Source organism: Patiria miniata, unplaced genomic scaffold, assembly GCF_015706575.1.
Source record: "Patiria miniata isolate m_02_andy unplaced genomic scaffold, ASM1570657v1 HiC_scaffold_28, whole genome shotgun sequence".
Classification (NCBI taxonomy): Eukaryota; Metazoa; Echinodermata; class Asteroidea; order Valvatida; family Asterinidae; genus Patiria; species Patiria miniata.
The window spans coordinates 2,478,191-2,550,279 of NW_024037067.1; the positions used below are offsets into that span (position 1 = coordinate 2,478,191).

Below are 72,089 nucleotides of genomic sequence, written 5' to 3' on the forward strand. Positions count from 1 at the left end.
GATGTACTGAATGTATAGTGAACATAATCTTTTAATTAATGATGTTTTAATTGATATTCATAAATACCTAAGACGGTGACTGCTCTTTGTTCCGACACCCCTATGTTCCGACAACCTAGATTGTGTTACTCCCTTTTAGGGTTAGGGTTAGGGTTAGGGTTAGGAATAGGAATATGTGCAGTCGGAACATAGGGGTGTCGGAACATAGAGGTGTAACCCCTAAGACGGTTTAGGCATTCCTATTGGTCGAGAGCCTGTCACGTGGCTGGTCTTAAACGGATGATAAAGGCATGGCTAGCTGGTCTTAAACACTTTTCCAGTGTCACATGAAATTTGGACTCCCATGAAATCCGGTGCCTTTTAACGTTTCATTGGTTGCACGTTCAAATTCCCCACGTATGCATGCGCAATACTACCAGTGAATCATTATTTCATAGTCCGATATTCACACTACACAAGCCCAGCTGCGTTTTGCGCGACATCGCGCAGTACGCGCGACCATGGAGGTGGAATGCGCGATGCGCACGCAATTGTGGAGGGGCATTCCATATTATAGTCAGAGGGGTGTTTCGTAAAACATGAAGTAAAATTGTTGAACAAAATGGTTAACAACGTCTAGTTTTTGACTTGTTTTGATTTTTGGACCGAAAAGATTTGTTTTTTTACCAAAACGGTATTTATGAATGGGAATAAATATGTGTTCCGTCGGTATTAAACACTCTGTTTAAAACCGGTGAGAGTCTGGAGGGTGCTAATTACCCATCCAGACTCACACTGGTTTTAAACAGAGTGTTATAATACCGGTACCTCCGAAACACACGTTTATTCCCTTAATAATTAACATTTGGGTGCCGCCTTGCATTATTAATGTAACTCATGAAATTTTGAACATCATCATGTTTTGTTTTGTCGTAGTAGGAATATAATGTTTCCAGACATTTTTCTAATGGTCTAAGACGGATGAGATCGTGGTCAAAGCGCGACTGTTTCCCGCCCATATTCATTGTTGTATATTCAATGCATACATGTACCTCATTGCCCACACCAACGTAACTAGAAATATGATTCTTATTCTCAAAGAAAAATATTACCATGGCGCATGCGCATCAGCAGAAATTCCATGTCCAGACCATGTGATAGCTCATTTGAATCGCTCTGCTCAGTCGAGTCAGCAATCTAGCAGCAGCAGCTCACTATAACGGTCGCTGACTCGCCATCCAGTTGATATGAATTAGCCATGGTCGCCAAGCAAGTTATTTTCACTGCAGCATTTCATAGAAGGTAGGAATGAAATTTTCTGTATCTTGTCCTCATTCTTATGTCAAACACATTTTCTAAAAATCTGATGAGAGGATCAAAGGAAAACAACTTTTCGAACAAAGTCGCTGCACAAAATAAAGATTTTCCTAAGCCTATCATCTTTGTTTTTTTTTGAATAAATGTTGAAAATGTTCTTCATACTCGATCAGAATTAATGTAGATTAAGAGTGAAAATCTGTGCCTCAATTGAGATTGGAGGCTCGTCAATACGAACAATTTTGGAGGATCATAAACTGAAACAAACGTTCAATTCATCTGGTTTTTGTTTTAATAATAAAATCTTGGTATTGTGACGGTTTAGTCTCTTGAGTCTGCTACCACACCACACCCACACCCCAGCAATAGTTCAACCCCAACACACCTCGACGAACGGGGATAATGACGACAATAAATGGGGACGGACACAAATCATACAGAACCAGTATCCTTCCTTTAATTTATTCTGCTTACACCCGCACGCCTTTCCAAAGGCGCTTCGCCTACGTGACAAAGTCAAATTCTCACAGTACACGTTTAATTACAGTGAATGAGGATTACTGATTCGTTCAATATTCATGAATTGACAAGCGCTATATTAACTAATTTCCAGGGTGGTTCTGTAATTAATGATCTATACTGTGATTGGGGTCTCGATTATCCGAGTAAATCAAACTCACACTATGTATGAGGCTTCTTCCCTGGACTTCAACTGATTCGCTAATTGGGACGTCTGCTCAGGACGATTGCCAAACGGGAAAAGAGGACGAGCAACGCCCGCGCTTGTTTTTATACAAAAATGCCATGCTAAACTGGTACCCTCCAACTGTGTGAAGTACACATAAGACGGCTGGAAACCAACTAAGGCATAGCCTAGCAACCTAAAAACTTGGTTGTCCCATTAATCGATTCTGCATTACGCTACATTGGCGCCTTCTAGGTTTGGTCAGTCCCTGACCTATGAACTGATACAAACATAAAAGCAATGCACCTACTTTTACGAAACTGTAAAACTGTAAACTTTGTCAAATATAAACTCTTACTTTAAGAAGTAAACTCTGACAATAAACTTTATAGAAAACTTTGAGAAAACATTAACTTTATAGAAAACACTTTGAGGTAACAATAAACTTTAAGGAAACACTTTTGGGTAACACTTAGACTCTAGGCGCGACAGCTCATATACTCTATGGCAAGTGTCTGACAGTCTAGAGTTCAACAAAATGGATCACTGTTTGCCTTCTAGCGGGTTCCAGCCACGAAGTTAGTATCAAAGATTCGCTGGGTGTGGTCCTTAGTGATGAGCATTCCCTTGTGGAATACACTACGCGTCACCACCTCTGTGCTCTTCTTCACGTTGGCGATTTTCTCCAACTCTTCGTTTGTTATCCCTGGTCCTACGCTCACGACGCCATCCTCTTTTCACACCAACCTGCAGATCTGAGTGGCTTGCTCGGGTGCAGTATCCTCTGTGGTAGGCGGGGCTTTCGGGAAAACTACATCATAATGACGTGAACGATGCTCATGTACGGTCTGTCTTGCATCATTGACTACAGTTGTGGAACCTTCCTCTGTGATTCTCACGGCCGTACCAGAAAGCAAGTAATCGATCCGGAGCTCCGGAGGCGCAGGCGCCTTCCTCTCTTCATCCCGCGGGAGGGACTCGGCTGCTGAACTCTCCTGCTGCCCATCAGCTCCTTGTTGTTGACTCGGATGCGTCATCGCAATCGGGGTCTCCATCAGCTACATCGGTGCTAGAGTGTTCCTGTAACTCTGGCGATGCTAGAGGTGATGAAACTGGCCCCAGCTTGAGCATGCCATCAGCTACATCGGTGCTAGAGTGATCCTGTAACTCTTGTGACAGAGAAAATATCGCATCAGCGGTAGAGCGAGACGAACGAAAGCCACATTGGCTCTCAGGAAGGATCTTGTTGGCAATGACCTGCAGCCTAGGCAGTAGCACACGGCAGAAGACCTTGCCAGCTTAGCTCAGTAGAGAGATGCCCCTGTAATTACTGCAGTCTTGTCGATTGCCTTTGTTTTTGTACAGAGTGATTATATTGGCGTCTTTTATATAATCATGAAACTACATGAAAGCCAACACAGTCCAACACAACGGCTCCAAATCCAGGAAGTTCGACATTCACCGGGGCGTCAAACAGGGTTGCGTGCTTGCTCCTAGGGACCCTGTTTGGAATCTACTTCTCTGCATTACTTCACCGTGCATTTCCTGACCCCTCAGGAGTACTGCTCCACAGCTCTGGGAAGTTTTTTAACCTCTCACGCCTCCGTGCAAGAACAAAGATCAGAAAGGTTCTCATCAGAGAGCTCCTGTATGCAGACGATGCTGCCTTTGTTGCACACTCCGAACCTGAACTTCAAGACCTCTGCAATTCTTTTGCCAAAGTGTGCTCGGAGTTTGGCATGAAGATTAGCCTCAACAAAACAGTAGTTCTCTCTCAGGGGACACCAGCTCCACCCAACATCTACATCAATGGTTCAGCACTAAGTGTGATAAACAAGTTCTGCTACCTTGGTTCCACGATCACTAACAACAACTCTCTGGATGCGGAGATCGACACTCGCATTGGGAAGGCTTCAACCACCTTTGGTCAGCTTCGTTCCCGCGTGTGAGACAACCGGGACCTCTCCATCAATCTCAAAATCCGTGTGTACACAGCTTGCGTACTGAGTGTCCTACTTTACTGCAGCGAGACTTGGGCCACGTACAGCCGCTAGGAGCAATGCTTAAATTCATTTCACTTCCGTTGCCTTTGTTCCATACTTGGCATCACCTGGAAAGACCGCGTTCCCAACTCCTCCATCCTTGATCTCACTGGAGCAACTGATATGTTCACCATGCTGAGAGTACGTCACCTTCGATGGACCGGTCATGTTCGCAGAATGAATGATGGTCGCCTCCCTAAGGACATCTTCTATGGTGAACTGGCTGATGCCCCACGTCCTCATGGTCGCCCTAGGTTGCGCTTCAAGGACGTCCTTAAGCGAGACTTGTCTGCCTTTGACATTCCGCAAGATACCTGGGAAACTGTTGCACTGGGTCGCTCCTCCTGGCGCTCTGCTATCCACTCAGGGCAATCAGTCTCTTCACAGACCAACATTGACGATTGTGAAAGACATCGAACTCATCGTCGTTTACGACGAGACAGGCCAAGATGATGAAATGAGAGGACTCCCCTTTCAATTTGGGTATGTCGCTTCCCACCTCGTTCTGCTGCATGTTAGGTGGTATGGGGGAGGCTAGAGGTGATGAAACTGGCTCCAGTTTGGGCATGCCATTAGCTACATCGGTGCTAGAGTGATCCTGTAACTCTGGTAACAGTGGAGGTGGTTGGATCGGTTCCAGAGGGGGTAGCTGTTGCTCTTCGTCCCTGGTCTCTGTATAATCTGGTACAAAATCTGCCTCCTCCATTATTCCTCTTTTGATAAAAGTCTGCTGATGAAAAACATTTTTAAGTATTCATGTTCTATATGTTCGTTCCCCAGCTAATGCTGGGTAACAGAGTCTATATGAGTGTGTGTGCTAAAAGAGTCAGAATTGTTTAATACAAGTGGTAGTCACCTAGGGAGGGTGGAATTTTGATGAGTCTCCCGCTCCGTGTGGAGACGGTCTTACCGACCTGGCAATCTGGGTCAGGTTGGAACAACAAATCAATCTCTATATCAAGTGATTCATCTTCCTTTTCAACTGGTGCTTCGCTACTTACATGTAGAAACTTACTGCGTTGTGTCCGCAGCCAAAATGGTATTTCCATGTCCTCGCACCTTTTGATAAGGTCGTGATGTACCACTGTGCTTGCCCTTTTACCTTTTATTCGACACAACAGGGGGGGGGGGGGGGAAGCACCTCAGTAATGAGGAAAGGACCCTGCCAAATTGACTGAAGTTTACTTGATTGACCAGTTTTGTGAGTCTTGTTTAACTTGTACACCACATCTCCTTCCCCATAAGTGCTTTGGTTCTTGGAATATTCATAGTACTTCTTTTGATATTGTTGGGAACCTCCAATTGTTTTCCTTGCCAGGCAGTGGACTGTGCTCAACCTTTCTTCGAGTTCTGCTACGTATTCGTGAGGTTGGTTAGTTTTATTGTTATTGTCTTTAATATTAAAGACCAGGTCAAGGGGTTGTCTCACCTCCCTCCCCAACATCATCAGATTTGGAGTGAGACCTGTGGTGATGTGGTTTGGGAGAGCGCGTATAGCGCCAGTGAGGATGGGGAGGTCTTTATCCCATTTTGTATGGTCTCCCTTCAGATAGCATCTTATCATTTGTAGTATGGGGCGATTATATCTTTCCACTTGACCATTAGAGCTGGGGTGGTACCTAGTTGTACGTGTTCTAGCTATGCCTAACAAGTCACAAACGGCTTGGAAAAGAGAACTGGTAAAATTGGTGCCTTGGTCGGTATGAACTGTCAAAACAGGTCAAAAATTAAAACTAATTCCAATGATCACCCCTCTAGCTATATAATTGAATGTCCAGCTCGCGAGTAAGATGTAAACAACTCCTTTTATGGAGATTGGCGCACGCGTACTGCGCGATGTCATGCAGATGCAGCTATGGCGAGTGCATTGTGAATTTAAGACTATAAAATACTGACTCACTGGTATTATTGTGCATGCCTTCGCTACAAAGGATTGTGGAAAGCCATCCCCTGTAACGTTGAACATATTTTTGCGCACACTGGTGTGTCTGCAAACAAAATCCATCCTATGAGAGCACAAAGACAATAGTGGTGCAATGTACACAGCGATGCATGGAATTTGGTATGTTTGAGGATTTCGTTAGCATTTGTACCATGTACTTGGTGATTTCAGTAACCGTTGTGTATGTGACATTATAAGTGTATTTACGTTGATCAAGATTGTTATGCTGAATCTAAAAACAAAGTTGATTATGTCCACTGAACATATTTGTATCGTCCTATAGACCTCATTAAATCATTTGATTTGACGCCACATTTGTCATAATCCGTTTATGGAAACGAGAGTTACAACCGCCAGAAGGCAGTGCCTGAGTGACCACGTACGTTACCGAGGAATACAGCTACAGCTGTACCGTATGAGCCTGTGAGAGACGATGCAATCATGCTTCTCCAAAAGTCTCTGCAAAGTACACGTAAAAACATTATTTGTGTAGGGACAGCATTGCATTCTACGCATTGAGCAAAAATTGATGTTCGAGATAGGTCTTTCTACAGTATTGGGTAATTTTTACGGACAAAGGTTACATGAATATTTTTTTAAGAACCATCCATTGAAGAATTACAAGTTATGTGATATTGTCGAGTATGTATTAAAGATATGGCACTTTCCACAGTAAAGTGTACAGAGTGACCCAAAATAGGAATTCTTTAAAGAAAAAAAATTAAAAGGTCAACTATGATTTGGGTATACATCCATCTTCTCAGAAGTGTTAGTGAAAAGATAAGATTCTCTTGTACAATAAAAATATACAGAGTTGAATAGTAGTACTAGCAAGGTATTGCTTACGTAATGGGACGGACATGAGGGTACCACATGGAGACTACCAAGAAGTATTACAAATGTTGTTGTGCGTTTTTATAAAGTAGAGATAAGTATCCAATTGTTGTTTACTCTAGATTAAAAAAAAAAATCATATGGTGGAAAAATATTGAAATGTATACCGGACCACAATACTTTTTTTCACAAGGGCAGTGAAGATATTTCTATTTTTTAGTGACAGAATCTGGTTTAATACATTTAGAGTATTGTATGAAGAGCTTAATCAATCAGTGTTCTTGTTGTGCTCCCTTTATTATAATCCTTTTCAAAAAAATCTGCAAAAAAGGGCCCTGTTCTGCAGTGAAGGTGAATATTGGCGTCTATAGGCTTACCTTCGTAACATTGACGGACAACAAAAACATGTCCATTAAGTGTGAGATTTTCAACACTTCATTGCACTAATTTTTCAGTTTATTACCCCTCAGCCGAGAGGCTCGAGGGGTATTGTCATCGCCTAGGGCGTCCGTCCGTCCGGATGTGTGTGTGTCTGTCTGTCCGTCCGTCCGTCCGTCCGGGCAGCTTAGTTTCCGGATGATAACTTGAGTTAGAAATGTTGTTTGGGGTTGTAACTTCGGTAGGGGGTTGCCCTTGGGAGTAGGCAAGTTGGGATTGGTTTTGAGGTCAAAAGGTCAAAGGTCAAGGTCACCGTGGTGAGTTAAATGTAAATGGTTTCCGGATGATAACTTGAGTTAGAAATGAGATTTTGGTGTCTAACTTTGGTAGAGGGTTGCCCTTGGGAGTAGGCAAGTTGGGATTGGTTTTGGGGTCAAAAGGTCAAAGGTCAAGGTCAGCATGGTGAGATAAAGGTAAATGGTTTCCGGATGATAACTTGAGTTAGAAATGAGATTTTGGTGTCTAACTTTGGTAGAGGGTTGCCCTTGGGAGTAGGCAAGTTGGGATTGGTTTTGGGGTCAAAAGGTCAAAGGTCAAGGTCAGCATGGTGAGATAAAGGTAAATGGTTTCCAGATGATAACTTGAGTTAGAAATGAGATTTTGGTGTCTAACTTTGGTAGAGGGTTGCCCTTGGGAGTAGGCAAGTTGGGATTGGTTTTTGGGTCAAAAGGTCAAAAGTCAAGGTCACCATTGTGAGTTAAAGGTAAATGGTTTCCGGATGATAACTTGAGTTAGAAATGAGATTTTGGTGTCTAACTTTGATAGGGGGTTGCCCTTGGGAGTAGGCAAGTTGGGATTGGTTTTGGGGTCAAAAGGTCAAAGGTCAAGGTCACAGTGGTGAGTTAAATGTAAATGGTTTCAGGATGATAACTTGAGTTAGAAATGAGATTTTGGTGTCTAACTTTGGTAGAGGGTTGCCCTTGGGAGTAGGCAAGTTGGGATTGGTTTTGGGGTCAAAAGGTCAAAGGTCAAGGTCACCATTGTGAGTTAAAGGTAAATGGTTTCCGGATGATAACTTGAGTTAGAAATGCGATTTTGGTGTCTAACTTTGGAAGAGGGTTCCCCTTGGGAGAAGGCAAGTTGGGATTGGTTTTGGGGTCAAAAGATCAAAGGTCAAGGTCAGCATGGTGAGATAAAGGTAAATGGTTTCCGGATGATAACTTGAGTTAGAAATGAGATTTTGGTGTCTAACTTTGATAGGGGGTTGCCCTTGGGAGTAGGCAAGTTGGGATTGGTTTTGGGGTCAAAAGGTCAAAGGTCAAGGTCACCGTGGTGAGATAAAGGTAAATGGTTTCCGGATGATAACTTGAGTTAGAAATGCGATTTTGGTGTTTAACTTTGGTAGAGGGTTGCCCTTGGGAGTAGGCAAGTTGGGATTGGTTTTGGGGTCAAAAGGTCAAAGGTCAAGGTCACCATTGTGAGTTAAAGGTAAATGGTTTCCGGATGATAACTTGAGTTAGAAATGCGATTTTGGTGTCTAACTTTGGAAGAGGGTTCCCCTTGGGAGAAGGCAAGTTGGGATTGGTTTTGGGGTCAAAAGGTCAAAGGTCAAGGTCAGCATGGTGAGTTAAAGGTAAATGGTTTCCGGATGATAACTTGAGTTAGAAATGAGATTTTGGTGTCTGACTGAGGTAGGGGTTTGCCCTTGGGTACAGGCAAGTTGGGATTGGTTTTGGGGTCAAAAGGTCAAAGGTCAAGGTCACCGTGGTGAGTTCAATGTAAATGGTTCCGAATGATAACTTGAGTTAGAAATGAAATGTTGGTGTCTAACTTCGGTAGGGGGTTTCCCATTGGTACAGGCATGTTGGGACTGGTTCTGGGGTCAAAGGCCAAAGGTCAAGGTCACCACGTTGAGTTAAAGGTTAATGGTTTCCGGATGATAACTTGACTCTGGCTGAGGGGTTTCAACAGCAACGCTGTTATTTTAAATATTTGTAGTATCACAAAGTTTGAACAAGTTCCTCCTCTAGATCACTTCTCTGACTCCCTTTTTACCCCAAACCCCAGCCAGTCCCCAGCCACACCCCGTATCTTGTTATGAGGGTGATTTTAAGGAGTTCCAATTATCTGATATATTTCCTTCTTGTTCATCAAAATCATGGCTAGAGCCGTGAATGAACTTTATTAATTTTTAATATTGGTATTAGTGGACATTACTTCAGGTTGAATTTGTTTAGGCTGCCCTCAATATGTGTTAGTGCCAAATCCACCGTTTGAGACAGTTATAGCGCCCTCTGAAAAGTTTGTTGTTATTATTATGGGATGGCGAGTGATAGGAGTGTGGAGGACTAAAGTTTTTTTTCTACCTTTTAACAAGCTTTCTTTTGGACTTTCTCTCGACTTATGGATATTTGTGTGTGTTTTGGAGCTATTGGTTATAAGAGGAGCTTCTCATAAACTGTAAGAACACAGTAGGCAAGGCAATATTGAAGAAAATAGAACTGATTGAGGGCGTTGAATGAACAGTGTGTGAACTTGTGTTTATTCTTCTGAGAACAATTGAAGCGTTGGCAACTTAGGCCCAGTCCTGTCCACCAAATAAACGTGAAAAGTGTGCTTCAAACTGAACTTCAGAAGGGCCCATAAATAGGCACGTACCAGTTGAAAAAAAATGTCCAGTTTACGGGAGGAATACTGTTCCATAGACTGAGTTACAAGTATACACAGAACTTAGAATAGAACTGAGTACAGAGTAGGCCTACCCTGCATAAATTGCCAGAATGGATGAACTAGATCATTAAGTCATGTTGTCCACGGTTGACCCATGGTTACCGACACCCGAAGCCAGTCCGGGTGGTGCTGCGGGTGGTGGAGAAGAACCAAATGAAGAGAGTGCCGGTGCCTTAACATCCTTTCTTCAGCAACAGGGGGAATCAATGAAACAGCAAAACCAACTGATGGAGTTGTTGGTTGAGTGTCACATAAGATCATCCCTCCCCCAAAGACAGATACAGCCATTCAGTGGAAACCCGCTTGATTACCATGCATTTGTGAGGGCCTTCGAGCACACCATTGAACCCAAGAGCAACAAAGTTTCCAGCCAAGACCAGTTTCAGCACAACTGTGAGTGGTGAATCAGAACAAACTGGAAGCAGTGGAGCCTGCATTTATTGCAGTGATGCTAGCCATTGCATAGAGAACTGTGCAGTACTGGCCAGCAAGCCATATGAAGAGAGAATTGAGTTCTGCCATGCCAAGGGGCTATGCTTTGGGTGAATGCGTGCATCATCACATCTTGCAAGAGACTGTAAGAAAAGACAGAAGTGCAGCATTTGTCGACGGTGGCATCCTACAGTACTACACAAGAATGGAAAAGCCCTCAGCAGCCTGATGCTACACCAGTCAGTGCCGTCGATGGAAAGCAAACTCGGCTTTATAATGGACAGACCGAGGTACATGTAAAGGACAATGTTAAATGCAGTTTAACAAACTCCGACAATGTGTGTCCTACTGAATCACAAAGAAGGGGTGGTTCCAGTCATCCTGAGGTCAAGAAAGACAGGAATGCAGACAAAAACCTATGCATTCTTGGACTCCGGCAGTAATGCAGTCTTCTGTGCTGATGCAGTGGTGACCCGGCTTGGTGAGAAAGGAAAGACAGTCAACATACAAGTATAAACTTTGACTGACGAGAAGGTGGTGAAGGGTCGTGTGTTGTCAGATCTTGAGATAACGGACCTACAGAGTCAAACAGTCATCAGTCTCCCAGAAGTCTACACCCAGACACAAATCCCGGTAGTCAGAGAAGACATCCTCACCCAAGATGACTTGAAGGAATGGCAGTACTTAGACAGAGTTGAGCTGCAAAATGTTGACGCAGAGGTGGGGCTGTTGATTGGAAACAATGTCCCCAAGGCGATGGAACCACTTGAAGTCATAAACAGCAAGGACAGTGGCCCCTTTACCTGCCGATCAGTCCTTGGTTGGCAGGTTTATGGGTCAAAGAGAAATTAAGGTCAACAGAGAACCAGCTCCCATAAAGTAACAGTGAAAGCCAAAGCAGACATTGATAATCAGCTGGAGAAGCTTTTCAATCATGACTTCAATGAGAGGATCATAGAAGACAAGCCAGAGAAGTCCAGACAGGATTTACTCTTCACCCAGAAGGTGGAGAACTCCATCAGAATGGTTGGCGACCATTACAAGATTGCACTCCCACGGCCCATCTGCAAAGGAAGTTCCAGAGACAACCAGAATTCCAGAAGGAATATACAGGCTACATGGAGTCCATGCTTAGCACGGGTTACATGGGGAAAGTTCCCGACGGAGAGGCAAGAAGGGATGACGGCAGATTATGGTATTGTGGCGAAACCGACCCCTGACACTATTTGTGGCGGAACCGGTGATTGGCGGAACCCAGGGAAAACTGGTCTTATTTATCCCAGGACTCTAGCCAACTCCTATTATCCCACAAAAAATATTTATTAGCCTAACGAACGGGTGAGCGGCTACCCATACGCAAGGGGGGACAATTAACGAACGGCGGACTAAGCCTAGGGGCTGTTCGTTTGGTGGAAATATACCACCGTTTTGTGATTGAGTAATCAATTGAATGTAATTAGAGCAATATACAAGTAGCCACAATAGGCCTCAAGGTGAATTCAGGTAACCCTCACGGCAGACCTAGGTAACCCTCACAGTGAACCTGAGTAAACCTCACAGAGACTAGTGATTCCAAAGACGGTTATCGATAGGATTTATTCAAGAATCTCAATCATCAATAGATTATTGTAAATAATTGCAGCTTAACAATATTCTACAATAATGCACAATAACAGCAATTACGAGGCGATGAATATCTCTCATACAGACAGTAACCCTCACTGCTTGTAACAAGGGTCAACTGCACCCTTTGTAGTAAACGTAGCCTTAGGTAACCCTCAAGTGGTCAACTGCACCACATGATAATGAACTTATACAAACATAATCCCTGTCACAGTTCCAATAATTACCCTCGCACAGATTGAGCTATCCCAATAAACCTCACAGAGGAAAGGTAACCCTCAACCCAATTCAGCGTCAAAGCAGGCTGTACTATGTAATCCAAATAACCCTCACATGAACTGAGCGGTCACAATAACCCTCACGGGAAACCAATTACCCTCAGAGTGAGTTATACATGTACAATATAAACCTTACGTGCAATAAACCTCACACAAAACAGGTAACCCTCACAAGTGCTCAGAGCACGGCAGGGAGTAAACTCGTCAGGCTAGCTAGTTCACTGATTACGGCAATGATCGCCTCAGTCGTAAAACCCCACCGAATGGTGTCCAACCCACGACAAGCAATCTACCACCGAATCACAGTCCCACCAGCCTCTCAACCCAAGTTCTATAACTCCTAGCCCTTTTGTTCTAGCACTAATCAAGACACAATAATCAGCCTTAATTTCACGACTAGTATTCCATCTAAATCTTTGTCCCAAATTATCTTAGACATTCGACACTGAATAACAGACCTTGAGCTACAACTTCACTCAATATATATTAGACAACACTTAGCTCACTGCTAGCTAAACCCAGAGCATCAACTCCCGAACCCAGCCGCACCAGAGCGTCCACCGTCAGAGATGAGCTCCTACTCCCGACCGGGGAGTACGCAACAGCAAAGAAGACCCCAGCAACGGCACCACGACTTGACTCGTCCCTGAACCCCGAAGCTTGGCTTCTTGCGACTTGGCAACAGCACCAGAACGCGTTCCTACTGCATTGACGCCATCTTGCGAACTAACGAGATGATCCCAGGACCCACGCTAAAGCATGCTAATTCGCGCACAGTCTTCCCAATACGCGATACTGATTGGTCAAATGCACGCCATGAATCATTAATCTCCTGATCACGCAGCACAATTTATTGCTGATTGGTCAACGCGCACTTCGGCATTATAAGCACGCACCGGATGTCCTAGATCACGCGCATAAATTATTCCTATGACCTAGACTCCTACACAAGTCTACATATACCTGTACCCCTGTTTCGCCACAGTATCTTCCTCATCATGGTGTCATGCATCCACAGAAAAACAAGATAAGGGTGGAGTATGACTGCACAGCCGACTACAGAGGTGTCTCCCTCAATAAACAGTTGATACACGGCCGTGTTGACTAGGTTCAGGCAGGATCAGGTTGCCCTCATGTCTGACATTGAAGGCATGTTTTCCCAAGTCTTGGTGCCCAGAGACGACAGAGATCTGCTGAGGTTGTTATGGTGGGACAATGGTGACATCAAGAGACCCTTGACAGAGTACCGCATGACAGTACATGTCTTTGGTGCAGTCTCTTCTCCTTCATGTGCAAACTACGCTTTGAAGAAGACAGCAGATGATCATGCAGGATGTGAAGAAATTGCGCACATCATCCATCGCAATTGTTATGTCGTTGATTGTTTGTGCTCAACCCCGACAGTGTCAAAGGCAGGCCAGCTTGTCAAAGGTTTGACTGAAACATGCAGCAAGGGAGGATTCCACCTCACAAAGTGGGTGAGCAACAAGAAGGAAGTCTTAGAGAACATCCCAAAAGATGAAAGAGGCAGAAACTGGAAAGACTTGAACATCGATGGTGAGAAGTTGCCCGTTGAGAGAACGCTTGGCATGATGTGGTCCATTGAAGATGATGAGTTTGGATACAAAATTGAGATGAGAGATAGACCACCGACAAGAAGAGGTATTTTATCTACCGTCAGCTCTGTCTTCGACCCCTTGAAATGTGTCTCACCAGTTGTGCCTCCAGCCAAGCAATTACTGCAAGCAGCATGTCGGATGAAGTTGGGATGGGATGAAGAAATTCCACCAGATCTGAGTAAGAAATGGCAGAATTGGCAGTTGGAACTCCCAAGACTGGCGGAGTTCAAGATGGTAAGATGCCTGAAGCCAGATGGATTTGAAGAACCAAAGTCAGTCACCTTGCACCACTTTGCTGATGCCAGTGAGCTGGGCTATGGCACCATATCTTTCCTGAGATTGGTGAATTATGAAGGTGAAGTCAAGTGTTCATTCCTGATGAGTAAATCACGGGTCGCCCCACTCAAGCAGGTGACAATTCCAAGAATGGAGCTAACAGCAGCGACAGTAGCAGTGAGAGTTGACCATATGATCAGGAAGGAGCTGGAGATCGAAGTAGATGACACCTACTGGACCGATAGCATGTCTGTGCTACGGTAAATCAACAGTAGAACAACCAGATTTAAGACATTCCTCGCCAACAGGTTGGCATTTATCCTTGACGGCTCAAGTCCAACGCAGTGGCGTCACATTGAATCTCAACACTCAATCCTGTTGATGTCTGTTCAAGGGGAAGGAGAGTTGAGCAATTCCTACAGATGGATGACTGGAAGAATGGCCCAGGGTTCTTACTTCAGCCATGATGAGTGGCCCACAACACCAGAGCTTGGTGCAGTTGAAGTGGGAGAAGACTCGGAGGTTAAGAAGAATGTTCATGCCTGCACCATCAAGCCAAGTGAGATGGAGAAACAGAGCCTGGATCGAGTAATCGAGCACTACTCAGACTGGGTGCGACTGAAGAAGGCAGTTTGCTGGTTGCTAAGATTCAGAAGATGGTTGATAGGCCAGCCCGAGTCCCAGAAAGCTGAACAAACTCCGCAGGGTGGACTAACTCTGAAAGAACTACAAGCAGCAGAGAAGAAAATCTTGCAACATGTTCAAAGCCAAGCATATGCAGATGAGATCAGAGCCCTTGCCCAGAGTACAGAAGATGATGGAGGGAGCAGACAAAAGATCAAAGGAGTGAAGAAAACCAGTTCCATCTACAGAGTTGACCCAGAGAGCTGTTAAGAGTTTGAGGAAGATTGAGCAGGGCCTCACTGCCAGTTGATGCTAAGCACCCCATCATCCTTCCCAAAGCCAGCCACGTGTCAACCTTGATCATAAGACGCATTCATGAGACATCCGGACATAGTGGAAGGACCATGTTCTTGCAAGTCTTCAACAGAAATATTGGATTTCGGGTGCCAACTCCGCAATCAGAAAAATAGTCGGCAAATGTGTGATGTGCAGACGGTACAGAGCCAAAGTCATGGAGCAGAAGATGGCTGACCTCCCAGCAGACAGGATCAAACCTGATGAGTCCCCCTTCACCAGAGTAGGAATGGACTACTTTGGGCCACTAGAGGTGAAAAGAGGTTGCAGTGTGCTAAAGCGGTATGGTGTGATTTTCACCTGTCCTAGCTTCACGAGCTGTGCACATTGAGAAGGCTGACTCCCTAGACACGGACTCATGCATTGATGCTATCCGGCGATTCATTGATTGCCGGGAAAATGTGACAGAGATGAGATCGGACAATGGCACCAATCTTGTGGGTGCTGAAAGAGAACTTAGAACAGAAATCAATAAGTGGAACCAGGCTCAACTGAACAACAGATTGCTGCAGAGGAACATTCAGTGGACCTTCAATCCACCTGGAGGGTCCCATCACGGTGATGTATGGGAAAGGCAGATAAGAACTGTAAAAAAAATGCTTTTCTTCCTGATGAAGCAGTTTATTTGATGATGTTACGTCTTACAAGTAGCAGTTGAGGCAGGATATATTTGCAGAGTTCAAGCCAAAGTTGCAGTGTATGAATGGAGATTTGATTTGCACATGTTGTGATTTCAAATGAGGTGCGAGCCAAGCGCTGCCTCTACCCTTATGCCTTTGTTTCAAACATGCAAAAAAATTGTGAATGGAACCCTCAAGCCAGCTAGTTGCATTCATGTTCGCGATTCAGGAACAAGGACAAGACATTGACTGTCGCGAAAATCTGTTTCAAGGATCAAGTTTGCAGTGACATTGAACTTTGCAATTGACAGTTGAAATACTTGGAGTGGAACTTCAAAAAACTCTTTGAGTCAGTGACACTTGCAGCTTATTTGTAATATAAAGATGAATCATTGTGCTAAGTATATTTTTTGTGCTCAGCTTTTACACATGTAAAAATGTTTGTATGATCACAAGTCATTAATTGAGAACAGAGCTCTTGTATTGATTGATTTGGAATATGTAAGTTAGAAACTGAATGTTAATGAGTGTTCATATTTTGATTCAGTACATTGGTTATACAATTTGACCCCCAAAAAACAGTTGGCAGTAGGTGTGAGGTTAACGCTAAAGATTGTTCAGGTGACCAGTCTAATAATTCAGAAGCTCAGTTTTGCCAGATGTCAAGTGTATTTATTTTTGCAACATTGCCATAAAATGTACAAGTTGAGTATGAGATGTGGACTGTTAAAGTATTTTGAATCTACATGTACTTCTAACAGGATTAATTGTACAGTGGAATTGTTTGCTAGTATACAATGTACATAAACAAGCTGATTCTTCATGTGATTTCAGTTTGAACAAGTGTAAACTAAAGATTCGGTATTAATTGTTCTTGCTACATAGAATACGCATGGATTTGTCCAGTGTATGTAATTCTCAATCTCGAGCAAATTTTGATGATCATTGAAGGCATTGTGCATTTTATGAAAACAATAATGTAAATAGGATGAATTTGATTCGTTATCACTGTTGTTTAAAAATGCAAGAGGCAGATTTCAGTATGTCTTTTTGTTTTGGACTCATTGTAGTACTCTAGACGGTTGAATAATTGAATAGAATATTTGCTAGTGTGATATTCTTACAGTGTTAAGTTATACAGTGTCTAGTAGAAATGGAGGTTATGCAAATGCATATAAGTTAAGGTTAGTTGAGTGGTCGGTTACAACCCGACCACTCTTTTGAGTTGTTATGATTAATTGAGTGGTCAGGCACAACCCGACCACTGTCTAGAATTGTTCTCAAAAATCTTCTTTGTTTGGTTCTTTTTTTTTCCGGATAATAATTCTCCGCGGGTTTTCTGCTAAACGGTTTATGGTATGAAGTTGTAACTTTCAACATATATCGACCCTGATCCCGAGTGGTACATATTACTCTGACGGCATGATGACGACATCGGGTGTCAAATTACAAGCGATTTTAGCTGAAAAAGTGACCAATTACTTTCACCTATAACTCTTGAACCGAATTATCGATAGTGTTTGTGTTCAGTAATCAGATAGACCATGAATTTATAAACATTTTCTGTCATGTGCGTGGACTCGCTTGACCTTTACTTCCGGGTCTACCGGAAGGTCAAAGTTAGGTGAATTCAAAATGAAGACTTTAGCCTCATATCAAAACAAAGCAGAATTGTTTCCAAACAGTTTACGGTATGATCTAGAAACCTAGTGTAAACTTGCACCATGTTACGAAGATGTTATAGATTTTGTTACGTTATCATGATGTCATTAGGTATCAAATTACTAGCGATTTTAGGGCAACTTCTGACAAATTAGTTTGCGCTACATGTATATCTTTTGAACCAAATAGAGTATCGTGTTCGGTTTTTCGTGAGGTTGTAGACTGTGCCTTGAGAAACATTTTTTTGTCCCCGTACACAAAAACCACTTGACCATCACTTCCGGTGTTGCCGGAAGTGCAATGAAAACCTAATATAATTCAAAAGCGGAAGCATTTTACTACCGACATATATATTATGCAAGTGTTTAGTGAGAAATGTAAGTCACAAAAAAATAGTGTGATGACGCCAGTTATGAGTTGTTACGATTAATTGAGTGGTCGGGCACAACCCGACCACTCTCTGTTTTTGTTCTGATAAATCTTCTTTTTTTTCCCGGACAATACTTCTCCACGGCTTTTCTCCTAAACCGTTCCTCATATGAACTTGTAACTTTCAATATATATCGACCCTCATCCCTAGTGGTGCATATTACTCTGACGTCATGATGACGTCATCGGGTGTCAAATTACAAGCGATTTCAGCTGAAAAAGTGATCAATTACTTTCACCTATAACTCTTAAACAAAATAATCAATGATGTTTGTATTTCGTAATCGGATAGACCATGAATCGATAAACATTTTTTGTCGTGTACGTGAACTCGCTTGACCTTCACTTCCGGGTCTACCGGAAGGTCAAAGTTGGGTGAATTTAAAATGAAGACTTAAGCCTGAAATCAAAACAAAGCAGAATTTCTTCCAAACGGCTTACGGTATGATCCAGAAACCTAATGTGAACTTGTACCATGTAACGAAGATGTTGTAAATTTTGTTGCGTCATCATGACGCCATCAGGTATCAAATTACAAGCGATTTAAGGGCAACTTTTGACAAAATAGTTTGCGTTATATCTTTTAAACTAAATAGAGTATCGTGTTTGTTTTTTCGTGAGGTTGTAGACTATGCCGTGAGAAACATTTCGTGTTCCCGGACACAAAACCACATGACCTTCACTTCTGGTGTTACCGGAAGTGCAATAAAAACCGAACATAACTCAAAAGCAGAAGCATTTTACTACACACATCAAATTAGGAAAGTGTTTAGTGAGGAATGTCAGACAAATGAAACAGTGTGATGACGTCATCTTTCGAAAGGGCGCCCCCTAGCGGCACATAAAATAGTGTGAGCTTTCTTTAATTTGACAACCATTCATTCAAATTTTACCACATCGCCCCTTGATATTCTTTGATTAACCACATATAACTTGGCAAGGTTTCAAATTCATGACGTCATCAGACCAGAAGTTACTTCTATGAGAATTTGAAAACAATCATATTTTAAATGTAATTCTTTCAATTGATCCATGTCGATCTTAGCCCAAAAAAGATATCCATAATACAATGTTCACCTTTGCTTCCAAATACTGTTTCGTCATCAAACCGGAAGGTGGGTGTTATGAATACATACGTTATTTTACTTTACAATGAACATCTCTTTCCGTTTTTGAATAGTGACGTCATCAACCAAGAAATAACTTGCATACATGTGTACATAGAATGCTTACTCAAATTGATCACACCATTAAAGATGTATTTTTTTACTTGAAGATAAAAATAATTGATTTTACTGGAAATGATTTATTTCGAAATCCTTTGTTCTTACATAAAAATATTCATAACTTAAAGGAAACATGCAGTGGAAATTCAGCTCATCTTGTTTTCATGCACATTACTATGTGTTGCAACAATACATACAAGATCTTAATACTTGTTTTCATTGGAAGTGACAAGAAAGTGGTAGTTTTTCAATTATTAGTAAATCCTTTCATCAATATATAAGAGGGCGCTATTTTGCTTTTGTCACACAAGGTACTCCTTGCCACAGGTGTGTTATGAACAGTACAAATTAGTCCTTCAAAATTACCCACACAAATTTTTTTTGAAGAAATATTTGCCACTACGATTGTCCAAATAAGCTGTTTTACATGATAAACAATAAAAAGTGGAATTAACTCCAAGAAAATAAAGAAAACTTTGCCATAAATTTGTATACACAAAGCTATGGAGACACTACGGTTCTGCCTTGAATGACATCACGCTTTGGCTCATGAATATGGAAATTTTCATTAGCATAAAAGCTTAAATGTTGAAATTTCTCTCTTTTACTGTTACAAAGGAGGTGGAAACTTCAAAGTTACATGGCAAGAAAGCTGTTTAAATGTGGGCAATTCTCCATGGGAGAGCAAAAAATGTCAAAAATAAATATTTACATATTAAACCTTTTTTGTACTTTTTCCAGACCTCAATTAAATGGGGAATTCAGTTCAAAAAACAAAATTGAAAAAAAATACATATTCCTGGTAAAAACAGTGATTTTTGCAATTTATGATTAAAAACGTTCAGATTTGGTAAAAAATAAAATTTAGTGTATGTATTACTTTCTGGATTATTGGGAAAAGATTTGATTTATTTTATGATGTTACAATATACTAACATTACTCAGGGTCATTAAAAAAAATTCTAAAAATATAAATATATATATATATATAGTGTAGGCCTTCATTTAAAAATGTCAAAATTAGCACGTAATTCCGTTACCAAAAAAATGGCAAAAGTTACTTATTTCACAAATTTTCTTGTTTTTTTTCTTCAAATCATGTATGTTGAGAAAAGACCCTACTATAAACATAAATGAAAAATAAAAACTTTAAAATAGTAATTTCTTGGCATTTTTCCAAGTGGTAACGGAATTACGAAACGGTAACGGAATTACGGTAACGGAATTACGCATGCACAAAGTATGCACATTTCCTCCAGATTATGTACATGCACATGACATATTATTAAATAGGAGATTTGCTTGTAACCTTGGACAATAACTTTAAATACTAAATTACTTGTTAAATCATTTCCCTCTTTAATTTGCTATTATATAATTAAAAATAATCAGGTGTTCCATTGATATTTTTTACTTTTACGTTTTCTTTTTTACTATTTGAAAAATGCTAATAATTGTTTGGATGCTTAAAGGGAATATACAACATTTTCAAACATCAGAAAATAAACCTACCAAGTTTTTACAAAATACCTTACTAGGATGTTGGTAAATGACAGTCTAAAGCATCCTGTAAAATTATGGCACCTGGTGTGAAGTAATTTTCAAGAAAATGATATTTTTGTATACATTTCCAACGGTGGTCGGCCGACCACCGTTGGAAAAACCTAAATATTTTTCAACTACTGCTCCAACTTTACACTCTTTCCAGTCCAAATTTTGTTTGCTATTTGTTACATGTTCATGAACGGGTGCAGGCCAGCTAGTCTGGTTCCCTTATCCTCCAATTTTCCGGCATCTATAAATTGATCCATTTTACCTTTAGTGGAGTCAGGGAACCAGACTACTTGAACAGTTTTGTTTTTCTTGGTTTTTCCAGCATTTTTGAACGCAAAACTTCAAACATGTCAGTGTAACAATATTTGATCTATTATACTAACCCCTCAATTAGTTCATTTCTTAAAATTACAGCAAAAGCCAACGATGTACATTCCCTTTAAATATGTGTTGCCAAAGCCGTTGTCTGGTACCCACAGAAACTAAATTCCACAACAAAATGAAAGTTGAGTACCAGACTGTACTTGTACTTCTACTTGGCATAACTTAACATCTTCCCTTGCTCAGAGATGCCAACCAGTGCAGTTTTATTATATTTTCCACGATAAACTAGTGAAATACAATAATACAATTGTTCATAGTAAAATTAGATTTTCGGTAAAAAAAAATATACATATACATATTGCTTTCATTTGACCTTGACCTTTGACCTAAAAACTGAAGCCCAGACATGTTTAGGCCTACATTTACATTTTGATCTGCTAATTTTCACTTAGCTTTCTACGAAAGCCCATTAGCGCCACTGCAAGTATATATAATGCGGATTATTTAATTCGTTATTACGGATTATTAATTCGTTATTACGGATTACTAATTCGTTATTACGGATTATTAATTCGTTATTACGGATTATTTAATTCGTTATTACGGATTACTAATGCGTTATAACGGATTACTTAATTCGTTATTACGGATTATTAATTCGTTATTACGGATTATTAATTCGTTATAACGGATTATTTAATTCGTTATTACGGATTATTAATTCGTTATTACGGATTATTTAATTCGTTATTACGGATTACTAATTCGTTATAACGGATTACTTAATTCGTTATTACGGATTATTAATTCGTTATTACGGATTACTAATTCGTTATTACGGATTATTAATTCGTTATTACGGATTATTTAATTCGTTATTACGGATTACTAATTCGTTATAACGGATTACTTAATTCGTTATTACGGATTATTAATTCGTTATTACGGATTATTAATTCGTTATAACGGATTATTTAATTCGTTATTACGGATTATTAATTCGTTATTACGGATTATTTAATTCGTTATTACGGATTACTAATTCGTTATAACGGATTACTTAATTCGTTATTACGGATTATTAATTCGTTATTACGGATTATTAATTCGTTATTACGGATTATTAATTCGTTATTACGGATTATTAATTCGTTATTACGGATTATTTAATTCGTTATTACGGATTATTTAATTCGTTATTACGGATTACTCATACGTTCTGAGTCATTACTCGGCAAGTATGGCGCAGGAGTGCGAGCGTTTCATTCGATGCTACTTCCATCTTGGTTTAACTTACGAGGAAATTCTGAACATCCTCCTATTTAATCACAATATATTAATAAGTAAGCGAACACTGAGTCGAAAATTGAGAAACCTGGGTCTGTTTCGTCGAAAATATCACACAGACGTGATAGATATTGCCTGCTTTCTGCAACAAGAGCTGCAACAGTCTGGAAACCTACACGGCTACCGATGGATGCATCTAAAGTGCATCCAAAATGGCATCAACACAGATAAAGAAACGGTCCGCCTGTTGCTTGGAATTTTGGATCCAGATGGAGTCGAAATAAGGGCAAGAAAAAAGTTGCAAAGACGGCTGTATCAAGTTCGAGGACCAAATTATATGTGGCATGTTGACTCGTATGATAAACTGAAACCTTACGGGATCTGCATTAATGGATGTATTGATGGTTTCTCTAGGCGTGTTTTGTGGCTTGACGCATATACAACAAGTAGTGACCCTGCTGTCATTGCGGGATATTACATGAACACGGTTCGTTCTCAGATGGGATGCCCAAGAATCATTAGAGCTGATCATGGAACAGAAAACACACACATCCGACAGATGCAGCAGTTTCTTCGAAGGAGTCAGGATGACGCATTTGCTAAAGACAAGAGTTTCATGCAAGGAACCAGTCAAAATAATCAAAGAATTGAGTGTTGGTGGGGCATGCTTAGAAAACACTTCACTCAGTTTTGGATGGACCTCTTCGCCCAAATAAAAGAAGAAGGCCACTTCAGTGGGGATCATCTGGATAAGTCACTGCTGCAGTTTTGCTTTTTGAATATGATCCAGGTAAGCTGTTAATTAGCTGGTCTAATAAAGTATGATTCGTGCACATTAAAGGATATCCCGCTGTATGAAGTTGTTTCAATCAATCTTTAAGTCTAATTGTTTGTTATTTCAATTTCGCACATCACAGGGCGAACTAGACACTGTTGTAAAGGAATGGAACGCCCATCGCATCGCTCCCTCCAGAAACCGCCATGGCCCATTTGGTCGCCCTCTTGTAATGCATACCATGCCACAGCTTTATGGAGCAGAGAACTTCCTGGTAGAAGTGCAACAAGATGAAATTGATGTATGCAGCAGTGAGTGCATCTTTAAAGGCCGATACCCATGCGACAAAGATGTGTTCGACCTTTGTTCAATCATGATGGAAGAACGACTGATGTCTGTGCCAAGTACAGTGGAAGAAGGAATAAACTTGTACAATAGTCTCAGAAGGATGATTCTAGATGAGATAGACCTGTAGGCCACCTATGTGTCCCAAAACTGTGTCTTCCAGTAATTATATAACAATTAATCCCTGGTTGCCTTGAAATCTGTAACTTATGTTTTCCTGCAGCAAACATGATTTAATTAAGAGACATGTGATTTCAATTCTTCACTTTCGGTTTGTCCTCTTCTACAGCACAAACTTCGTGGGAAAGTAGGGTATAGGGTCCAACTTCAAGGGTGAACAGATAAATAAACTAAAAAAACCCAGAGAGATACCGAGATGTACTCAAGATAACGCTCTTTATTGTTAACATGCAACACTTTGAAACATTAGGAGGTATAACTGGAAAATTTAACACAATTCTCAGGATTTTGATCAACATACATGTAATTTGACATGCAGATAAAAAATAATTTTTAATCATAATACATGGGCCATTAAACTAAAAATGTGAGCAATCTTACTTTCAAAGTCCGTTTCATTTCGTACTAAATCAACAAGGGTCATTTTTAAAGTGTACCAGCTATGAGGTTGTCCAACAAATTGGCAGCTGTTATTAATAAGAACTATGATTTTAATCTTGTTGTATTTAAGTGTTTCATTTTTTATGCATAATATTTGTCAACAGTTATAATAATCCAATTCAAGCTCAATTTTATGAAAGTTTTTTTTTGGCAATTTTCCTTTTAATCCTTAAAAATTGAGTAAACATCTTGGAGATTATCTAATTATATTTCTGCATTTTGTTTATGATGGAGAAATAAACGAGATTTGAACACATCATTGTACATCATTTGCACATTACTGCACCAATTATGAATCATGATTTGTATACAAAAGTCTTGGAGAATTTAATTACACTGCCCTTTTGTGAATCTCCTATAAAAGATGGTTTAAACTTATGCAACCTGATTGTAATGAATGGTACTTCAAAAAGTTTGGCATTAAATTATACCACACCATTTACGTTACAAAGTCATAAATTGGGCTGAAAGGTCTCTTGTAAAACCAACATTGTCTATGTAAGATATGGAGCTTATTGTAATTTTAGATTGAAATGCAAACCTTTAATATTGCCTATTTTTTTACAAACAAGTTTGTTCGATGACAAAAACATAAATAGGCACACCCTTGGTTGAGCTAATGTGATGATTAAAAGTGTGATTTACAAAAAAACACAGATTTGGTCATCCAAACTTTGCTAATCATGCCGTAAAATTTTAAAATCAAATTAAGTGGAAATAAGTATGTTTGCTTTTATATATATATAAAAAACATGTAGTAACACTTTTTTTAATTAACACCACACAAATTTGGAAAAACAAAGATTATCAATAGCACATATAGGCTTACATACTTTCCTCTTTTCACATGGACCTAAATAGTTTGAATGCCAATAGTTATCTGGTTATCTGTTGATTAGCATACAATTAGAGTCATTAAGACATTTTCCAAAAACGAAAATCACTATTTGGGGCTAGAAAGAGGGTGGTCTCCCTTTCCTAATTGTATGTGATGCATGTAGTTAACAAAGCACCAGTAGGTAGATACAGGTTAATGGCAAAAAGAAAGTCTTTAAAAGAAGACATTTCCATTTGTGGGAATTTTGAGATCGTCCAATTGAAAGACATTTTTTAAATCACAGATTTGTAATGGTAAGAATTTCAGATTGTCAAGATGAAATTCAATCCATTTATCACTTATTTGTAATCATGCTCACACGTGTTCGGTTTTTCCCACCCATGCATTCAAAATAAGACTGCTCCTTAACTGAGCTGTTCATCTGAGATCATTGCTTTTGTGTGTGCAACAGAAACAAAGAAGGAAATATGAAACTTCCTATGGGTGCAAATTAAATCAGCCCTTTATACATTTTAGGTTATACATGTAACATGAACAATAAGCAACTATTACAAGCATGCACAAACTTGAACACTGTGTGAAAAATAGTAGTCTCTTTATCAACATACAGTCTACATGACAAATATATATTATTTAAATGCTGTATAAAAATAAACAAGTAAAAAATGCCATCTTTCTTGTAACGTCCTTGATAGGTAAGCTTGGCAATCTAGATAACATCCATCACCCACACTCCACTTTGTAAGATTTCATTAAATTCATGTCGCAAATCAACAAAACTTTCGTATGTTGAGGGCACCTCCAACACATTTCCGCATGTATGACCAATTGGCCTTCTTTCAAAACCGGTCAGCTGAGTAAATATCACGTTGATGACATTCACTGAAAGGACATCGGACCCTGTACAAAACCGCAAAAATCTCTTCAGCATGTGCTCGTTAAGGGATCTCACATATCTCTTGAGATATGTTCCAACAGTTTGTTCATTTGCTGTACATTCTGGAGGAAACTGCAACATAGCAATAACCTTCTTGGGTGAAGGCTGCATTTCCTCATAGAGATTGAGAAATTCAGATTTGGTCAGGCTACCATGAAGTGATTTCAGCACTGGCTGCATGCAATCAGCTATGAATCTTGGCTTCTGAATGATCTCTTTGTGCCCCATTTCAGAAATGATGTGGGAAAGGTTGGTTTCTGATGGCAATTTCTTGCAGTCATATTCCCCCAATATTTCAACAAGTTCCTCATTGTCAGAGGGGAATTCCTGCAGTGCAGCTTCCAAGATGTTTCTCTCACTCTCAGGAATGTACTGCAGGAATGCTGATTTTGTGTCAGCATGACTAGATCCAAACAGTGCTGTTTCCATGAATACTGGGGACAGTGAAATGGGAAAATACCTAAGATCAACCCATCCCTTAACAAGTATTCTTGCAACAGCTTCCCACTCTCTCTCCCCAAAGTCATGCCTAATCACAGGTACTTTGTAAGTGTCCCCGGTGGTCATCTCTTCGTAAAATTCCTGCCAGAATTGAGTGACTGCATCCTTGTAAACCCCACTACCCAGGCCCGCCTCCATCTGCCCACTAGGAAGTATCATATGCACAGAAATGTTTGCATCCATAATACCAGGATTCGAAAATGAGTTGATCATGTCTCGCACAACTGCTCCCCTTCTGATCAGAAGAACCTCTGTTTGTGGCAAGGGGATAGTATCATCTAGCTGATTCTGAGTATCTGGGGTATGTGTTGGTCCAAATGTGATTGTAGGAGTGTCTGGGGGAGGACTGGGTGAGCGAGGAGCTTCATTGTCAAATTGAGAAGTTGGGCTTGAACATTCCTGTCCAATTTCAACTTCATTACCTACATTCTCAAAAGGCAAGGGCATGGCTTGCTCTTCGCCTGAGTCAGACGACTCAATGATAATTGCCTTTTTTTTGTTATGGTTGGAGTTTTCATTCGCACTTTCAAGGGGTTCGATCTTTTCTTTTGTCCTTAGGTAAAACCTCAAAATTGGCATTTTGGATTCTTCATACAGCTGGCCGACTGTGAATTCATCACACATTGATTTCTGCCGAAAGTCGCAAATATCAAATTCATAATTGGACTGGTCACCTTTAGATGACACTCCATCTTTAAAAAACAAACCTTGAGCAAGATCCAATAACTCAGCCCGCCCGGTCGTTTTCAGCACAGATAGCTGTCTTGTACCCCCACCTTTCTGTTTCCGAACTTGTTTGTAGGTTTGTGATGTACAGTCAAAGTCCAGCCAGCCAATGTCTATCTTTCTCTTGTCACTTGTGGCATTTCTGTTGCCTTTCAGCAGAGATGACTTGCAGCTGTGGCTAGAGCTAGCTCCTGATGAACTCTCTTCATTTTCATCACTGCCAGATTCTCCTTCATTTCTTCTAAGTCTCAACTTTTTCCGCAGTTTCTGCAACAGTGCTTGTTTCCTTGGGTGCTTATCAGTGGGCGCTTGTGGGGGTTTAGTACAGAAACTCCGCACTGCGATTCGGTCTCCTAGTAACGGGATGAAGTCTGCCAATGCAGTGTCTTCCATCATAACAACAACAGCTGCATCAATCTAAAACATAATGGTCACAAAAGTAAAATTAGTTGATATGTGTTCAAGAATTTCAATAGTGTCACTAAAACTTTGGAAAGATATGTCTGACAAACTGACCAGGGGCAGATCCAGGAATTTTCGCAGGGTGGTTTTTTTATCGGCAAAAAATTCTGAAATGTAGACACGTGTTTTTTTCTCCGGGCACTTGGCACTCCGTAAATAAAAAAAAAAGGGGGGGGGGGGGCTCGTAGCATACTTTCAATGGGGGCGCTGTTCATCACAGAATAATGTACATATACCCCCTAACCAAGCTGGCTCAGGACGTATTTCGTGCAAGGCAGACATTATTACTAGCAAAAGAATTTTAGGTGTCGGAGAGGGGGGGGGGGGGTTTCGATTTTTTCCCCAGGAATTTCTATGGGGGAGAGCTGTTTTTTTTTTAACACCCCCCCCCCCCCCTGGATCTGGGCCTGCTGATAACACACTTGGCCAACAGATTATCAGGGATCACGGGGTCACATGATGTATTAATCAATAGTGAGAAATATTTCTACACCGTTGCACTAAACAATGAACTCACACATGACCTGATGAACTTATTCAACCAAAGTCAACAACTTTTCACTTTGTAGGTTCTGCAGGCAATGAAACAACCAAAACTGACTCAATTTTAGCAGTTACCCTTTGCAGACATCATGTAAATAAAACAGATAAAAAAAGCAAAACCAACTTTGAAAAATACAAACATTGTTTTTGAAATCATAATGAGAATTCTCACCTTTTCTGTCTTCATTCTTTCTATGATATCAGGTCCCACTCCTCGTGACTCCAAGAATTCATAAAGGTTGGGAGTTGCCATTTTGTTTCTTCTGTCAGATTAGAAAATTATAAAGCATAAACAATCATTACAAATTCAGTGACCATCTTTGATATGATAATTGTTAGATGTGGATATTTTGCCTGAGGTAATGACGGCAAACTAACGATTACTAAAGGTTTGCCCGCGGCAATCCATATCAACAGAGGGCGCTGTACTCTTTAAAATAGGGCTGAATTATAAGATGTATTAAAATTCCCACCAGTAGTCGTGTAGCACGTTTGGTGTAGTGGTTAAGCAAAGGCTCTAGTAAGCGGGAGGATAAATAAGAATATTTTTCTTTCATTATTTTAACATGTCTCAAACATTTTTTGCAGAGTATTACATTTTCTTTGTCAGATTTGTGGCTCTGGAGGATTTTTTTTAAAAGGGAAATAAAGTCCGAAATTATAAAATGGTCTGAATCCCATCATGTGAATACGAGGTAACAACGATAATTTTGGCATGGAACCAGACTAAAACTTATAACCGGAAAAAGTTAGAGTACAAAAAAACATCAACTGCGCATGTTCAGTGCATATCCGGCAAACTAACGTTTACTAAAGGTTTGCCGTCTCCGGCAAAATATACACTGCCTAATTGTTATGCCCAGGGAATTAGTGGGCCGGGGTGTGCAGCAGTTCCTCTTTATGGCTTCATATATCGTCAGTCCACCTAAACCGACGAGGATATGTTTTGACGCACTTGCATCAGGGGCCTATTATAGCGCCAATTATGATGACTCGAGGATATAGGCCCTAACATTCTAATAAATGACGAAAAATTCCAGTTGTGTCTTCACATGTAATCGCCATCAAAAGAGCAAAAATGTGCAAACAGGGTGACGAAGGGTGGAAAGACAATCAGAAATTTACCTTAACAATACCTTCTTCAACGGTCACGTAGCGGTTTGTCTTGAAAAACGGGAGGGGGTTCAGCACGGTGCCGGTTAAAACTTAAAAGCAAACGTTGAATGCAAAGATAGCGCCACCTAGTGGCGCTATAATAGGCCCCTGATCACGTGCTCGATCACGTGTGAGAATAATCCGTAATAACGAATTAAATAATCCGTTATAACGAATTAGTAATCCGTAATAACGAATTAAATAATCCGTAATAACGAATTAATAATCCGTTATAACGAATTAATAATCCGTAATAACGAATTAATAATCCGTAATAACGAATTAAATAATCCGTTATAACGAATTAGTAATCCGTAATAACGAATTAATAATCCGTAATAACGAATTAAATAATCCGTTATAACGAATTAATAATCCGTAATAACGAATTAATAATCCGTAATAACGAATTAAATAATCCGTTATAACGAATTAGTAATCCGTTATAACGAATTAATAATCCGTAATAACGAATTAAATAATCCGTAATAACGAATTAATAATCCGTTATAACGAATTAATAATCCGTTATAACGAATTAATAATCCGTAATAACGAATTAATAATCCGTAATAACGAATTAAATAATCCGTTATAACGAATTAGTAATCCGTAATAACGAATTAATAATCCGTAATAACGAATTAAATAATCCGTTATAACGAATTAATAATCCGTAATAACGAATTAATAATCCGTAATAACGAATTAAATAATCCGTTATAACGAATTAGTAATCCGTTATAACGAATTAATAATCCGTAATAACGAATTAAATAATCCGTAATAACGAATTAATAATCCGTAATAACGAATTAAATAATCCGTTATAACGAATTAGTAATCCGTAATAACGAATTAGTAATCCGTAATAACGAATTAAATAATCCGCAACATATATACTTGCAGTGGCGCTAATGGGCTTTCGTAGCTTTCCCCTTGTGGCATTTTATAAACTTCTAAAATTTGTATTGTGATGAGTTTATGTTGAATTCAATGTAAAAGTATTGCATTTACCTATTACATGTAAACCTATGGCGTAATTCCGTTACCGCCCAGGCGTAATTCCGTTACCGTGATTAAAATGCAAATTATGAAAAGAGTGATTATTTTTTCAACTTTGTTCTGCATTGTAGTTAACAACACCCCTGAACTCTACAAATAACAGGTAGTGTCCAATTTTAAAATTTCAAAACTTCAGAGAGTTTTATTAATTTATGCAAGAACTCAAATATGCTTGTCCTCCGTCCGTAATTCCGTTACCGATATTAAGCTCCGCCCCTTAAAGGGTAATCTTGTGGGATTTTTTTTTATTTAGCGGTCAATCAATTCTATTGGGTCTTGGCTCCCTTTCCATGTTTAGATTAGTTGCCTAGCATAGAACATATTTTCTTGGGAAAGAATAATCCTTGACAAAGTGACAAAATTCCGTAATTCCGTTACCAAAGAATTGCCCATGTATTTAAGTCATATAAATCCTACTACATGTTCCCGTTAACTGGACAGTGTTTCATAAAATAGTTGTCTACCCGACCACTCTGCGTTTGTAACAACAAACGGAAACTCTAGTTGAGTGGTCGGGCACAACCCGACCACTCTTTGAATCTGTTAGAATTAATCTTTCTTTCTTTCTTTTCAGTACAGCACGTTTCCGCGGGTTTTCTCCTAAACGGTTTATGATATGAACTTGTAACTTTCAATATAAATCGACCCTCATCCCAAGTGGTGCATATTACTCTTACGTTATTATGACGTCATCGGGTGTCAAATTACAAGCGATTTTGGCTGAAAAAGTGACAAATTACGTTCATTGATAACTCTTGAAAAAAGTAATCAATGATGTTTGTATTCTGTAATCAGATAGACCATTAAAGCTATAGTCCATCATTTGCAGCCATCCGTAAATTAACTGGCGTAATTACTGTTGAAAAACAAACTTGGTTGAAAGATAGTAAGGGAACTAAACTCCCTAAGAAATTATTCTTTCTGGGAAGCTGTCATTTTGAAGTAATCAACGAAAGAAGGCATTTCCAACGGTGATTCTTAAGAAGCACCGTAGGAAAATTTAAATTAGTAGTTCGTTTTGTTATTCAGCGCAGTGCGCACAAGTATTGGAACGACGCACACGCTCGCGCAGTTGTTATAATTCGTCGGATCAGTGCGCGACGCCGCGTATAGCTGCAATTCAAAACAATTCAAAACATGATTCAGTAACTTTTGATTTGAAATTGAGATCTTAGAATGCTGCTTTTCTCGGAATGTACAGCTGAAGCTTAGCTGAAACTTCATCAGGTTAGTTGCTCAGTATCCTTCATTAGATTTTGAACACTTTTGTTGCTTCAAACGAACAAAATGCACTAATTACAAATGATGGACTATAGCTTTAATTGATAAACATTTTTTGTCGGGTACGTAAACTCGCTTGACCTTTACTTCCGGGTCTACCGGGAGGTCAAAGTTAGGTGAATTCAAAATGAATACGTCAGCCTGAAATCAAAACAAAGCAAAATTTCTTCCGAACGGTTTACGGTACAATCACAAAAACTTATACGAACTTGTACCATGTTAGGAAGATGTAATACATTTTGTTACGTCATCATGATATCATCAGGTATTAAATTACATGTACAAGCGATTTAAGGGCAAATTTTGACAAAACAGTTTGTGCTATATCTTTTGAATTAAATAGAGTATCGTGTTCGTTTTTTTGTGAGGTTGTAGACTATGCCGTGAGAAACATTTCTTGTTTCCGGACACAAAACCGCTTGACCTTTACTTCCGGTGTTACCGGAAGTGCAATGAAAACTGAATATAACGCCAAAGCGGAAGCATTTTACTACAGACATATATAGTGTTGCGTTCCCGCAAATTGCGCAGTTCACTTCCTTCCCAACCAATCCATCCATTCCACTCAGTGCACAGCGTAATGCTTGCAGCGATCCTGTGTGCCCTCACACAGGGCAAAGCTTTACCACAAAGTCTTAGACACAGGCACAAGTGTGCAGCACGTTGTACAGTACGCTATTGTATAGCGCGCAATGCACATGTAGTTACTTTCGTGACATTACTTCGCATTTTGGCTTCATGACCTTTGAAAATACGGTAATGCGGAAAATGAATTTTGCAGCCTCAAAATTACTTACTCCCCAAGTCCTTTTATCCCACAAAGTATAAAATATTTCAATGTTTTACAGCATGAACACTTATATGAAGTATTTACATGAAATGACTCTTAAAAATGCAGTACCTGTCTGGGCGTGGTATCCATACACAAAATTTATAAGAGTTGAAATGTGATTAACTCTTGCAAATTTCCATTTGTTGGACTTGATGGAGTTGCCCTTTAAGAAAAAAAGTTCATTAAAAAAAAGAAGATTTTATCACCAAGAATAATTACCGATCAAATTTTTCTCCCTGTCTTTTGTCTGTAGATAATGTTTGAGACATTTAACACACCAGCTATGTATGTTGGAATTCAAGCAGTGCTGTCTCTCTATGCATCTGGACGTACTACTGGTATTGTCTTAGATTCTGGTGATGGCGTTTCTCACACAGTACCAATCTACGAGGGCTATGCTTTACCTCATGCTATCTTGAGGCTTGATCTTGCTGGCCGAGACCTTACAGATTACCTGATGAAGATCTTGACTGAGCGAGGCTACTCTTTCACAACAACAGGTCAGTTCACATGTTATTGAAACTCCAGGGATATAGTCAATACCATACAAACATTGAATGCTTCAAATGGTGTAGTAAAAATAACTTCCTGAGGTGATCCATTAACGTTGTTTTCCCATAGACTCTACCCAATTGTTAAGTTTGAAAAAAACAAAAACACACTTAGGCCCCCAACAATTGGAATGTCATTGGCAGCTATTGAGCTGAGTGAGGACTAAAGATCACACACACATTCAAATACAAATGGGACTAAATCATTTGAGTCAAGACCGAAACAATTTTGGTTTTTTTTAATATGAGGAACAAGTTCACTCTCTTTTTCTGAAATATTGAGGGCGATTTTTGTCTGTTTTCCTTTGCAAAATTACATGCATTCTTGGAGGTGAGAAATGTTGTGTTTCATTGTATTTAATGGGTATTCATCAGTTCGACGCGGGTTTTTGTTTTTCCTACTCTTTTTTTTCTTCAAATGTCGGCTGATGTTGCAGGTGACGCTCTGATCCCCTTAAAACTCTCACAAATATCCTTCAGAGTGGATCTTTAGGTGACCTCGGTAAGGTCATAAGGCTTGAGAATTCTGCACCTACTTATGATCTCCACCGACATGAACATTCTTCGAGAAATTTTAATAGTCAAGACAAAAATCAGAGAAAACAGTAGTAACGTTAGACCATACAGCAACATCGACATGATTAAAAATGTGCAGCAGCAGGATTCCAGTCAAATCAGTGGGCTTGAAAAAAGAAACTTTTTAATTTTGCCGATGTGCACATCTATGGCAACGTGCGCAGACCAGAAACCGGAGACTTTTTTTTTTGGCCTGACATGTACTTTTTCCCTATGTTATTTATATGAAATAGAGCGAGCCACATATTTTTGAAAATATTGTTTTCCTAATTAGTAGCTTTCTTTTTGGCTCGCCCTTTAGATAGCTCATTGAAATAACTTTTCATTGTGGACATTTTGTCCACATCGCTTTGGATTTAACGTTGCTTTTATAAGAGTTTACTTAAGAGTTGTTCCGATTCCTTTTGTCATATTGCAGCCGAGAGAGAAATAGTTCGAGATGTCAAGGAGAAGCTGTGTTTTGTTGCTTTAGACTTTGAACAGGAGATGGCCACAGCAGCATCTAGCTCAGCTCTTGAGAAGAGCTATGAGCTTCCTGATGGTCAGGTTATTACCATTGGAAATGAGAGATTCAGATGTCCAGAGGTCATGTTCCAACCAGCTTTCATTGGTAATACCATTTCTAAGTGGTTCTTTTTTGTGTGTTTTATTGGCTGTTTTGGCAAATATGCCGAAACAGCCTTTGTTTTCGTTAAGATTTTTTATTTATTTATTTTTTTTCCTTCCCTTTTCTTTTTGTTCTAACCCAAATCCCATAGACTTTCTACACGGTATATTAACCACTCCACTTTTGACCTAAAACAAACTCGTATTCTGATAAAACTTACAATATATAACAACCCCATAAGTGAGCTTGTGTCCCGAAGAGTGACGTCATGATTACGTCATCATGGGTCACGTGACGTCATCCTAAACATGCAAACTTTAAGACCCTATATCTAAAGAACTGTAAGTCCGATTGGGTTGAAACTCGGTATGTAGGTTGACCAGGATGTGTTACAGGTAAAAATTGAGTTGACCTGGTCATCATGACGTCACCGTGTCATTTTATATTGTTTTTTTTGAAGTTTTGGACCTTTAATTCAAAATTCTTTTTGTATTATGTTTGCTAGGTAACAGGTATATTCACAAAATTGTAACAATTGTGTGATGTCATTATGACGTCATCAAAAACGCTATTTTTTGAAACATGTAAAAAAGTAAAACTGCTGCAAACTGCTTACTGACTGGATGGACCTGAAATATATAAATCTTAAAATTAATGTGGCCTGACGTTGCGAACTTAGCAAGTTCTTCTTCAGAGGCTAAAACAGAAATGACAGAGGTACATACATTAACATGGGGGTGCACACAAACATGCAGGGCTGAAAGAAGAAACACAAAAGGAGGATTAAGTGGGAGAGGTGTAGAAAGATGCAGGGGAGGGTGGATGAGAGAACAAAGAAACAGAGGGAGATGGCAAACCACAAGGGGTCTGGTGTGAACAGGGGAGGGACCAGAAAGGGGAAGGATCAAAGGTCACAGGGAGTGGGAACGGACAAAAGAGTGTGAGAGTGAAGGGATGATGCGGGGGGGGGGGGGGGGGGGGGGACAGTATTGAGGTGGAAAGGGATGAAAGATGGGGGAAGATGGGTAAACACAAACAAGGAAGACCAGATGGATTATCTGTAACAGAAGACAATGGAGGAAAAAAAGGATTAATCATTTCCAAGTTGGATGTTGAGACCAAGTGGTTGAATAGTTCGAAGACGATTCATCCACACTTTCTCTCTGCTGAGGCGAACTGAGTCCTTGCGATGGCCAAGAGATTCAATGCCCTGCAAAATCATATCAGAAATGGAGTGGTTAGGCAGGTTGAAGTGATGACCAACAGGGGTGTCTAGTTTCTTGGTGTTGACCGTTGACCGGTGGGCATAGAAACGCTTCTTGAGCGTATTCTTAGTCTCACCTACATACTGCACTCCACAGACCCTGCAAGAAATGAGATATATGACATTAGAGGTGTTACAAGTGATGTTACCAATGGTTCTGTGGGTAGTGACAGAAGAGTAGCCAGAAAAGGAGTCAGACTCCTTGATATGAATCTGGCAGACAACACATCTGAAACTGCACTTGAAAGTACCATGCTGGGTGGGAGGGGATGCATCTAAGGATGGGACTTCAGCTCGAACAATCATAAAAATGTTGAAGTTTTTGGTTCTAGTTAACTTGGGGAAAAAAATTAAATGCAGTTGTCATGTATCATCTTTATAACTTCAGTTAGGTTCATATCATTGCAGTATATTTTATGATTTTATTGAGGAATTTTAATTCAAGGAAATGTTTAAGTTTGTAATTGTTACATGTACATGTATACTGGTATAACATGTACGTGTGTGTATACCGGTATAACATGTACATGTACACTATGGATTTTGGGGATGTGCATGAGCTTCTGGTTTGATCTTTTAGTTTATGGGGTTGGAGTAAGGATGGGGTAGGGGAGGGTGGGGTGGGGTGGGTTGGGGGGGGGGGGATTGGGGGATAGGGTTGGAGTTAGGGTTTGTGTGAGTAGGATGAGTAGGGGAGCTAGGATGGGTGGGGCGGGGTGGGTTGGGGTGGGGAGAGGGTTTGGAATACTGGGTTTGGGTGGGGTGGGGATTTGTAGGGGTGGGGTGGGAACAGGTAGGGAGAGACAGGTAGGGAGAGGATGGGCATGGATGTAGGGGTTGGGTTAGGAGGGGGTTGGGCAGGGGGCGGGATATAGGATCGGAGTAGGGGTTGGGTTGGGGATGTGTAGGGATGGGTAGGGATGGGTTGTTGTAGGTGTTGGATAAGGGGAGGGGGCAGTATAGGGATCAGAGTAGGGGTTACATAGGGTCAGGTGGGGATGTATGGGTGGGGGAATCGGGTGGGCGGGATATTGGAATTCGAGTAAGGGTTAGGGTGGGGATGTGTAGGGGTGGGTAAGGACAGATAGGGGAAGATAGGGTAGGTGGGTGTAGGGGGTTGGGGTAGGGGAGGGTACGGGTCAGGGGAGGGGGAAGGAGATAGGGATTGGAGTTTGGGTGGGGTTGGGATGTGTAGGTGATAGGGTGGGGATGGTTAGGGGAGGATGGAATGGGTGTGGGTAGGGGGTTGGGAGGGGGAGGGGGCGGGTTGGGGATGGGGTAAGGTTTTGGGATGGGGTAAGGTTTGGGGGAGGTGGTGATGGTGCTGTGTCTACATGTACATGCATACCCATTCTTGTTATGCATTTGTGGCGACTACACAAGAGTTTTCCCATGGTAATACAAGTACGGGGACCAGAAGACACTGTTGGGGCTGCAAAAATCCACAACTGGGTCCTAATTACCCTAACAATGAAAAACTCCCCCATAATTCAGTGACGGCTAACCTATATACATATGTATTTATTAGGTAATCTGTTAACTTTTTATGTTGACATTTAAAAACTGACCCCTACACCTAGGCACATCAACAAGAATCCTGATCCCCTTCCATCATGCCCATCCCCAACCCTACCTTCAGCCTCCCTTCCTGCCTTGGACAGCGAGCCATGGCGGCTTCGCCGTTCTAGTTAAAATGCGGAAAAGCCTGTGTCCTGTTCATCGAACAGGCATAGGTCTAGTTTTTCTTACTTTTTCTTCTTGTTCTAACCCAAATCCCATAGACTTTGTACATGTTTTATTGACCGCGGCACTTTGGACCTAAAACAAACTCGTATTCTAATGAAACTTAATAAATGTAAAGACCCCATATTAAGTTTGTGTCCTGAAGAGTGACGTTATGATTACGTCATCATGGGTCATGTGATGTCATCTTATATGTGCAAACTTTAAGACCCTATATCTAAAGAACTGTAAGTCGGATTGGGTTGAAACTTGGTATGTAGGAAGACCGGGATGTGTTATAGGTAAAAATTGAAGTGACGTCATCATGACGTCATCGTGTGATTTTATATCGATTTTTGAAGTTTTGGACCTTTAAGCCATATCTCACAAACGCAATATGTTAAATTCAAAATTCATTTTGTATTAGGTTTGTTAGGCAATACGTATATATACATACACATTTTTTAAAATGTCTGACGTCATGATGACGTCATAAAAAATGCGCTTTTTTGAAACACATTTAAGGGAATGTTCGATCGTCATGAAACTTTATGGGTGGATAGATAATAACACCAGTACACAAAATCTTGACTGACGTCACGATGACATCATCGGTAGATTTTTAACAATTTTTAAAAATATTTACAATTTTATTCTGCTTACAAAATTTAAACACTTTTATTCATCCGATTGGTTTCAACATCAGGGCTCGGTCATACTGTACTTTCAATGAAAGACATCTCTTGGATTGATGTTGAAACTTCCGGTAAACTTTTGAGACCATTTTTACCCAAATGTGTGACAAACATGCTCCTTTGAAACAAATTAAAATTCCTAACAGGATTCCTAACTGGTTCAACGTTGAGTACCTTGTTCTTAGAAAAGAACTGGAACAAACTAAAATTCATGCTCAAACCACCAAATCTCAAATTGATTGGGATGCTTTTCGTCATTTGAAAAAACAGGATCAATAACTTAGCCAAAAAGTTAAAAATTAATGTTCGCAAGGTCAGGCCACATTAATTTTTAGATTTATATATTTCAGGTCCATCCAGTCAGTAAGCAGTTTGCAGCAGTCTTACTTTTTTTCAAAAAGTTAAAGCGTGAATTCTATGAATCGTCTATTAATGATGCCATAAACTTCGTACACAAGCGCGGAAGTGGCGTCAGGTTGCAACATTTTTCCCTGGCGTGTTTAGCATGTGTATCGCCACACCCGTACAACCAAGCCATTTTGTGTGTATAGGCTCCTTACGACAAAATGGATAGTTCAGACGATGATTTCTTTCTGACTAAAACTAGTTTTTGCAGTGACGGCGGCGAATGTGACAGTGAAGATGCATTGGTAATTTTCGGAAAACAAATTTTCACGCAGACGGTCCTATTCAGGCTCATTATGGAGAACAGTTGTCCGACGTGTTCAAAGTGTGGATTTGTAATTCCGAATCCACACTTTCATAAAGATTCGTCGGTCTGAATCCACACTTTGTGACCAGTGTAAGAGATTCGTAGATCCGAATCCACACCTTAACAATAGTGTGACGTCATAGCAATGGTTTAAAATGGGGCAAACTGCTTGGCCTCTCGTTTTGGTTGCTTGAGAACTGCTCATGCAGACAATTTATGCGCAGGATTCAACATTATACATGTAGTCCTCTCAGGTTGAACGCAGAGTTTTTATGCAGTGCATGTGTGCTCTTGATTTTTTTCAGTGCAATTGTTTTGGGTGTGTGTATCTGTATATTGTTTGTTTTTACTGGCTGGTCCGTGATTATTTTTTATATATTTTAAGTGTTTTTATGTACTCTGCATTTTACTGTTTACTGTCTTTAGTGTTTTCTGTAATTGTAATTTTAAATGAATTGTTCTGTATAATTGCTGGGCACCTCTGGAAAAGTAGCTACGCCCTATAGCCCGCTATCTCCAGACACCCGGCACTCAACACTGAAAACAGCTGAGCCCCAAAACTAGACACACAACCAGCTAGTCTCTCACCGAACAATGATCACCACTGTAACAATCAGTCCCAAACAACAAAACAGCGCGCGCTCACCCAGGCACGCAATATATACCAGGTACGTGTAGACGCTAAGTCACGTTTACGAACCACGTGCATGTACTAACCCTATGGTGCGCTAAACCTATGGGAATTGTTAACCAATCACGCATGTCCAGCAACTTACGGAGCTCGTAAGCTCCACCCAGTCACTGCACACAAGTGATTAAGCGTTAGTGCTATGATATGACGTCACAAATAAACAGTTTCCGCCACAAAGGCCTGAGCATGGCAGAAAATGTCCCCATACTCTAAAGCCATAATACAAAAATAAAAGGAAAGTGTGAGCATCTTAACTTCTTCTAAATAATTCAATATAAAACTTAAAGCTTAACTTAATCTTTAAAATTCATAAGAAAACATAAGGCTTAACTTCTTCTTTAAATTACAATGTAAAACTTAAGGGGGAGCCCTGATATCAAAGTTCATTAAATATTCACAAAATATAACATGTACTTTACTTACATGTACTTTACATGTACAAGTGCTTCACATGTGCAAAATATAACATGTACTTTATCTACATGTACATGTACCTTACATTTACCAGTGCTGCACATGTGCAAGAACACCAAATCCCAGCTCATTAATTATTCACAAGATTTTTGTGCATGGTACAAGGTGTCGAAAATCCATGTACCTGTACAACTTCCCCAAAATTTTGCTAATTAAATATTCACAAGAAATTTAAGGAAAAACTATACTCTTCTAGATCATATTTAGTTCATTAAATATTCACAAGGAATTTAGGGGAAAATTTGCACTGATTTTAAGGGCAGAAATTTGAGGATAATCTTAGACTGGTGGAATGTACACTAAATTTGATGGCAAGATATTCGCAAATCCAATTTTACATGATTTAACAGGATAAATTTTACAGAACCTAAACCAAGATTTTTTTCCAATTAAATTTAAACTTTTTTTTTTCTTTATCGACAAACTTTTACAACAAACATTTTTAGAAAAACTTTTTAGAAAACTTTTAAGAAAACATTTTAGAACTTGAATATTAGAACTGTTTAAAACTATGTAAAACTGTAGACAATTAGTTCAATACACAAAAAAATTAAACTGGAACGCGTCGTTCACTGGAGTCGACGGGACGCCCGTTCTCATCAGCGGACACTTGCCTGTAGCTCATCCGGTAGTTCTCTTTGGAGACAATGATGTTGCCACACGGCCATGTCTGAGATGATGACTGGACCCGCACAGTTGCCGTCCTTATCCTTTTTCGGGGGGGGGGGGAATGTCTTTCTGGAATGGGGTACTTTGGGGCCTAGTTGGGATGCTCATGCCACCTCTTCCAGTGGGGGGATGGATGGAGGATGTGGGGGATGAATCAGGGGAGGCTGGAGCCTCTTCCCTTAGACGACCTCAAAAACACATCTCAACAATAACCATTGTCCGTGACGGGCAATGGCCCGAGCAAGTCTCTTGCTACTCGTTCCTTCGGAACACGAACTCGATAGTACCGTAGGGACGCAACCTTCTTTTTAGCAGCGGACTTTCTCCTGGCACAGATATTGCAGCCTCGGAGAAATGACTGCACGTCCGCAGACATGCCTGGCCAGAAGTACCTGGCTTTGACTTTGGCCAGAGTTTTGTTGACCCCCAAATGACCACTAAGTTACCCACCGTGCAATTCTGACAGAATTTCCTCTCTAAACTTCAGTGGCAACACCAACAGCCTCCGGATGGACTTGACCTTGACCTTTAATCTGACCCGACAAAGACTTCACCAATTCAGCCACAGAGTCCAAAGTTTTGGCCTGCTTATTGAGACCACCTCGCAGCCTGCTCCTCGCTCCACATATTGACCTCACGACACGACTCAAAATGGCGGAAGTACTCCTTCCAGAGCACCTTTCCGCTGTACCAATCAGGGGTTATGTTTGGCTTGCGATTTGGTCGCTCCAAACTATCCATCTGACCCACATCACCATGGACTCGTGCCTCTCTTTTCAGTGGCCACGGACCCACTGACGAGATGTCAACTCGAGCTGAACTGTTGTTCTTTGCCTCGACTGGTCGAGTCGCAAAACTTAACAATTCGCTCTTCACCTGTGTAGGGGTTACCATCCCCATGTCACCAATGAACGGGTTGGTACTCGCCAAACCCCGTTCCACGCCACCTTCAGGGATAAACAACATCAGATCATCCTTTTGATCATATGTCTCCCTGGCAACAGGCGTCGACTGCGCTCGAGGGAATATCCCTGAGCTCTGTCCTTTCTGAGGTGTACTTTCCATGAAAGTCACCTCCCTCCCCACTTTAGGGGCTGACTCAGGCACCACATTTGCGCCTGAAACTCTCTCTGTTGCTCCAGAGACATACCCGGAAGTCTCTTTGGGCAACCTGAGCTCAACATCGGAATCAATCCGATGGAGCACACGCCGATTCGCAGCTGGCGTGCCCATGTTTCCTTTCTTTTGGGAAACACCCGACTGCAACTCCATGGCAGCCTTCAACTTCTTTACAATGAGGTCATTTTTCCACTGCAGAAATTGGGCTTCCATACGCAGTCTTTGCACCTCGGCCTCAGCACTTGAGGTGCCCACTCGACCCTTCGAGCCTTCGCTCATGATTCTACAACAACCACAAAAATAACCACAGAAATCAACAACAATAATTCAACAATTGTGCAATTCAATTATTCAACAGAGAAATCAACTTAATCATTTACAATCATCCCACTTCTGACACCATTTGTGGCGGGAACCCCCCGGGCCAACCTAAGTCTGTTAGGATAAGTCTGACTCCTAGTGGTGTGAAAACAATCCTCCCAAACCAAGGCTCTTCCCTAGACGAGAGATCACTCAAGATGAAATCATCGTAGGGCATGTGACATCATGTGATAAACTTTATTTTTGGAAATATTCTAAGCATTGTGAACAACCTTTAACTGTATTAAACACTCTAAAAAGTGACTGCAAAGGACAAACATAGCATAAACATTTAAAAAATGCGAAAAAGCCCTATGTTAATTCTGTTTGAACAGACATAGCTCTAGTTGTTCTGATTTTTTTTCTTTCTTCTTTTTGCTCCACAAATCCCATAGACTCTGTACACGATTGTAGTACACGCCACTTTTGGCATTTATCTTTGTCCTACATTATTCAAATCATATGCATTGTCCTTATAGCAAAGCTGTGTCCCGAAGAGTGACGTCATGATTACATCATCATGGGTCATGTGACGTTATCACAAACGTGCATATTTTGAAGTGCTATATCTACAGAACTGTCATTCCGATTGGGTTTGAAACTCGGTATGTAGGTAGACCGGGATGTACTTTAGGTAAAAATTGAGGTGTGATTGGCTGTTTCGGCAACCAGCCGAAACAGCCTTTGTTTTCGTTAAAGGTTTTTCTTGGCTGTTTCGGCAACTGGCCGAAACAGCCTTTGTTTTCGTTAAAGTTTTTGTTCTTTTCTTTTTTTTCTTCTTTTTCAGCCATTCCCCATAGCATTTGTACACGTTTTCATAGTGGAAGGCACTTTGGGCACTAAAATCAATCCGATTGACTTTATACTCGGCACTTAGACCAGCATCTGAAGATGTGTATAAAGCACGACAGGTAGCTTTTCATTGTAATGATATGGTCTCCTGGAGAAGATTGCGGACAAAGATTATAGCAGGTATAGCCGTGGCAAAGAAACAGTATTATGCCACTCGGGTTGCAAAACTCACACAGAGTAAACCATCGGCTTGGTTTCACCAAATTCGCATGCTTACTGGTAATGACAAAGACCATCCGTCAGTGTATATTCCAGGAGTTGATCCAGATAATGCGTTCATGATAGCATCTACTATTAATGAACATTTTGTATCAGTTGCATCAGATATGGATTGTGTTGACCTTAGTAGACTCCCAGCATATTTACCCTCTTCCCAACCTTGCCCGTATTTGTATCCATGGGATGTTTATAAGTCGCTCCAAACTATTAAACTCATGTCTACAGCTGGAGGGCCTGACAATATTACAGCACGGTTAATTAATCATTTTGCCATCAAACTCGCTACTCCCCTTACTCATATTTTGAATAAATGCTTCCAACAAGGAAGAGTGCCCAATGCTTGGAAACGAGCTATTGTGATACCCATACCCAAGTCCAGCCCACCCTCTGTTGACAAGTTAAGACCGATATCTCTGACTAACCACTTCGCAAAGGTTGCGGAGGGATTTATTGCAAAGTGGTTGTTGGAGGACATTGGCCCCAGGTTGGATCCTGCCCAGTTTGGAAATCGCAAAAATTTCTCCACAAATCATTATTTGATCAATATGCTTCACCTTTTGTGTTGAAATGCTGATAAATCAAGATCGGTTGCTACTGTGACTACCACAGATTTTTCAAAAGCATGTGATAGGATTAATCACACAATAGTGTTGAATAAGTTAATCCATTTGGAAGTGCGCCCTTCTATCATTCCATGGATAGCTGACTTCTTAACCGCTAGAGAACAGTGTGTTCGTTACCACTCAATATGTTCCAGTTGGTTGACCTTACATGCCGGAGTCCCTCAGGGAACCAAACTTGGCCCTATTTTATTTTTAGTTATGATTAATGATGTCAGACTTGAGGGTGATAACCTGGCCGTGTTCAAATATGTTGATGATTTATCGATTGTTGAGTGTAGACCATCTTCGCAGAATTCTTGCTTGCAGGACGCCATCGACAGCCTAACAAATTGGTCTATGCAAAACAGCATGAAATTAAATCCTTAAGTAAGTGCTTTCAAATGAATGTTCATTTCTCTAGAAATAGCCCTGTAATGCCTGTTATTTCTGTTGATGCTTATGAACTCTGCATTACATCACATATCAAGGTTTTGGGGGTTAATATCAAAAGTGATCTCAAATGGGACAAAAAGGTGGACAGCATTGTCAAACGTGCTAATGGTAAAATCCACATGTTAAAGGGAATATACAACATTGCAAACATCGAAAAATAAAACTACCACGTTTTTATGAAATACCTTACTAGGATGTTGGTAAATGACAGTCTAAAGCATCCTGTAAAATTATGGCACCTGGTGTGAAGTCAATATAAACAATAGTCTTTCCTATGAAACAAGAAGTCTGGACTCTAGAACCGCTCATAGCCTGGCACTTGCCTCTGATAACGAAATAAAAGGGGTTTGTTATGTTGGGAGACATAAACAAAGGCTAGCCTAGTCCTCAGCTTCTACTGACCAGCCCCCAGGGCATGGAGTTCATTACCCTACCATATGGCTAAAGGAATGTCCACCCAGGGCTCGGACCATGCTGTCTGAGTATACCCTTCACTGTACAGTGAAAAGGCACTGTCTCAGAAAACTAAAATATAAAGGCGACTTTTCTCCCTAAAAAATACTATACAGGTTGGAAAAGTCAAATCAAACTACAATGTCAATCACATCTATGAAGTATGAACTTTCATTAACTCTAGCTACTTGATCACAGTTGACTTCAGTAAAACGAAAAATAAAGAAAAACTAGAAATGTGTTTGTGGACAAACACAAGCTGTTTCGGATATTTGAAATACTCTGAGCACGGGATGAACAATCAGTGACGTCACTATAAATGTCATCTATAACAGCACATTATAATATGTACATTTCAAGTTACACCCAAATCGAACATTTTAGTTCTGTAGATATAGACCTATAAAAGAATAAAATGCCCCTTAAAGGGACTTCACATGACACTTGATGATGATGCCACTTTAATTTCCATCTATAACACATTCATGTGAATTTGCATACCATGTTTTAACCCAATCAGACTTGTACTTCCGAAGTTCAGTTTGAAGAAAAACGTGTACAAAACTAATAGGGAAACAATGCATATTTAATGTGATGCAACCTGACACCTCATGACTCCACGATGACGAATTTCTTCTAGGACCATCTATGGGTAGTGGTCTAAGTGTGTACCAAGTATAATGTCGATCAAACTTACGAAAGTGCCAAAGTGGAGCGTTTTAAAACGTGTACAAAACCTATGGGGAAAATGTACATCTTTAATGTGAAGTAACGTGACACCTGATGACGTCACGATCGCGAATTTCTTCAAGGACCATCTGTGGGTGTTGGTCTCAGTGTGTACCAAGTGTTACGTCGATCGGATTTACGAAAGTGCCGAAATGGAGCGTTTTAAAATGTGTACAAACCCTATGGGGGAAAATACATCTTTAATGTGACATAACCTGACACTTGATGACGTCACGATCACGAATTTCGTCTAGGACCATCTGTGGGTGGTGGTCTAAGTATGAATTAAGTTTAAAGTCGATCGGATTTAGGAAGATGCCAAACTGGAGTGTTTTAAAACGTGTACAAAACATATGGGGGAAAATGCATCTTTAATGTGACGTAACCCGACACCTGATGACGTCACGATCACAAATTTCTTCTAGGACCATCTGTGGGTGGTGGTCTAAGTATGTACCAAGTCCGAAATCAATCGGATTTAAAAAAAATGGCAAAGTGGACTGGTGGAAGAAACGTGTGTTAAACCTATGGAGAAAAAGTCTGAAAAAGGAGAAGAAAAAAAAGAAACTAGAAATGTGTTTGTGGACAAACACAAGCTGTTTCGGATATTTGAAATACTCTGTGCACGTGATGAACACTTGATGAAGTCACTTCGAATGTCATCTGCCAAGTGAAAAGTCAATCAGACATATAGTGCCAAAGTATGATTTGAAGAAAAACGTGTACAAACCTTAACCCTATGGGGAAAAATGCATCTTTAATGTGAAGTAACCTTACACCTGATGATGTCACGATCACGAATTTCTTCTAGGACCATCTGTAGGTGGTAGTCTAAGTGTGTACCAAGTCTAACGTCGATCAGATTTACGAAAGTGCCAAAGTAGAATGTTTTAAAACGTGTACAAACCCTATGGGGAAAATGCATCTTTAATGTGACGTAATCCAACACCTGATGATGTCACGATCACAAATTTCTTCTAGGACCATCTGTGGGTGGTAATCTAAGTATGTACCAAGTCTGACGTCGATCGGATTTACAGAAGTGCCAAAGTGGAGTGTTTTATAACGTGTACAAACCCTATGGATAAAAACGCGTCTTTAATGTGACGTAACCCAACACCAGATGACGTCACGATCACGAATTTCTTCTAGGACCATCTGTGGGTGGTGGTCTAAGTATGTATCAAGTCTGAGGTCGATCGGATTTACGAAGAGGCCAAAGTGGAGTTAATTAAAACGTGTACAAAACATATGGGGAAAAATGCATCTTTAATGTGACGTAACCCGACACCTGATGACGTCACGGTCACGAATTTCTTCTAGGACCATCTGTGGGTGGTGGTCTGAGTATGTATCAAGTCTGAAATCAATCGGATTTGAAAAAGTGGCAAAGTGGACTGGTGGAAGAAACGTGTGTTAAACCTATGGAGAAAAAGTCTGAAAAAGGAGAAAAAAAAAAAAAAAAAAAAAAAAAAAAAATCTTAACGAAAACAATAGCTGTTTCGGTGAGTCACCGAAACAGCTAAAAACTAGAAATGTGTTTGTGGACAAACACAAGCTGTTTCGGATATTTGAAATACTCTGTGCACGTGATGAACACTTGATGAAGTCACTTCGAATGTCATCTGCCAAGTGAAAAGTCAATCGGACATACAGGTGTATAGTGCCAAAGTATTATTTGAAGAAAAACGTGTACAAAACCTATTGGGAAAAGTGCATCTTTAATGTAAAGTAACCTTACACCTGATGATGTCACGATCCCAAACCTCTTCTAGGACCAACTGTGGGTGGTAGTCTAAATGTGTACCAAGTCTCACGTCGATCGGATTTACGAAAGTGCCAAAGTACAGTGTTTTAAAACATGTACAAACCCTATGGGAAAATATGTATCTTTAACGTGACGTAACCTGACACCTGATGACGTCACTGTCACAAATTTCTTCTAGGACCATCTGTTGGTGGTAGTCTAAGTATTTACCACGTCTGAAGTCGATCAGATTTACGAAAGTGACCAAAGTGGAGTGTTTTTAAACGTGTACAAAACCTATGGGGAAAAATGCATCTTTAATGTGACGTAACCTGACACCTGATGACGTCACGATCACGAAATTCTTTTAGGACCATCTGTGGCTGGTTGTCCAACTATGTATGAAGTCTAAAGTCGATCGGATTTACGAAGGTGCCAAAGTGGAGTGTTTTAAAGTGTGTACAAAACATATGGGGAAAAATGCATCTTTAATGTGACGTAACCCGACACCTGATGACGTCACGATCACGAATTTCTGCTAGGACCATCTGTGGGTGATGGTCTAAGTATGTACCAAGTCTTAAGTTGATCGGATATAAGAAAGTGCCAAAGTGTACTGGTGGAAGAAAAACGTGTACAAACCATATGGAGAAAGAGTCTGAAAAAGGAGAAGAAAAAGAAAAAAAAAGAAAAAAAAAAATCTTAACGAAAACAAGAGCTGTTTTGGTGTGTACACCGAAACAGCTAAAAAAATCTTAACGAAAACAAGAGCTGTTTCGGTGGGTCACCGAAACAGCTAAAAAGTCTACTCTGATCCAGAATAAGGCCAATTTTGGACCAGTGCAACCATTGTTTCACATAGTGGAAATATCTATGAAAGTCATTAACTTTCTCCAAGTTTAACTACAATAAAACAATACTTCCTGAAATCAAAGTCAAACAAACTAACATCTATATTAATCTTTACAATTTCCACTTCTGTTTGTATGTGAAAACTAAGGATAAGATGTAAATAAAAGTAACTTTTCCTACCTGAAATGGAGAGGGAACAGAAGAAACAGCAGCTTAGTTGGTGGGAAAATAGCACCAAGGCATGTTAGGCCACACCACCCCAACCGCTGCACCCTCTGGGCTCAGGGGTCAGTCCACTTTCAAGTAGGGGTTACCAGGGTAGAGCAAATATTTAACTTTAAGTGTGAAGGAGACCTGTTGGTTAAATTTGTTTAATGTACAAAAAGAGATCTATAAATTAGGGGGCCTCATTTACATCATGCCACATTTTTATAAGGGATTGAAATCTTCAAGGTTATATGGGATTGAAATTCTTAGGTCACAATAATTTTAATTTTTCGATATGTAAATTGCAATGGACATGTTTTTAACAGTATGCTTTGTATGCTGATCTGTAAAAGTCATTGTTCATGTTTTAATGTTTTTGTTTGTGTGTGTAAATTGTAATGGTGATTGTTGTCAAATAATTTGTTGATTTGGTGTTAAATAGTTTATTATTTTGTTAAATCCATTGCAATTCAGTTTTTTAACAAATTAAAATGAAAATGAAATAATTTGAAGGCCTATATCTCCATAACTACAGGTCCGATTGGGTTGAAACTTGGTATGTATCTAAACCGGGATGTGTTATAGATGAAAATTTAAGTGACGTCACGATGACGTTATCACGTGACATGTGACGTCATATTAAATGTGCATATTTTTAAAAGGCCAATATCTACAGAACTACGTACAAGTCTGATTGGGTTGAAACTTGGTATGTACCTAAACTGGGATGTGTTATAGATAAACATTGAAGTGATGTCACGATGACGTCATCACGTGATATGTGACGTCATATCAAAATTGCACATTTTGAAGGCCAATATCTACAGAACTACAAGTGTGATTGTGTTTAAACTTAGTATGTACCTAGACCGGAATGTGTTATAGATGTTAATTGATGTGACGTCATCATGACGTCATCACGTGACATGTGACGTCATAATTCAAAGCCCTATGAGAATGTAATCACATATGACATTATATGCATGCATTTTATTATAAACAGAACTCCTTCCTTGATGGAATGTTTACATGTACTTGAAACTTTACTTGTCACATGTCACAAAAAGTTACCGAAACAGCCCTATGTTTGTCCACAAACATACTTGACATAAATCTAGTTTTTTTTTTCTTGTTTTTTTTCTTGTTTTTTTTTCAGCCATTCCTCATAGCATTTGTACACATTTTTACAGAGAAGGCACTTTGGGCAATAAAATCAATCCGATTGACTTCATACTTGGCACACACTTAGACCAGCATCTGAAGTTGTGTGACGAACATTGACGTCATCATTACGTCATCACGAGTCACGTGACGTCACATAATATGCGATTTTTCTATTGTGACCATTTTCTAGCAGAATTCGGCTAGATCTGACAGATTGGGCTATATCTCCAGAACTACAGGTCATATTGGGTTGAAAGTTGGTATGTACCTAGACTGAGATGTCTTATAGATGAAAATTAACTTAACGTCATGATGACGTTATCACGTGACATATGACGTCATATAAAATAAACATACATGTATTTTGAAGGCCTTTATCTCCAGAACTGCAAGTCCAATTGGGTTAAAACTTGGTATGTACCTCAACCGGGAAGTGTTACAGATGAAAATGAAGTGACGTCACGATGACGTCATCACGTGACATGTGACGTCACATTAAAAGTGCAGATTTTAAAGACCTATATCTACAGAACTACAGGTCCGATTTGGTTGAAAGTTGGTCTGTATCTAGACTGGGATGTGTTATAGATGAAAATTGAAGTGACGTCACCGCCAGTAGTAATGATTACGCCCTCTTGGGTTCGTGACCTTCGACCTTTTTGGTCTTCGTTCTATCGTTTATCGCTCAATGTGCGTTCTAGCCTTTGTTCATTAAAGTCTCCCATTATGCCCGATAAGTTGATTACAGTTGCGGTTATTGTGTGTGTTGGATTGAACTCTTGTCCCTACTGGCGTGGTGGCAGTGTTTTGAGACGAATCTTCACCGTAGAAAGTGTGGAAAAAGTGCTTCAAACCTCGGACAAACCGGACACATACGGTACATAGCCATTCACGTACACGATGAATGACTGTACAGTTATACATACAATTGAGTACATCGTCTTGTCATCCAGTGGTTATTTTCGGAGTGCACTATGGCATCCACGCACCGCGCACCGAAGCAGTGGTGCTTGAGCAAGGTAGAAACAGTAAACACTTTGAAGAACTGGCAGCAAAACCTTCAATATACACTCTCACTTGATTCCAACTTTGCTCCATTCTTAGTGGAGGGCTGTCAGTGGGGGAAGAAAATTAAAACGGCCTCCCTACGAGGTTTCCAGGATGACAATGACACAGTCCCAGTGGACAAATGCAAAACTGCTTAGCAAAAAGTAACTATGCTTGAGCTAATGTTGGGGCAAATCGCCAATTATTGCCCCGTGATATCCAGAAATACCATTATGAAGAACTCAACCTCAGTACAGACCATATGGCAAGTCATACGCCTACACTTTGGCTTTCAATCAACTGGCGCCCACTTTATTGACTTTTCTGACATCCACCTCTGCCCAGATGAGCGACCAGAAGACCTGTATCAGCGCCTCGTGGCATTTGCAGAGGACAATTTACTTCGCTCGGACAGCGGAATTTCCCATCATGGCCAGCCAGTTACTGAGGATGAGGAACTGTCTCCCTCCCTAGAGAACTTTATCGTCCTAACATGGTTGCGTCTGATACATACCAGTCTGCCAAAGTTAGTGAAGCAGCGATACGGTACAGAGCTCCGGTCACGCACACTCGCCTCCATCAAGCCTGAGATATCACAAGCCCTTGACTCGCTCCTGGAGGAAGTTCATACCTCCGATCGTACAGCAACCTCACGCCCTCCCCCTTCACGCCCGTCTTTCGGCTCGCAACCCAGGTCCGAACTAGGTCATTCACAACGACGCCCCTCTCGTTCCCAAAAGTCATGCCCCATCTGCAAACAGGTTGGACGGAACAGTTCAAATCACTTCCTGAGCGAGTGCCCTCACCTCCCCGAGCAGGACCGACGCTTTATCCTGAAAGCCCGTCAAATCGCCAACATCCTGGACAACAGCCCAGAAGATGAGCCCCAAGTAGTCAATGAGGATGAGGAGAGCCCTGACACGAACAAGAGGGACAATCCCTCCGCCTTCAGAGTCCAGACACGACATTCCCTGTACTTGGACATCACACCATCCGCATAACCATCAATAGTGGAGCCACAGGAAACATGATCCGTGCCTCCACTGCAAAGCGCCTAGGGGCTACAATAAAGGAAAGCTCCCAGTCTGCACATCAAGCAGATGGTTCATCCCCACTCACAGTAATGGGCGAGACACGCCTCACACTCTCTCGTGATGGCCGCGAGTTCTGCTTCGAAGCCCTAGCGGACGGAACCTCGATGTCGGTGCACTTGGTGGTACACCTTTTATGGAGACAAATGATTTGGCCGTTCGACCAGCCAAGCGCCTCATCTCCCTCGCAGATGGAACCACCTTCCTCTACGGCTCACTAACGGACCAACGCAGGCCTCATAGCGTCCGCCGTGCACATGTACTTCGTGCCCCTGCCAGCTCCACCACTGCCTGGCCAGGAGAATTCATTGAGGTACAACTCCCCAAGGACATATCGTCATCGGACAGCACTTTCGCCCTTGAGCCCCGCACTGATTCCCCTAGCACCAATATGGCTGACCCTGCTCAACTCTGGCCTCCCCCGGACATAATTGACAGCATGGCAGGGAAGATCCGCATTCCTAACTTGACTACGGAGCCACGTGTACTGAAATGACATGAACACTTCTGTCAAGTCCGCCCTGTGTTCATACCTACCCCACCCCACGACAAAACAAGTGAGCGCGGTACCAGCCAGAGCTGACCAGAAAAGCAACTGCCCCGGCCGGCCCCACACCCAAACTAGTCTCCCTTGACCCAGACAACATACTTCCTAACGAAATGAAAGCTGCTTTCCAGTCCCTCAACCAGGAGTTTGATGAGGTCTTCAACCCGGTATTCAATAGTTATAATGGCAGTGCTGGACACTTTGAAGCTGTCATCAACATGGGACCCGTCCAGCCCCCACAGTATTCAAAGGACAAACTGCAGGAGCTTCAACACAAATTTGACGATCTTGAACAAAAGGGTGTCTTTGCACGTCCAGAAGAAGTAGGCATCACAGTCGAATACCTCAACCCCTCCTTTCTCATCAAGAAGTCAAATGGTGGCTTTCGATTAGTCACGGCCTTTGCCAATGTTGGCCGCTATAGCAAGCCACAGCCTGCCCTCATGCCTGATGTCAACTCCACCCTGCAACAAATCGCACAGTGGAAACACATTATTGCCACTGACCTCACCAACGTCTTGTACCAAATCCCCCTATCCCGCGACTCCATGAAGTACTGCGGAGTAGCCACCCCTTTCTGCGGAGTTCGTGTCTACACCAGGTCAGCAATGGGCATGCCGGGCTCAGAAACTGCACTTGAAGAGCTTATTTGCCGCGTGCTGGGTGACCAGCTGAAGGAGGGCATTGTAGCCAAGATCGCAGATGATCTGTATTGTGGTGGCAACACTCACAATGAGCTGTTACATAATTGGAGGCGGGTCCTGCATACCCTGTACAAATGCGATCTTCCCCTCTCTGCCAAAAAGACTGTCATCTGCCCAAAGACGACCACCATACTCGGATGGGTTTGGTCACTGGGAACACTCCGTGGGAGTCCTCATCGCGTCGCAACCCTTGCATCATGCTCCATCCCTGAGAAAGTCGCAGGCCTGCGTTCTTTCATCGGGGCATACAAAGTCCTTGCCTACGTCCTTCCTAACTGTGCCTCCATCATATCACCCCTAGATCGGTTGATCACCTTCAATGGACTGACGACACTCGCACCGCCTTCTCCAATGCTCAGGGTTCCCTCTCTAAAGCTCGTACGGTCACTTTACCTCGCCCAGATGACCAGTTATGGATTGTCACAGATGGAGCTGTCAAGAATCATGGCATTGGTGCAACTATGTATGTCACACGCCATGGTACGCTGCTCCTTGCCGGCTTCTTCAGTGCCAAACTCCGTGGGCCAACTTGGCTCCCGTGTGAAGTAGAGGCCCTGTCAATTGCTGCTGCCACTAAGCACTTCACCCCATACATCACTCAGGCTACACACAAAACATCCATCCTCACCGACAGCAAACCCTGTGTTCCAGCTTATATGCCATGGGGAATTTTCCACCAGCCCCCGTGTATCTACATTTCTGTCGACTGTCAGCCGCTTTCAAGCCACAGTCCGCCATCTCGTAGGGTCAGCAAATATCCCATCAGACTTTGCCAGTCGAAATGCCCCAGAGTGCACTGACTTTGCTTGCCAAATCTGCTCGTTCATGAAGCATACAGAGGATTCCATCGTCCAGCTCATCTCTACACAGGACATTGTCGCTTAGGCAAGGTGAAGCTGCCATTCACCAGTCGATCAGCCTGGGCAAACTTGCAGGCAGAGTGCACAGATTTGCGCCGTATGCATGCTTATCTTCTGCAAGGCACTCGTCCCTCCAAAAAGGTCACCAATGCCAAAGATGTCAAACGATACCTCAACGTCGCCACCATCGCCAAAGATGGGCTCCTGATCGTTTGCAGAGATGAGCCACTTGCTCCCACACAGGAGTGCATTGTAGTCCCATGACAGGTTTTGGATGGCCTCCTCACTGCCCTTCACATCCAGCTCAACCATCCATCATGCCACCAACTCAAGTGCATTGTCCATCGTTACTTCTACGCCCTCGACATGGACAAGTCCATTGAGAAAATTTCATCTAGTTGCCACCAATGCGCTGCTCTCCGCAATGCCCCCACTACCGTAAAGCCTCAAACCACTGAAGATCCACCAGATGCTGTCGACATATCCTTCGCGGCCGACGTTATCAGTGAGAGTGTCACGTCTTTCACAGCCACATGCTTCATAGAGGATGAACGACACACCAACCTTCGGGACGCAATTATTACCCTTTGCATTGAGTTATGCCAGTACCAGGCTTCAAGTCCCTTGTGACTGATGAGCTCCTGCAGCAGCACAGGTTGACCATTGAAATTAGCCGCATCAAGAATATCAACAAGAATCCAGTTGCCGAAAAAGCTGTCAGAGAGCTGGAAGACGAGCTCCTGCGCCAAGATCCCATGGGTGGCACCGCAACACCGCTGACTCTTGCATTAGCCACATCTTGCCTAAATTCCCGCATACGCTCCTGTGGTCTTTCCGCTCACGAGATGTGGTATCAATGGGATCAGTTCACAAACAACCAGATTCCCATCACAGATCCGTGACTGTGTGAACACTTGTAGTGTTTAGGACAAGATATATAATGCCTTCCTATGGAGTGGCACATGTGTGGCAGAATAATCCCCAGGGCTGGAAGGCAGTCTACCCCTATGAAGGCCCATTTTTCTTTCTTTATGTAGCAATAGATTAGATTTTGATATTACATGTTTAGCTTTTGTTTCTTGTTTCAATTGAGCGCAGCAACAAAAAGCCATATCTTCCGTTATCCTTCTAATATATTTTACTGTAAGAGGGACTCATTGTTTAGGTTCTTTGCCTTGTTTCAAAAGAGAAAAAAGAGGTAACGCCAGTAGTAATGATTACGCCCTCTTGCGTTCGTGACCTTCGACCTTTTTTGTCTTCGTTTATCGTTTATCGCTCAATGTGCGTTCTCGCCTTTGTTCATTAAAGTCTCCCATTATACCCGATAAGTCGATTACAGTTGCGGTTATTGTGTGTGTTGGATTGAACTCTTGTCCCTTCTGGCGCACGATGACGTCATCATGGGTCACGTGACGTCACGTTTAAGATTATTAGATTTAATCTTTGAAAATCACTATAAAATCTACAGAGAGCGACCTGAACTTGATGTTTGCTGGAATGGATAGAATAATCCAGGGTCTTCATTTTTATATTATGTGCAAAATCATGTGACCCTTCCTTCCGGTTGAAACCAGAAGTGGCTTGTAATTTATAATTGGTGAAAGATGTGAACTTGCTTTCAACAATGTATGCTCTGGCTAAGTTGTTCTTTACCATAAAATTATTGTTATACATAAAAATTGATGTGACGTCATCACGTGACATGTGACGTCATAATTCAAAGCCCTATGAGAATGTAATCACATATTATATGCCACCATTTATTATAAACAGAACTACACATCCTTCCTTGACGTAACTTATACTTGAAACTTTACATGTCACATGTCACAAAAAAATTACCGAAACAGCCCTGTGTGTGTCCACAAACATAAATCTAGGTTTATATGAATTTTTGAATTTTTGGACCTTTAAAAGCCATATCTCACGAACGCAACATGCTAAATTCAAAATTCTTTTTGTATTATGTTTGTTAGGTAATAGGTATACATGGGCGTCGCGAGGGGGGGGGGCAAGGGGGGGACTTGCCCCCCCTGGAAAAGCAAAAAAAAAAAAAAAAAAAAGGAAGAAAAAAAAGAAAAGAAAAAAAAAGAAAAAGAGGCGCGAAGACAAAGTGGTGTAAATTTAATGAGTTGGGGGGGGGGGGACAAAATGTCCCTGCCCCCCTCTAAAACTGATAAATCGAGAATGTGTTGAGAAATACAAGCATTTTTCGGCAAAATTTTTTTTTGCCCCCCTCTAGAAAAAATCCTGGCGACGCCCATGTAGGTATATAAACATGAAGAAAATCAAATACCGTTTCTTGATTCATTTTGAGAGAGATGACTTTTAGAACGCTGAGAGTAATTTATCTTAACAGTTAACACGTGAAACTATCTATCTGTATAAAAATAACGGTTGAGATTTCATTTAATTAATTTATGTGTTTTGGGACTACATGTTCATGTACGAGGAACATCACAGGTGTTGATAAAAAAGGTTTGAATCAATTGGATTTTGGCATCCGTAACTGTCTACATGGGGAATAGTTCAAAGTCGTTGCTGACTCAAGTCAGATTTACTTAGTTAGTCGATATGAAATCCTAAAAAAAAAAACCACTTATTTTACATCTTTCAAGAAGCGTGACAAATTTCCCCCCCACAGAAGTGTGGTGGGATGAAGGATGAAGCTCTTGTTATCGAACTAGTGGGGAGGAGGGAGGGATGCTCTACAGGTAAGTATCGCTCGTAGACTCCCACCACACTTCTGTGGGGAGAAAGTCTACTTCACTCACTTACCTGTAGAGCCACTACATTTGCATAGAGTAGCACCGCCTTAAGGTGGTGGGCAGTGAGATATGTGTATTGTAAGTTCTAGTTTAATTAGTATGGAAGTATATATATAGACAATATAAACTCCCTGTAAGCTCTATGTGTATATACATGTAATAGTCAACCCTTAAACATTAATTAGGGAACTACTATGAAAACTAGTAAAGAATTAAGCATTGGATGGGACTCACCAAGTCAAATCCAATGTTAAGGTCTTTCTTCTGTAGTTTTGACGGCAGATTTTCTGGCTGCCGTCAGGACTGTGCATCCAGGTCTTCCCTCAGACTGCAATACATCTTTCAGGTAGCAGGCCGAGAATGTGTTTGGAAACCCCTTTAAAGAAGGCCCAGGATGTTGCAACCGCTCGAACATCATGTGCCCGAATGTCCGATCGGGACTGACTTGGCCAGTGGTTTGCTGCCGACTTAATAGCTGTCACAATCCAACGTGTGATTGTGTCTTGAGATGCTGGTCGATGAGGTAATGTAGACGTAATAAATAGCTGTTTTGTCTGACCCCTTGAGTGTTTTGTTCGGTCAACATATCATTTCAGAGCTCGTACTGGACACCACATCTTGTCTGATGGGATGGAGGAAAGCGATTTTATTTTCTGGGAGAAATATATCCGGTGGTTGAAAGGAAGCGGATTGATTTTTTGTCAGGAATTCAGAATTGGGGATCAATCGCACCCAATTTGGTTCCCACCGCACGTGGCCATCTTCTACTGTGAGCTCATGTAGTTCACTGCGACGTCTGGCAGTTGCTACAGCTAGCAAAAATACCACTTTTATTAACAGGTGTAATAGTGAAGCCTGACTCAAGGGTTCATACGGGGCCTTTGAAAGACTAGCAAGAACATGAGTAAGGTCCCAGGAAGGTAAAAGTTTATGTGTGGGAGGTCTTGTTATAAACATCCCTCGTAACAGATGGCCAATGGCTGTATTGTTGGATACTGATGAACCGTTGGGAAAGCCTTTGTGGATCGCCGCAATAGCTGACCTATAATTTTTTTATTGTGGCTATCGTTATCTTAGACTCGAAGAGGTAAACCAGAAAATCCCCAATATTTGTTACAGAAGTATTGGTGGGATCGATAGAGTGCCGTTTACACCATTTATAGAAATGGTGTAATCTGCTATTATAGACAGTCCTTGTTGAGGGCCTTCGACTCTGTGCTGCAATGTCAGCAGCCTTTCCTGAAAGGCCCGCTGCTGTAAGGGATCTCTGGACAATGTCCAGCAAGTCAGGTGGAGATCTGTCGGGGCTGGATGAATGAATCCCGACACCGGCTGAAACAGCAGATCTGGTCTGTGAGGTAATACTACCGGCTGATGTATCAGAAGTTTCACAAGTCTTGTGAACCATGGCTGACGTGGCCAAAAAGGGCCATGAGGAGAAGTTTGCATTTCTCCTGCTCCACCTTGGCTAGAACTCGGGAGACCAGAGATATGGGAGGAAAGGCATAAGCCAGCATGCCGTCCCATCGGATTGACAGTGCATCTATGTGCCATGCTCGAGGACTGGGCGTTCGAGAACAGAACACTGGTACAGTACAGTGCAATTGAAAGTTAACCCTGAAAGGGGGAAACATTTTCACACTTTTTCCACTCTCAAGAACTGAATATTCATTACACAAAATGTGAAAAGTTTTCCCCTTAGTGTGAACAGTTTTCACACATTTTTCACCAAAGTGGGAAAAAAATTTGCACCTTTTTCACACAAGTGGGAAAAATTTTCACACCTTTTTCACACAAGTTGGAAATTTTTTTACACCTTTTTCACACAAGTGGGAAACATTTTTCACACCTTTGAAAACTGAAATTACATGTGCATGGATATGTTATCATGGTCCTCAAAATGCGTATCTCCCAGTATGGAAAACAGCGGATCATCAATCTAAAACAGAAATATGTTCTTTCGTTTGCTGAAATTCGAAGGAGATTGCTGGAGGAAGACGGCATAAAAATTTCAAGGCAATCCATTTCTAGGTTTTGGCAAAAATATGAGGCAACTGGCCAATTCAAGTCTGGCTATGGTGGCGGTCAGAAACCAGCATTGAACGCAGAACAGCTAAATTATCTTGATTCCAAATTGTTAATTTCCTTAATATGACGTGAAAGATACCAAAAGTTGTAAATCTGATGAAGAAACACTGATTTAGGAGGGGAAAAAATACAAGATTTTTTCTGTCTTTGTGCAGCAGGGCTGCGGTGGCGTCCGTACGTGGACTTGTTTCCCGAACTTGAAAGTCGCATCGTCGTACATTTTTATCTGTTGACGACTTATAATGGTGTTTAAACTTTAACTTTCAAAACTAGTGTCCAAACGCTGGCACTTAGCTGCCGCTTCAGCCATTTCTTCTTTGTGCTTTTTTTTAACTCTCTTGTTGGACGGCATGATGATGTATCGATATTACATGTACATGTATATCACTGACTGTTTGATGGTAAACGATATCTGAATTTGAAATCTGGGCACCGTAGTGGGAACATTGCAGTGGAACAATTTTTCACGACACATGTGTGATTAAACAGGGCTCGAATTTCATGGAAAAAAAGCACTAGACAGCAGGTCTAGTAACCGAAAAATGTTACTGGACCTGAACTATTTTTACAAGACCTGTGTCATAAATAAGTAAAAAAAAACAACAACATTTTGCACTACATGTATGTGACAGGAAGACAACAAAATACTACATGTATTTACGAGTCTCCCGTTTTGTTTGTGCACTTGGCTAGTTCCCTGGAAAATTAGTCTAATTCTCTTGCAGGGGCACAGCAGTCCTTCATGTAAAGAAACTCCAGGAGAGCTATAAATGCTTTTTTTTTCAAATCTTTGAGGAGAGCAAATTGATTAAAATCCATGGATAAACGACGGTAAACATTGTTTTTGTTTTGTTTTGAATATAAGGATTTATTCAAGGGGCTAAAATTATTATTAGTTTTTGCATAATATGCTCAAGTGGCTAAAATTTATATTAAAAAAAATATCTGAATGGAGATTAATAAAAGGTTTGAATTCTGCTACGCTTTCATTTTTCAATACAGTTGTCAGTTGGTTCATCAATTAATTAATCTTGGAAAATGGAGTTAATAAACGGCACATAAACATGATAAAGCAACTGAATACTTGTTTTCAGATGGATCCGTTAAAAATATATGAAAATGTTCAGCCTGAACTATTTCCATTGCACTACGAAAGCTATACAAAAAGGGCCTCAAAAATGACAAAAACTTGCCTTAAGTGTTAATGAAAATATCTGCCATCGATAATCTTAAAAATAATGGAAAATGCAGGTCATTTATACCATGTGCACAATGCTAGTTACGACGAGAAACTGGCTAACAATGTCTGAACTTTGCTTGGTACGAACATGCGATGATGCACTGTGTGTTGTGGACCGGCAGTGGGCCGGCATTGAGCTTCGTTTATCGGTATGTGATTTTGGTGAAACTCGCTACATCGTTTCACTTCATATACCAGTAGTATTTCCTCGAAATAAATTCACGAACACGGGAAATACATACACAGACAAGAGAGATCAAGTTCTGTGAGTATAAGCTTGCAAAGATCGTCTTTCTCCATCGATGTTTTCTTGGCATTTTCACGATGTCTGTTCCACGCCGTCCGGCCTACATGCAACTGCACTGCAGTGTACATGCGCGTACCGCGCACGACTATTGTATTGACTGGTTACCGCATTTCCATCTTGCCAGTGCGCGGCGCAGCGGGAGCCAGTCACTGCTGCAATAGCACGTACAGGCCCACGTGTTTTCATACATCAAGCAGCTCTGTATGTACGTTCTGTAACGTGCAACCATGGTGCAACACACCACGAGGTAGGTACCGGCAGCTACCGGCAGCTACATGTGTATACTTTCATCACAACGATTTCGCAACGTTTTCGCGTCCCCTTTCTCACGATTTTCGCACATTTTTCGCACATTGATTTTGTACTCGCCAATTAATTTTTCCCTCGGCGTTCACATTTTTGTTCGGACCGCTTTCGCAGTTTTTTTCGCAACGTGTTTGCACCGTTTTCGCAACCCGTTCGCAGTTTTTTCGCACCGCATTCGCGCCATTTTCGCACTGCATTCGCCGCGAATTCGCAAGGGGTAAAAGTCACTCTCAAAATGCGAAATCATACTGCGAATGCGAATTTTTTTCACAAATTTTCCCATTCCATTTCGCAGTGTTAGGTTTCAATTGCACTGTACTGTAGTTGGTTGTTCTTCGACGACGCAAAGAGATCTATGTGTGATCAATCTATCAATCTGAATAGAGTCTGGACCACTTCTGGTCGCAGAGTCCATTCTGTCGGGATGATGGTCCCCCGAGACAGAGCGTCTGCGATGACATTCTCCTTGCCCGGTACATGTGTTGCTGTGAGAGTGACTTTGTTCTGAATACAAAATCGGAACAGTTCCCAAGTTAGGAGGCAGAGTTGGGGTGATCGAGTGCTTCCTTGTCGGTTTATGTACGATGCTACTGTGATGTTGTCGCATTTGATTAGGATTGACTGTCCTATAATTGCTTGACGGAAATGCTGGAGGGCATTGAACACTGCTTGCATCTCGAGGATGTTGATATGAGATGATTGGTGTTCCGGGCCCCACGTGCCTGATACTTGGTGTGGTGGTAACGTGGCTCCCCAACCTAGTAGGGAAGCATCCGATAGTATCACTAGTGAGGGCTGTTTCCTATGGAAATTGAGGCCCTGTTGTAGGTTGGTCGGGTCCGACCACCTCAAGGTGTGGAGACAGAATTGTGGTTATACTTACAACATGGTGCAGTGGATGAATACTTGGGCGGAAAAACATTAGTAAATGAAGCTGGATGGGACGCATCCTGAGCCGGCAAAATGGCACTAGGTCCACCATACTGGCCATGAGTCCCAGAAGCTTGAGCCATGCTCTTGCTGGAGCAGATTTATTTTCTAAAAACAGCATTACGCACTGCTGGAGGTTCAGAATGCGGTCCATTGTTGGGCGTGCCACCCCATGTTTGAGATCCAGGACTGCACCCAAGAATGTTGGTGACTGGGTTGGGATTGGATGCGACTTTTTCTCATTGATTATAAACCCGAGGTCTGTAGCCAGACTCAAGCTTAACTGTACAGCTGTTTGCGTGTCCGTTCTCGACTGGTCTACGTACTATAAGCCAGCCGTCCAGGTACATAAACATGGTGATCCCCCGCCTGCAAAGTTCTGCTCCTATTGTCTTCACTATACTCTCGTAAATACTCGTGGGGATGTGGAAAACCCGAAGGGAAGACTTGTGAACTCGTATGTTGTCCCCATTCAGTGAAACCGGAGGTACTTGTAATGATCTGGATGTACCGGAACGTGAAGGTACGCGTCCTGTAGATCCAGTGATGCTGCCCATGAGTGAACTTGAATGGAGTCTAGCACTACCCGCAATGTTTCCATATGAAATCGTTTTGGGCGAATAAATTTGTTGAGAGGTTTCAAATTTAATATCGGTCGCCAAACGCGGGTCTCTTTCTTGGGAGTTAAGAAAAAAGTTGATGTAAACCCCTGTACCCCCTGGGCCGGGGACACAATATGGACTGCTTCTTTTGTTCGAAGTGAGTTTATCTCCTGTTCCAATGCCTCTCATTTTGATGGATTGAGAGGACCGGCGTTTGGCAAACAAAATTGTCCAATGGAGGGAAACTTGTAAATTCGATGAGATAACCCTGACTGATTGTTTTGAGTACCCAACTGTCGTTTGTAGTCTGGAACCAGGACCTTACGAATTTTTGTAAGCGTCCTCCTACCGGTCCTACCATAGGAGGCTGGTGGAGGTTGGGAATGTCATTTACGCCATCCCCCAGAGTATCGGGGGGGGGAGGAGGTTTGAACGTCTGACCACGGGTCTGAGGTCTACGGTTGGCTTGGGTAGGTCGTGCGCGAGCACCCTGTCTGTCCGAACCGGATTGAAATCGGCCTCGGGGTGAGTTCCGAAAGGCCTTAAAGGGTCGACGAGCAGGAATCTGGAAAGTGGGTTTTCCTTTCCGTGCTTTTGGGTTCTCCTGAGATGTTTTGGATGTAGGCTTCCGCATATTGATTTTGTTGGTGGCCTCTATGCGTTTAGCCTCTGCCTCCATTAGTTCTTGAAGCTTGCCAGCAAACAAGTCGTTGCCTGCCAGCGAAAGGTCGTCCAAGCGCTTGCGTGCTCCTTCGGTTGGTAGATATAATGCATCCAACACGTTAGCTCATTGGGATGACGTGGCAAGTGTTGAGATTCTTGCGAATTGTTTAAGGACAATGCGCAGAGTATTATCGAGGCAGTGAAAAGCTGCCGTCACCATATCCGCAGGGATGGTGGAATCTTCTTCACAGCCAAGGGCGGATCCAGAACACAATTTTTTGGGGGGGCCAAAAAAATTTTTGGTCCCCCAAAAAAGTGGGTAAAAAAAATTACGGCGTGGGGTTCGGGGCCCGCTTAAGGGCCCCGAAAATTTTTTGGATTCTAGATGCTCTGTGGTGCGATCTGAGGCAATTTCTGACCACTTTAACCAATGTTTTTTTGAGGAAAAGATGGTGGTGTACTCATTGCCTGCCTTTATTGCGATGTCACATAAAAAAAAAAAAAATTGGTTTCGTTTTGGGGGGGGGCCATGGCCCCCTTTGGCCCCCCCCTGGATCCGCCCTTGTTCACAGCCACAGGCTAGATATTCTGTGAGGAGGAGCATGAAGGATGATGAGCACAGTCCTAAACGAGACGCCTCGTCTAACTTCTTCAGAACAACTTCAAGTTTTCCTCGGGCCCGATCCATGAATGACCCTTTAACGGGAGTTGCTCCGCCATCAGCCGCTAGTTTGTCTTTAACTGATTGTGGCATAGACGGGACCGACAAAAAAGACTCAAAGTCCTCTTTTGGGAGCCGAAATAATTTGGAAGCCCGTTTATCGTAAGGTTTCCACTTCTTGGTCTCCATTACGCTCTTGATGTGTTCTACGCACATTTTTTCTGTGCACATCCGGACAAACACATTTAACAGCTAACCGTGAGTGGGTCTGTATATCGGTCTGACTGGACCTGGGCCAATTACGAACAATGAACCATTTGCCGTGTGGCCGTATTCGGAAATGCAAGTACTCGTACTCATACTCGTACCACAAATACTCGTACTCGTACTCAGAAGTACAAGTACTCATACTCGGAGAGCTAAACTTTTACTCGGAAGCACAAGTATTCATACTCGTACTTGGTAACCTTAGTACTTGGCATTACTCGGTATATACTCGGAAAAAAGTACTCGACTTCAGCACTGCGTTATAGGTTGCATAGCTCATATCTTGACCGCACAGTAGTAGCGTATGCAGTTCGCAGTACTGTACGGACTAACTGGCCGTGAACCTTTCTTGCAACCATGACTTTTTTAAAAACCAGTCGTGAATTTTGTTGCATGCAAATAGTCTGATTTACTTTAAGTCGGTATACATTTAGAAAGAAATCCTAAAAAAACAACCACTTATTTTACATCTTTCATTTCCCGTACCATTTTAACTTATAAGATCTTATAAGATTCTTATAAGAATCTTATAAGATTCTTGTAAATGAGTAAGAATCTTATAAGATTCTTACAAGTGAGTAAGAATATGGTAAGATTCTTATAACAAATTTTCAAGTCAGAATATCTTCTGATAACTTCTTATTGTTGCTGAGGAATTCTTATAAGAGACCAAAGTTTGAGTCAGAATGTTAAAGAATTCTAAACCCTTGAGTAAGAACTTGGTAGGGGGTCTCTATAAGAAACTTTGTCAGGAGGATTATGTTAATAAGCTGGCTGCTAGTGGGCCACAAGTAGGTCACATGACACAGTGACCTTGCATTCCAGAGATAAACAGTCAGTGAGTGTGGGAAATTTGAAATTTGCAGTCAGTATTAAGTGCAGCAGTGTTGAGTGCACAAGTACTGGCTTGCAACTGAGGACAAAAATTGTATAAAACTGGATCAAAATTGTGTATATATATTCCCTGACATGGCCTTTGGACATGATTTTGTGTTGATGTACACACTTAACCTGTACATTACATCCAAAATACATGTGTGCTGGACCAATGTCTGGATGGAAGTCTCTGGAAAGAATGCTGTCAAGAATTGTGAGTCAACACTCTCAAGCTGTTTGCATGATGTTGTGCACTGCAACTGGTAAGTCTTCATGTACATGTACATGTACATGGGCATGTTTTATACTTTGTGTACATACAACTTAGACACTACATGTATTTAATTCTTTATGTGTTAATATAACTGTACTGCTTTGACTGCATTTACATAATCAGGTGTCTTTCAAATGACAAATTAACTTAAGCATGGAAAGGGAATTGAAAAAATAGTACAACTTAATCGCTTAACGCTCAAAAGCTAATACTCTTAAAAAATACTCTTAAAAAATTCAAACCTTGTTTTTACATTACATTTGTATTAATTTTAAGTATTCTGTTTTTCATTTCAGATAGAGCAAAATTGCAATTACATGATTGTGGTGGACTACATCCTTAAGTCTGGATTCCATCCTCGATATTCAAGGTCTTTCTTGAACATCAAGCAGAAAAAAATCAAGTCGTCATCAAAGCCTGCATCTCACTGATCTTGACTATGCGGACAATCTGGCCCTCACGGCTGATCAACTGTGTGATGCTCAAGACCTGTTAACATCTCTTGAGAATGCTGCAGCCAAGCTCTGCCTGTTTCTTAATGCAAAGAAGACCGAGTACATGACCATCAATGAGGATGAAAACCACTACCCAATATACACCTGACGGCACCTAACTATGATTTCAGGTACCTTGGGTCCTATGTTGCCGACAGTAAGAAGGTCTTCACTCGCAAAGGAATAGCTTGGAATGCATGTAACAAGCTTCATAACATCTGGCAATCAAGTATAGCACAATCAACAAAGCTTGCCTTCTTCAGAGCCTGTGTGGAGAGCATTCTTCTCTATGGAGCTGAAACCTGGACCATGAAGAAGGAGCTTCAAGATCGCCTTGATGGCACATAACGCTAGGCTTCTTATGAGGGTGCAGAACATCTCATGGCGTGAGCACAGGACTAAAGAACAGAGTTACGAAGACATTCCACCTATGTCTGCTATTGTGTTGCTCAACGACGTGTTCGCTTTGCTGGCCACTGCTACTGTGCTGTAACCCGTCATATCTGATGTATTATTTTGGAGAATTCCATGCCCTCATAGAGGACAAAGACCTTTCAACTACATTGATGTGATTGGCAGAGAAATTGAAGACCTTCTGTACATAATGAGGGATAAAGACACCTGGGGTGGCGTTGTGGACGAGATCTCGGTTGCGACCGCTAGATGATGATGATGATGATGAATATGATATTTAATCTAAAAATTAATGTGGCCTGACGTTGCGAACTTAGCAAGTTCTTCTTCAGAGGCTAAAACAGAAATGACAGAGGTACATGTACATACATTAACATGGGGGTGCACACAAACATGCAGGGCTGAAAGAAGAAACACAAAAGGAGGATTAGGTGGGAAAGATGCAGGGGAGGGTGGATGAGAGAACTAAGAAACAAAGGGAGATGGCAAACCACAAGGGGTCTGGTATAAACAGGGGAGGGACCAGAAAGGGGAAGGATCAAAGGTCACAGGGAGTGGGAACAGACAAAAGAGTGTGAGAGTGAAGGGGGATGATGCCGGGGGGGGGGGGGGGGGGACAGTATGGAGGTGGAAAGGGATGAAAGATGGGGGAAGATGGGTAAACACAAACAAGGAAGACCAGGTGGATTATCTGTAACAGAAGACAATGGAGGAAGAAAAGGATTAATCATTTCCAAGTTGGATGTTGAGACCATGTGGTTGAATAGTTCGAAGACGATTCATCCACACTTTCTCTCTGCTGAGGCGAACTGAGTCCTTGCGATGGCCAAGAGATTCAATGCCCTGCAAAATCATATCAGAAATGGAGTGGTTAGGCAGGTTGAAGTGATGACCAACAGGGGTGTCTAGTTTCTTGGTGTTGACCGTTGACCGGTGGGCATAGAAACGCTTCTTGAGCGTATTCTTATTCTCACCTACATACTGCACTCCACAGACCCTGCAAGAAATGAGATATATGACATTAGAGGTGTTACAAGTGATGTTACCAATGGTTCTGTGGGTAGTGACAGAAGAGTGGCCAGAAAAGGAGTCAGTCTCCTGGATATGAATCTGGCAGACAACACATCTGGAACTGCACTTGAAAGTACCATGCTGGGTGGGAGGGGATGCATCTAAGGATGGGACTTCAGCTCGAACAATCAAGTCCCGTCGATTTCGAGGACGCCTGTAAGCCAATGTTGGCCCGTTGGGGATGGCGCGGGCAAGGCGATCTGAAGTATGGAGGATATGATGATCGTCATTAGTGATTTTGCAAAGGGGAGGGAGATTGGGGTGAAACGTGGTAACCAAGGGAATCATGGGTTTGGCCATGGCATCAGGGGCCTTTCCCGTGAGAGCTAGATTTCTGGGGATAGCTTTAGCTCTGGCAATGGCACGATGAACTTGGCGAGAGCTGTGACCCCTGGCCACCTAGTTGTTCCTCAGTATCTGTGTATGGTGGGAGAAATCGGAATCATTAGAACAAATTCTTCCGAGTCTGAGTGCCTGGCTAAACGCTATGCCAGTTTGATATTTAATCGTCAACACAAATCTACATGTACATGTACATGTACATACATTACAAGTGTGTATTTGCCTGCAATCGGGGACCCCTATTGTCTCTCTTTTGTTTGTACTCTTGACTTCATGTATATAGGAGAAGTACCTTTTTTTGGAATATTTATACATCAGATGACTGGTTTGGATCACTTTATTTAAACGAAAAGAATTATTGTATTCCAACTTTTCCTCTGCAAGCTGTTAATTATATGATCAGTTTCATGTGTTGTTTTGTCCTGAAACAAATTGTAAGTATTAAATTAACTCTTTTAGCCTACTTTTACTGTCCTGGCATCCATTAATTGTTGAGGTGTCATTTTATTTAAATATTTATTTCATCAGCAAAAAAACCCGTCCTTTTGTTAGTCATGGGTTTTCATAGATGTTTAGTAACGAGCATGTCTATTTATGATGTAGGTTTCTAAGAATATGTGACACCGGAAAATGTGACACGACAAGGATGGTGTACATTACTGTGTCTGGTTCATTTAATGGTGAACTGCATCTTTTAAGTGAAGCAAAACCAAAACAAAACCCTGAAAAGATACAAAATAGAATTTCCATATAAATACAATGCTTAAGGAAATACCAATCCAGCAAAGTAAATTATAAAAAGAACAATAATAATCCTCAGAGATATAAAATCGAACTCAGTAACACAATTTGCTTCTAACTGTAAAGTCAAGTTAAATTCCAAAATGAATTAATACAAGGCATGTGAATGCTTTAACTTGCAAAGACAAAATAGGAAACAACTAAAGCAAATGTGCAATGACCTCTAAATATGACTATGGACTCAGCAAACCATAGACTTAAATCAGTCCATTCATCATTATAGCCTAAGGATCCATAAAGAAACTAACTAACTAGTGTGCCAGTCTAATAAGACACTACTGGTATCTTAGGTCACACGCTCCAATAAACACTGGACAAAGAAATCTCTGCAGGGTAATAAACACTCTTGGCAAACTTCCTGCCTCCCTGTACTAAGGTATGGTGCCTTCCAAGAAACTGAGTGCACCTCATTATATATGCAGCAACTTAGGAGATTAAGGGTCTAAACAGTGGCTATACTACACTGCACTATGGACATCTACACAGGACAAAGGAACTATGAATTTATACTCTAAAAATATAAATCTCAGAATATGTTCATAAAAAAAGTGGAAAATAGATGATGAGGAATATAGTAAAATAAGGAAATCTATTCTTGAACTTTGTGTACTCAAGAAGTTAACTAAATGTGAACAAGAAATAAAGTGGATATACATGTAATCAAAGTAAGGGAAATCTAAATCCTTCAAATCCATGGAAAAAGATTATATTTCTAAACACAGAAAGTCATCAAAAGGATGATCTTTTCTCAATATGCAATAATAGATACAACACCACAGTGAATCTGGGCTTCCTAAAGACCATCAATGAATGAATCCACTTTAAATTCAGTAATCAGAGTAAAGTTTAAGAATACTCAAGCTAACTTCGGAATTAATCAAAAAGTGTTCACAAAGTCTCAATAAAAAGAAACTTAGGAACTTTAGCAATAAGAACAACTATTAAAACAATATAAATGAATTCTTACCCCAGTCGAGTCATCCACAAAATCTTGAGGCATTAACTAAAGTACATATGTAGAAGGAAGCAGGACACTGTGTGTGGTGTTAAGAGGACCAGTGCTAGTGGTGGAATGACTCACTCAAGGATAAGTGTGAGCTTTACCTTAAGGGTCAAGCGAGGGCGCTGCGCAGGAGAAATATGTAAATGAGCTGTCACATACTCCCCTGCTCTAAGGTTGGCGTCCCGACAACCTAAACCGATTAATACAAGAAAACAAAGTACAATTAACTATTTACAAAAAAATCATCTCGGCTGGACTCCGGCCAACATCTGCGCCAACAGCAGCTGCGTTTGGCTGATGTCCGCCAATACACGTGGGTCTATCGCAGGTGCAGGGACAGGCATTGCTGGAGTCTCCGACTGGATGACGGACTTCGGGAGGTGATGGGGATTGGAGTGTTGTCCCGCTCCAGCACGGCTGGTGTGGCGCAACTGCTCCGCTTTAGCAAGTGGGACCTCCTCCTCTGTAGTGGGTTCCGCTGAAGAATCTTCCACTTCTGATGGGGGTTGCGGGGCTAGATCGTCAGGGTGGTGCTCCCCTGCTTTGTATAAAACAGCGGGTGCTCTCTCTGGATCTTGCACATTTGAAGAAGATTTAGGGGCCTGGTCCTCGGGGTGGTGCTCTCTCTGGCTCTATGCTCTTGATGATGGCTGGTGTCTCTGGGGCCTCCTCCGGATGTGTCACTATGATAAGGTGTTCGTCGTCCTCCTCTTCTGCATCAGTGTGCGCTGGCAAAACTGGGTCTTATTGATGACGACATCCAGTAGCTGGCGGTTCATCCTCGTCCAGTACCAACGCTCTGCTGTCTAGGAGGTCCTTTCGATTCAGGGTCTTCTCCTTCCCCTCTCCTCAAGTGGAGCAACGATGTAGACGTGGCCGGTTGGGTTCGGCCTCCCTACAACTTTGTGGGGTCGGTTGTCCCACACATCTTGGATCTTGTTTCTCCCCTTGACAGAACGGTTTCGCAGAAAGACCTTTGCTCCAACATGGAGATCCTCATCTCTCGCTGCCTCATTGTAGCGTTGTTGTCTTCTGAGAGCCTCCTTCTCTATTGTGCCTGCAGCTTTCTGAAATGCTTGCTGCATTCGCACATGATGGTCCGCTACCCACTGGTCAAGTTCAGGATCGTCGTCTTCCTCTCTTCCGAACCCAAGAAGGTGGTCTACGGGTAATCTTGGTTCCCGTCCGAAGAAGAGATAGTAGGGGGAGTAACCTGTTGAGGAGTGGGGTGTCGCGTTGTATGCGTAGATCAGCTCTGGGAGATGTTCTGGCCATCTGCGCTTCTGGTCCGGGGGCAGCGTGCGTAAGCGATCGTGCATGGTAGGATTAAAACGCTCGCACTGCCCATTTCCTTCGGGGTGGTAAGGCGTCGTTCGGCTCTTGGTGACACCGTACATCTCACAGAGTTCCCGGATGACTTTGCTTTCGAAGTTCCTGCCCTGGTCACTGTGAAGTCTGCGAGGCACACCAAAACGGACGAACCAGTCTCTCACTAAGCATCGAGCCACCGTTCTTGCCTTTTGGTCCTTGCATGGTATGGCTTGTGTAAACTTTGTAAAGACATCAGTGAGAACCAGCACGTTTTCCACATTGTTTGTGCCAGGCTCCAGGACGGTGAAATCCATGGCGAGAACTTTGAGGGGTCTTTTGGCGATTAAGGAACCCATGGTAGGATGGAGCTTCTTCCCAGCTTTGGCTAACATACACCTCTGACAATTCCGGCAGTACTCTTCGATGTCGTGTATCATCCCTGGCCAGAAACATCTGCTACGGGCGAGTGCAAGGGTCCTTTCTACCCCTTGATGTCCAACCTGATCATGGACTGTGGCTAACAACTGCTCTCGTAGAACTTGAGGAAGTAGAAGTTGACTGATCTCGCCACTCGCTTCTTTTCTTTTCTTGTAGAGAATGTTGTCTCTGGCCTCCAGGTGGTTCCAGAACTTCAGCAACTTCCGCATTGGCTTGTCCTCCTTCATGAGCTTACTGATGTGTGGTTGTCGTCCACTCTCCCAGTAAGTCCACAATCTGCCTAGGTGTTTGTCGTTCCGTTGGAGTGTAGCCATGTCTTCAGTAGAGATGGTGGGAAGGGTTGACATCGCAGCAGGTGCTGTCACATCTGGTCTGATGCGGAGTTCATTTAGTCCAGCTTCAACCAGGGTGCCTCTTACTTGCGAAACAACTGTGGAGGGGATGGGAGTGGAAGAATAAGATGAAGAAATGGTCTCTTCAGTGGACATCTCTTCAGAGTGGGCAGTTTGCAGATCTTCACTGTGAGTGGTTTTCCTGCCGAGGGCATTGGCATATTTGATAGTGAACTGGAATTGTTCCAACTCTCCAGCCCATCTGGTCTCTGTCGCTCCCAACTTTGTGTTCGTCTGAAGATAGCTGAGGGGGTTATTATCAGTGTAAACGACAAAGTTTGCACCAAGAAGGATGTCCCTGAACTTCACAGTGATTGCCCAACGCAATGCTAACAGTTCCAACTTCATGCTGCTGTAGTTCTGCATGTTCCTTTCATTCTCTCTCAAGCCTCTACTGGCGTAACCCAGAACTACCAAACCTTGCTCTTGTTGTTGGGACAAAACTGTACCGAGACCTTGGTAGCTAGCATCAACCTCCAGGATGAATTGACGAGAGAAATCGGGGTAGCCCAGGAGAGGAGCAGTCGTCCGAAGTTGCTTCAAGTCAGTGAACGACTTGTCACAAGACTCATCCCATGCATCTGATATGGGTTTGATGGGACTGACCTTTCTGTGCTTCTTCTTCCCTGTTCCTTCCAAGAGTGCGTGGAGTGGAGCCGCGACTTTAGCAAACCCTGGTACAAAACGGCGGTAGTACCCAGCTAGACCAAGAAACCCGCGGAGTTCACGTTGTGTGGCTGGCTTCTTCCATTCTCTCACTGCGCTAATCTTCTCAGGATCTGGAGATATCCCTCCATCAGATATGGAATGGCCCAAGTACTTCAGTTGTTCCGTGAACAGGTTGCACTTCTCTGGTTTAACCTTCAAGCCAAATTCAGTGAGGCAGTCCAGCACTAACCGTAGTCGTTCAAGCGTCTCCTCGAAGGTACGTCCAAAGACTAAGATGTCATCTAAGTAGAACGTGAGAGACTGGAAGTTTTTGTCCATCAAGCGCATGAATGTGGCTGGCGCATTGCAGAGGCTGAAGGGCATACGGGTGAACTCGTACAGACCTCCAGTCCCTACTCGGAAGGCTGTCTTCTCAACATCTTTTGCAGCCACGGGAATTTGGTGGAACCCATGGGCGAGATCTAGGCTGCAAAAGAACTTCGCTCCACCGAGTGCATCGAGGGCTTCGTCGATGCGGGGAAGTGGATAGGCATCTCTGTGAGTCTTGGCATTCAGGGCCCTGTAATCAACGCAAAGCCTCAGCTTTCCATCTCGCTTCCTCACAAGTACGATCGGTGAAGCATACGGACTGAACGACTCCCTGATTACGCCCCTTTCGAGAGATTTCTGCAGGTATTCTCGAACTTCAGCCCATTGGTGAGGTGGTATGCGCCGGTGAGGTACTCGAACTGGAACATTGTCAGTAGTGTTGATAGCATGAGGTATTTTGTCACAGAGTCCGATGTCGTCTTCATCTCTGCTAAATGTGCTGGCATGGCTGGAAATTAGTTGGTGGAGTTGATGTTGCTGATCGTCACTTAGCCCACTACCGACTTTCATCCGTGACATCAGGCTCCTGGCTTCATCAGC

The 72,089-nt window shown here is 41.7% G+C and overlaps 5 protein-coding genes across 6 annotated transcripts; 4 read left to right on the forward strand and 1 right to left on the reverse strand.

The window, feature by feature from the left end:
• The first annotated feature begins 13,373 nt into the window (after nt 1-13,373).
• LOC119735048 lies at nt 13,374-14,399 on the forward strand. The gene has a single exon (XM_038208739.1). It carries the CDS (start codon nt 13,374-13,376, stop codon nt 14,397-14,399), a length of 1,026 nt encoding a protein of 341 aa, XP_038064667.1.
• A 7,748-nt stretch (nt 14,400-22,147) lies between these two features.
• LOC119734934 lies at nt 22,148-24,612 on the forward strand. Its single transcript, XM_038208574.1, has 2 exons — nt 22,148-23,005; nt 23,133-24,612. The coding sequence occupies exons 1-2, from the start codon at nt 22,169-22,171 to the stop codon at nt 23,463-23,465; spliced, it is 1,170 nt and encodes a 389-aa protein (XP_038064502.1). The 5' UTR covers nt 22,148-22,168; the 3' UTR covers nt 23,466-24,612.
• Nucleotides 24,613-25,458: 846 nt separating this feature from the next.
• LOC119734933 lies at nt 25,459-29,199 on the reverse strand. Of its 2 annotated transcripts, none has more exons than XM_038208573.1 (3): nt 29,100-29,199; nt 28,136-28,226; nt 25,459-27,375 (listed from the first exon to the last, which is right to left on the reverse strand). In XM_038208573.1, exons 2-3 carry the CDS (start codon nt 28,214-28,216, stop codon nt 25,504-25,506), a joined length of 1,953 nt encoding a protein of 650 aa, XP_038064501.1. In that variant the 5' UTR covers nt 28,217-28,226; nt 29,100-29,199; the 3' UTR covers nt 25,459-25,503. The 2 variants fall into 2 exon arrangements, with proteins under 2 accessions (XP_038064501.1, XP_038064500.1); XM_038208572.1 differs by having other exon boundaries at nt 29,089-29,198.
• Nucleotides 29,200-32,537: 3,338 nt separating this feature from the next.
• Nucleotides 32,538-34,539, forward strand: LOC119735049 (actin-like). The gene is made up of 3 exons (XM_038208740.1): nt 32,538-32,796; nt 33,842-34,106; nt 34,536-34,539. Exons 1-3 carry the CDS (start codon nt 32,553-32,555, stop codon nt 34,537-34,539), a joined length of 513 nt encoding a protein of 170 aa, XP_038064668.1. The 5' UTR covers nt 32,538-32,552.
• Nucleotides 34,540-51,812: 17,273 nt separating this feature from the next.
• LOC119735050 lies at nt 51,813-52,952 on the forward strand. The gene has a single exon (XM_038208741.1). It carries the CDS (start codon nt 51,813-51,815, stop codon nt 52,950-52,952), a length of 1,140 nt encoding a protein of 379 aa, XP_038064669.1.
• The last annotated feature ends 19,137 nt before the right edge of the window (nt 52,953-72,089 follow it).

Excerpts from the sequence above, each read along its gene's own strand:
- LOC119735048 (XM_038208739.1), top strand. The coding sequence starts at position 13,374 with ATGTCTGACATTGAAGGCATGTTTTCCCAAGTCTTGGTGCCCAGAGAC.
- LOC119734934 (XM_038208574.1), top strand. The coding sequence starts at position 22,169 with ATGGCGCAGGAGTGCGAGCGTTTCATTCGATGCTACTTCCATCTTGGT. Across the intron at positions 23,006-23,132 it reads GCTTTTTGAATATGATCCAG|GGCGAACTAGACACTGTTGT; the intron begins GTAAGCTGTTAA and ends CGCACATCACAG.
- LOC119734933 (XM_038208573.1), bottom strand. The coding sequence starts at position 28,216 with ATGGCAACTCCCAACCTTTATGAATTCTTGGAGTCACGAGGAGTGGGA. Across the intron at positions 27,376-28,135 it reads AAAGAATGAAGACAGAAAAG|ATTGATGCAGCTGTTGTTGT; the intron begins GTGAGAATTCTC and ends ATTATGTTTTAG.
- LOC119735049 (XM_038208740.1), top strand. The coding sequence starts at position 32,553 with ATGTTTGAGACATTTAACACACCAGCTATGTATGTTGGAATTCAAGCA. Across the intron at positions 32,797-33,841 it reads CTACTCTTTCACAACAACAG|CCGAGAGAGAAATAGTTCGA; the intron begins GTCAGTTCACAT and ends GTCATATTGCAG.
- LOC119735050 (XM_038208741.1), top strand. The coding sequence starts at position 51,813 with ATGAAAGCTGCTTTCCAGTCCCTCAACCAGGAGTTTGATGAGGTCTTC.